The sequence below is a fragment of the Syzygium oleosum genome, unplaced genomic scaffold, assembly GCF_021117445.2.
Source record: "Syzygium oleosum isolate NSW1041296 unplaced genomic scaffold, Sole_v2.1 Sole_v2.50, whole genome shotgun sequence".
Classification (NCBI taxonomy): domain Eukaryota; kingdom Viridiplantae; phylum Streptophyta; class Magnoliopsida; order Myrtales; family Myrtaceae; genus Syzygium; species Syzygium oleosum.
The window spans coordinates 326,449-398,537 of record NW_026607534.1 but is presented as its reverse complement, the minus strand read 5'-3'; the positions used below and the strand labels follow the sequence as shown (position 1 = coordinate 398,537).

At 38.6% G+C, this 72,089-nt stretch overlaps 3 protein-coding genes, 1 long non-coding RNA gene and 3 pseudogenes across 4 annotated transcripts; 3 read left to right on the top strand and 4 right to left on the bottom strand.

Moving 5' to 3' along the window:
* The window catches only part of LOC130136801 ((-)-germacrene D synthase-like), a 14,363-nt pseudogene extending 1,658 nt beyond the window's left edge, over positions 1–12,705 (top strand).
* Positions 12,706–22,046: 9,341 nt separating this feature from the next.
* On the top strand, positions 22,047–27,627 carry LOC115692368 (uncharacterized). The gene is made up of 4 exons (XM_030619193.2): positions 22,047–22,510; positions 22,621–22,854; positions 24,382–25,623; positions 26,960–27,627. Exons 1-4 carry the CDS (start codon positions 22,215–22,217, stop codon positions 27,564–27,566), a joined length of 2,379 nt encoding a protein of 792 aa, XP_030475053.1. The 5' UTR covers positions 22,047–22,214; the 3' UTR covers positions 27,567–27,627.
* Positions 27,628–30,458: 2,831 nt separating this feature from the next.
* LOC115692383 (60S ribosomal protein L27) lies at positions 30,459–31,285 on the bottom strand. Its single transcript, XM_030619217.2, has one exon. It carries the CDS (start codon positions 31,180–31,182, stop codon positions 30,775–30,777), a length of 408 nt encoding a protein of 135 aa, XP_030475077.1. The 5' UTR covers positions 31,183–31,285; the 3' UTR covers positions 30,459–30,774.
* Positions 31,286–36,174: 4,889 nt separating this feature from the next.
* Positions 36,175–40,032, bottom strand: LOC130136766 (uncharacterized). The gene is made up of 2 exons (XR_008815516.1): positions 38,650–40,032; positions 36,175–38,386 (listed from the first exon to the last, which is right to left on the bottom strand). It is a non-coding gene; the product is annotated as an uncharacterized LOC130136766 (long non-coding RNA).
* An 8,968-nt stretch (positions 40,033–49,000) lies between these two features.
* Positions 49,001–50,379, bottom strand: LOC115669190 (vacuolar iron transporter homolog 2-like). Its single transcript, XM_056307144.1, has one exon. It carries the CDS (start codon positions 49,687–49,689, stop codon positions 49,255–49,257), a length of 435 nt encoding a protein of 144 aa, XP_056163119.1. The 5' UTR covers positions 49,690–50,379; the 3' UTR covers positions 49,001–49,254.
* A 3,733-nt stretch (positions 50,380–54,112) lies between these two features.
* On the bottom strand, positions 54,113–55,107 carry LOC130136777 (vacuolar iron transporter homolog 2-like; annotated as a pseudogene).
* A 545-nt stretch (positions 55,108–55,652) lies between these two features.
* Positions 55,653–56,327, top strand: LOC130136776 (vacuolar iron transporter homolog 4-like; annotated as a pseudogene).
* The last annotated feature ends 15,762 nt before the right edge of the window (positions 56,328–72,089 follow it).

The following is a 72,089-nucleotide window of genomic DNA, read 5'->3' as shown; positions in this document are numbered from 1 at the left end:
CTATTGTGCTTTATCTCCTATTGAATATAAAAAAATTGCTGCTTGTGAATCAGCTAAAGAAATCTGGGATACTCTCCTTGTCACTTATGAAGGAACAGATCGAGCCAAGGAAACTCAAATCAATCTTTTGCTTGGACAATATGAATCCTTCAAAATGAAGCCTGGAGAATCAATTGCTGATTTGTATGACAGGTTTACTGATATAGTAAACGGTCTTGCTTATCAAGGACAACCAGTTCCGGATGCAATGAAAGTCAACAAACTTCTGAGAGGACTGACAAATCAGTGGGATAACATCAAAACATCTCTTCGAGAAACACAAAGGATCAAGCCTCTATCAGTGAATGAGTTAATTGGAACTCTTCAATCATATGAGACTGAGAAAAGGAATGAGGAGATTGAATCCAAAGGTAACAAATCAATTGCTTTAAAGACTAACATTGATTCTGATGCAGATTCTGAAGATGAAGACGTTGATGATGAAGAACTAGCTCTCTTTATAAAGAAGTATAAGAAAATGAAGATCAAAGGAAGAAACCTCAGAGATAAGAAGCCTTTTGAGAAGAAGAAATCTTTCGATGAAACCGAGAGATCGAAAGATGTTATATGCTTTCACTGTAAGAAACGTGGACATATCAAGCCAAATTGTCCACTTCTGAAAAAGAAGACCAAGTTTGAGAAAGCAAAGAAGGCCTTAAAAGCAGAAACCCGGAGTGACACGAGTGTGAAGACAGTGATGAAGATATCTCAAATTTCTGTCTAATGGCTAAGTCAGACTCAGATTCAGATTCTGATTCTGATCCCAAAGTGGAGATTGAGGTAAAACATTCTGACATGCCTATTGAAGTATCAAATTACATTGATGAATTATGCTTTGAATTCAAGACTGCTCTTAAATGCATCTCTTCTTTGAAAAAGGAAATTTCATCACTGAGGCAGCAGGATGTTTCACAAAAAGAAAAAATCGATTTCCTTCAAAAAGAATTTCATCAAGTCAAGGAAAGTCGAGATTTTCTTTCCAAAGAAAATGCGGTTTTGAAAAAGCAAGTTTCAGAAATTACTTCAAAGTTTTCAAAGGGTTCAGAAACCTTGAAGCATATCCTTTCTATCCAAATTCCTTACTACAACAAATCTGGTCTCGGATTTGTGAAGGAAAGTGATAGCTTGATTGATTTTCCAAAGGTCAAGGAGAGATTAAAACAAAGACCTCCTCGACAAGCTTATAAAAATCATTTCAAAAGGAATTTTGTAAAACCTGTTGGCCGAAGTGCACTCAGGTGCTCAAAATGTGGAGATCCACAACATTTTGAGAATGAATGTCCTAAGGTCTGGAGACCTGTTAGAAGAGATTTTGTTAAGACAGCGTATACTAATACTCAAGGACCCAAACAAATTTGGGTACCAAAGAAAACTTGAGATGTTGTGATTTTTGCAGGTTACCACAAAGAGAAAAAGGAAGTGGTACCTAGACAGTGGATGCTCTAGACATATGACAGGAGATCCAAGCATATTCGCTGATCTACACAGTCTGAATGGTGGAAAAGTTTCCTTTGGAGGAAATACCAAAGGAAAAATTATTGGCAAAGGAACAGTTGAAATTGGAGGACTTACGATCAATGATGTCTCTTTGGTGAAAGGACTCAACTACAATCTGATAAGCATAAGCCAACTATGTGATACAGGTTTCAGAATCAACTTTCAAGAAGATACATGCTCAGGGACAAGCAAAGATTCTTCTCAAACATTTACAGGAAGAAGATATGGCAATATCTATCTTCTAGATGTCAATCCAAACTCCACTCATTGCTTGATCTCAATCAAAGAGGATGAAGATCTATGGCACAGAAGATTGGGGCATATCAGTATGAAACAAATCTCAAAGATCTCAAACAAGAAGTTGGTTCGAGGTCTACCAGATTTGAAATACAAGAAAATAGAGTTATGCAATGCCTGTACACTAGGAAAGCAAGTAAGGAGCTCTTTCAAGACTATACATCATGTTTCTACTAATCGTGCCTTGCAGCTTCTTCATATGGATCTATTTGGACCAACCAGAACACAGAGTATTGGTGGTAAGAAATATTGTTTAGTCATTGTTGATGACTTCATAAGATTTACTTGGGTGTTCTTTCTTGCTCATAAAAATGAAGCATTTTCATATTTTTCAAAATTTACAAAAAGAGTTCAGAATGAAAAGGGCTATTCCATTTCCTGCATTAAAACTGATCATGGGGGAGAATTTGAAAATCAAAGTTTTTTAGATTTTTGTGAGGAAAATGGCTTTCAACACAATTTTTCTACTCCTTATACACCAGAACAAAATGGTGTTGTGGAGAGGAAAAATCGTTCTTTGCAAGAAATGGCAAGAACTCTGTTGATTGAAAGCAAAATTCCTTTTCATTTCTGGGCAGATGCAGTTTTTACAGCATGTTATTTCATTAACAGAGTTTTTCTCAGACCCATTCTTGAGAAAACCCCCTATGAGCTTTACAAAGGTAGAAAGCCCAACATTTCATATTTTCGTGTGTTTGGTTGTAAATGCTTTATTCTGAAAAATCCAAATGACCGCACTGGTAAGTTTGATGAGAAAGCAGATGAAGGATTTTTTCTTGGATATTCTACTTCAAGTAAAGCATACAGAGTCTTCAACAAGAACTCTCAGACTGTTGAAGAATCAATGAATGTAAGGTTTGAAGAAAATATTCAGACTCACAGAGATGAATCTGAACCATCTCCCAACATTCAAGATCTATCAGAAGATCATCAACAATCAGTATCAGAAGGAAAAGAAGGAAAAGAAGATATAATACAGACTCAACTGGAAAGTTCAGAGTCTGCAGATTTTCAGAAGGAAAGATTTGATAAAAACTGGAAACATAAATCCAGTCATCCGAAGAACCTCATCATTGGAGAAATTGAAGATGGCATCAAGACAAGATCTAAACACAAAGAAAACATCAGCAACTTGGCGTTGATATCAGAAATAGAACCAAAAGAAGTTGGTGAAGCTTTATCAGATGAAAGCTGGATCGATGCTATGCAGGAAGAACTTCAGCAGTTCAGAATCAATAAAGTTTGGAAGCTTGTGCCAAGACCCAAAAATTATCCAGTCATTGGAACAAAATGGGTATTCAAAAATAAACTGGATGACAAAGGGAAAGCTACAAGAAACAAAGCAAGACTGGTTGCAAAAGGCTATTCTCAAGAAGAAGGCATAGATTATGATGAAACATATGCACCGGTTGCAAGGTTAGAAGCCATTCGGCTACTATTAGCTTATGCTTGTTTCCATAACTTTAAATTGTTTCAGATGGACGTGAAAAGTGCTTTTCTGAATGGATATATCAAAGAAGAAGTATATGTGGAATAACCACCAGGTTTCGAAGAACCTAGAAAGATTGATTATGTCTACAGACTCAAAAAGGCTCTTTACGGTCTAAAACAAGCACCCAGAGCTTGGTACGAAAGGTTAAGTAACTTCCTTCTACAAAATGGTTTTACCAAAGGTAAGGTTGATACAACTTTATTTGTTAAGAAAAAGGGTAAGGATTTCCTACTTGTTCAAATTTATGTTGATGATATAATCTTTGGATCCTCTAACGAATTGCTTTGCAAGGAATTCTCAAAGAATATGCAGAACGAGTTCGAGATGAGTATGATGGGAGAATTATCATTCTTTCTTGGCCTTCAAGTGAAACAAACCAAAAATGGTACATTCATTTGCCAAGAGAAGTATGCAAAGGAGATTATCAAGAAGTTTGGATTACAGAATTGCAAGAAGACAGACATTCCCATGTCTCATTCATCCAAACTGGACAAAGATGAAAATGGTAAAAAGGTTGATCAGAAGGTATATAGAAGCATGATAGGTTCACTATTGTATCTAACTGCATCTCGACCTGACATTCTTTTTAGTGTCTGTATGTGTGCGAGATTTCAATCAGACCCAAGGGAATCTCATTTTTCTGCAGTAAAGAGAATAATCAAATACATTGGAACATATCCAATGTTAGGTCTTTGGTATTCCAAAGATTCAGATTTTACTCTTACTGGATATTCTGATGCTGATTTAGCTGGATGTAAAGTGGATAGGAAAAGTACTTCAGGTACATGTCAACTGCTTGGGAATATGTTGGTATCCTGATACTCAAAGAAGCAGAATACAGTTGCACTTTCTACAAAGGCGAGAATATGTAGCATTGGGAAGTTCTGTGTACACAGTTACGTGGATGAAGCAAGAATTACAAGACTTTGATATTGAAGAATCAAGTGTTGCAATCAAATGTGACAACACAAGTGCAATCAATTTGACAAAGAACCCAATTCTTCATTCTCGAGCTAAGCATATTGAAATCAAGCATTACTTTATTCGAGATCATGTTCAAAATGGTGATGTAAATATTCAATTTATTGATTCTAAGAATCAATTAGCTGATATATTTATAAAAATCTCTTGATAAATCTTCATTTGAATTCATAAGAGACAAACTATGCATTATTTATCCTTACCAAAAAAAAACTATGCATTATTTATCCATTTTCTTGAAGTGTTTGATAGACAGGAATTTTTCAGACTCAAGTATTCTCAGTCTGAACATTTTTCAGACTCACAAAAGAAAGGTATGTTCCTTATTCAAATTTTGGCGAGTATATTTTTGGCATGTTTGACAGGATATTTTTATAATCGTTATTTTTGGAAGCAAATCAGGTATGTATTCTAATTTATCTGATAAATTGTGCTTAATATATTGTTATGATATCATCTTGTTTGGTTAAGCTTCAAAAACTATATTTTCTTTCTACTTGCTTGGGATATCTTTTTATTTTCTAAAAGTAACTTTTCTTTCCAAAAATTATCCACCTCCTTTTTAAACCCGTCCTTCTCTTTTCAAAACCCTATCAGTACGATCTTTCTCTCTCAAAACCCTTCCGATATTCAGAGACTCTCCTCTTCTTCATCCAAAGATCGAAACTTTCGTCTCCAAAGGTGATCATAATGCCGATCAAGATGGTGGTCCATAGAAGATCTTCTCGTATTCTTAATCAAGACTCAAAATCCATCGCACCGCCGGAATATTTGGAAGTTTCGGACTCGGGAATCCGATCATCCCGTGCACCACCGGCAGCGTCAACACCTCGGCCGATCGTCTCCTCCAAAATCATCTCGGTAAAACTGATTTTCGGTTCAAAAGCATTAAACGTGTGTGGGAACACTATCAAAGGTTGAAACGGTTCAATGCCTCTGAGTCGGCTCTTTGTGCTTGTCTGAAAGACAACGATCTTCATTCTGAAACTCACCTTGTGAAAACCTATTATGATTACTGCACTAAATCTGGACAAGTTCCAACCCGTTCTACCCCACAAGATACTTCCTCCAGAAAGGGCAAAGAAAAGGTTGGAGAAGCTTCAACTCCTTCTGAAAAGAAATCGGTCCATGTAAGCCCTAAATCCACTAGTGCTTCAAAATTTGTTGTTCCTGATGATGATGCACGATTTTTTGAGACTTTTGAGATAAAGGTGGGAATAGCATCTGGTTTGCCTGGAACAGGAAGCTTGTTCAGAAGCACTGCGCATCATATGTGCTACAAGGTGTTACTTGCTAGAGGAGTAATGAACAATAGAACTGTGGATTTCGAATACCTGGAGAAGGCTGGCATTTCTGTACAGCACCTGTTTGAGAAGTTAGGGATTTATGAATTTTGTCTTCAATCTGCCAATACTTATCTTTGAATTAACTCGCCTACTTCTATTCCAATCTTTCAATTCCGTCACCAAATTGGATACGGTTCTTGTTGGTGACAAGAAGGTTGATTTAAAGGCACATGAGTTGGCAAGGATAATTGGAGCCACACACTCCAATTTTACTCCATTGGCAGTAAATCTTGAAGAGGCTTCTCAGGTAGCTTCTGAAAATCCGAATTTTGCTCAAGGATCAAAGCGACATCTCTCCTATTCTGACTTATCCAGACGATCTGTGATCTTACATAAGATCATAATAAACTATTTGAAGCCTAAGGATGCCTCAAAAACTGATCTATCAAAATCAGAAATCAAGCTCATATGGGCTATCTTGACAGGTCAATCCTTTTCTCTCCCTCACCTCATCATATTCCATATGTACAGAGCATTACAGAAGGATAAGGGTCATTTGCCATATGGAGCTTTAATCTCTCGAATCTTCATGTTTCTAAATCTATCTATTCCTGGTGAGTTGCAAGAAACTATGCTTCCTCGTATGTTTGTTGGAGAACGAATGCTCTCCAAAATGAAGAAATTTGAAGATATGAGGGAAAGAGTAAAAGGAAAAGAGGCTGAAAAGTCAGAGGCAAAATCTGTTGGCAAGAAAGTTCAGAAAGAAAAGGAGCAAAGAAAAAGAACAAGTTCAGCCAACAAACAGCCTGATTCTCCTACCCCAATAAAAGTGTACAGCAAAAAGCGTAAAATTCTTCTGCAAGATGAAAATGATGAAGCAGAAGCTGAACACTTTGAAACAGGAGGCTCAGAACATGTTCCTGAACCAGATCCCAAGGTTTCAGAATCAATTCATGCAGAACATGCTTCTGAAGATCCATCACCTGTTCAAGGGGAGATTCCTCCAGAATCAGCAACAGAGTACAATCAGTCTGAGGAAGATAATGTCCAAGGTCAGCCATCCGAAAATCAGAACATCATCTCTATTCTGTTTGAGATTAAAGATAAGCAAGCTGCTCTAGAACAACATCTGCAGAATCTACAGAACATTGTTGAGGAAAATACCAAGGCTCAACAACTACAGGCAGCAGCAGATAAAGCAGCATTAGAGGAAGCCATTACTATGTGCTCATCCAACATGGATAAGGCCATCAGTCAATGCAGTTCAAAGATTGAGGAGGCTGTCTCAATATTGAAAAATTTTCAACTGATTCGTACTCCTAAAAAATAGCCTGTTTTTCAACATTTCTCTCCACATTTTTCTTTCAATTGGTCTGTAATATATCTCATACTTATTGTTAGACTGGTTGATTAGTTAAATCTCAGTACCTTATTATCTCTATTATTATCTTTTTGCTGATGACAAAAAGGGGGAGAAATTATGTGAAATTATGTGCAGATTTGCAGGTTATATTCAAAGGAAGAAAGACACAGATATCAACAGAGTTTGCTCTTTCAATCTGTGTTTCATGAGCTTAATATGTTTATTCATTTTCAAAATAATTCAAACTGCAAGAAAGTTTTGTCACCATCAAAAAGGGGGAGATTGTTGAGGAAAACTCCTATTGATTTTGAAGATGACAAAACCTTCTATGTTATTGTAACTCGATACTTATTACGAACAATTTTATTCCAGTCTGTATATTCGAAGCTCGGAAGAAAGTTATTCGAGACTTTACAAACTTGTCAAGTATGTTTTTGAAGACCCACATAATCGAAGTTCTGAGATTCAGACGCAGAAGTTATTCAAATGCAGAAGCAGAAGTTATTCAGATGAAGATGCAGACGAAGAAATTATTCAGACGCAGAAATTCTTTAGACGCAGACGCAGAAGTTCTTCTGATACAGACGCAGAATTCAGAACATAACACAACAGCTAGTGATCTGGCATGGATTTCACAGAAGGAATGTTCTGATTGTCTCAATCTTAATCAAATTGATTGACAATCAAACATCACGACAGGAATGCATTACAACGGACATATCTCTACTTATGGAAACCAAGATTCTGATTGTATGGGCGACCAGAATCAGCGGGATTCAGAATCTGTTATCCAACGGCTACTCAATCCTTTCTATACAAATTTGTCCAATGTGAAGATTGGAAGATGATCCTCTCAAAGGCATCCCAACGGCTAGTTTGGAAGTAGAGGAGTATTTAAGGAGATCAACGAGCACGAAGGAAGTACGGAATCAAGAATCATCAAGTCCAAAGTCCGAGTATACTCCAAACATTTCTCTTGTCGTTACGAGCAAAACATTAAGATCTTGAGGGACACTTTGTAAGAGTGATTGTGTGAGATAGAGAGTCCTATCATACACAAGAGTGTTAACACTCAGAAGTTGTAATTCCTCTTGATTACATAGTGAAATCCAGCCGGTAGGTCTGAAGCGTGGGAGAGTGGACGTAGGCTTGCTATAAGCCGAACCACTATAAACTTGTGTGCAGATTCTCTATCCCTTATCTCTTACTTTACATTCTGCACATCAAGAGCACCGTCTATATAATCTGTCTTGAATCTGAATTTTATTCAGACTCTTCTGTGATTTACTTTGTTTCCGCATAAATTATTAAAATTGTTTTAGATCACCTATTCACCCCCTTCTAGGTGATCCTTGCTAGCTACATCAGTGTTCACGACAAGTGATGGCATCAAGAACTAAAGGTCCGTTTGTTTGAAAGACAATTGTTTCCGGAAAATTATTTTCCGACTTTTCGGTATTTGGATGACGGTGAAAATTAATTGATCTATGGAAACACGTTTTCCATTGACCAAAAACAATAAGCTTACATTGGGTGAAAACAATTTTCCCTTTTAGTAAGAAGGAAATCATTTTCCCTAAACCACAAAACAAATGAAAAATAACCATCTTCCTTGAAAACGATTTACATAGAATTTATTTTCCTTTATTATAAATTTTTTAGTGAAACAAATGCACCATAATTCTTAGATTGTTGAGCACCATCGATCCCAATATTGCTTGATAAATTGGTTAATTATCGGGAAACTCTCATCTTCTATCACTATGCAAGTCACCCATTATACATGTTCCATGTACAAAAATGTATAACCAGAAAACTTTTGCAATTGCAGTTAAATGGAAAAAGGTATATTTACATGTTGTGAAGGTGCCAATTACACTATATGTGAACGTAGGGCAATAATGGTGAAAGTAGGGCTGCTTTGGACTGCTTTGAGCCGTTCTTCTCCCTGAAAGCTCTCAACATTTGTGAACTCTGACTCTTCATGTTTGTGAAAAATAATGGGTTGTCTTCAAGTGTAAAGAAAGAACTGCTAGTAAGAAGTGGTAGAACAATGAAGGGATTGAGCGAGAAAAAAGTTTTCTTCCTCGTTTACTTTTGTCACTTAGCCTTTCCATCCGGGAGAAAGAGAATGCGGATACATGGTTCTAGTTGCGTTGGTTTAGGACCAAGTCTTAGCAGCAGAACTATATGGTTGGCTTGATCATTTCCACCATAATTCCACTGTCCATTCAAGAGAAGCATCAACAAACGAACTTGGTTGATTTTACTTTTGATTCTATCTTTGCTTTCTCGGGCATTCGGCTTTTGTTTTGATCTCCATCCTCTTTATCAATTCGACTATCCCACCTAGGTCTATGAATTTCTCTATCAATTCTACTACCTTATCCGAACCTATCAATTTTCTACGTGTGATCCTTAATTGATCTAGGAGTTGTTCTCGGGAATCCTAGGTTAAAAAAAAAAAAGGGTTCTTATACGACTCCACCCCATCACTTAAAAAGAAAAAAAAGAAACCCATCTTTGGAAAGAAAAAGGTAGCAACGAAGAAAGGAATGAGCGAGATGGTGGTTTTTGTTCTTCCAGTGAAGTGAAGTTCATTCTCTTGGCGAATGAAGTGGATCAATATCGTTTTGGCTGCCAAACACTTTCTCTTGCATCGCTGCGTAAAGCACATTTCATTTAGCTACAAATCATTTGAATTAGGTATGCTGCATCAAGAGTTTGATTATGCCAAACAGGGTCATGTTTAACGAGTTTAAACTATATTGTATGCACCCGACGTATGCAACAGTCCCTCCTTCAAAAACATCATTTGTACTACTCCACCTTTATAAAATGATTTGGTCATCGATTATTCAATTTTAGAGAATAATGTTATCGTCTCCTCGAAAGTTTCAAAATGAAATGATTCGGTCTTTTATCATTAATTCACTTTTCTGAGAATATATGCTAGTCGTATTGAGTTTTCAGTATGCCCAATTTGCCTTGTTTTCAAATTTTTTTTTATGTTTTTGTAACCAAGAAAACATGATTATTATTTTTCACAGTAACTTCGCTTGCCTTTGAGTTTTTTTTTTTTTTTTAAGAATAGCGGATTATAAATTTGCAGAAGTTCAAATTCCTTGGAAGAGTGGAGGAACAAGTCGAGGAATTGAAAGGAAAGGAGAGGAAGATGCTGACTGATGTCGTGGATAAGCCTTCACAAATGCTTCACTTGATTGATGAGATTCAACGTTTGGGAATTGACTACCATTTTGAACGAGAAATTGATGAGCAATTAGAACAAATCCACAAAAGTTACTCTCAACCCGATCATGGAGATTTTATGGGAGATGACCTTCACATGGTTGCTCTTATGTTTCGATTGTTGCGACAACAAGGTTTCAATATCTCATCGGGTAAATCTTAAACTTAGTGAACCAATCCAATAATATACCCATAATATAACTAGGAGTATCGCTTTCCTAATTTCTAATCGATTGTCTTTTGTCCCATGTGGGTTGGTCGCACACAGGTCTTTAACAAATTCAAGGACAGTGAAGGCAAATTCAGGGAATCACTCATCATAGATGTGCGTGGATTGTTGAGCCTACATGAAGCTTGCCATTTAAGGTGCCATGGCGATGCTCTTCTAGAAGAAGCACTTCCTTTTGCTATAACTCACCTCGAATCGATCGATGAAACAAAAGTAAGCACTAGTCTCGCGAAACAAGCGAGTCATGCCCTAAATCAGCCACTTCGCAAGGGGCTGCCGAGACTCAAGGCGAGGCATTATATTTCACTCTACCAAGAGGAGCCTTCGCATGACGAGGTCTTGCTCGCGTTGGCTAAGCTAGATTTCAACTTGCTGCAAGAGCAACACCAGAAGGAAATCGGCAAGATTACAAGGTCAACTAACTTCACATGATAGTTATAATCTAAAATTAGCTTCTAGGTTATGTTTTAACAATGCCCAAGCTACAGCTTTCTCTGGCTGTGTTTTCCAAAGGTTTACTTGTCTGGTTTGGATTTACCCTTCTAGACAGTGCTTTTGAAAGTCCTTTACAAGTGAAAAAATGAGTTTAAACTATGCAAATTCATCGGGCTAACGTACTTTCAATAGCGCTCATATTCATTTATTCATTGGTGGTGAAAGGATATAGATGTTGTGAGGAAGTTCCCATTCTCTAGAGACAAGATTGTGGTGTTGTTCTTCTGGATGGTGGGCGCTTATTTCCAACCGGAGTTTGCCGTGGCCAGAGATATACTAACTAGGGTAATTGCCCTGGTTTCCATTCTCGACGATATCTATGACGCCTATGGCACATTGGAAGAACTTGTACTCTACACCAAGGCAATTGAGAAGTATGTAACCCACTTTCTCTTTCTCAAATTTCTGAATTTGACCGAGTACGTGTAGAGTAGTAAGTGAGTCATTTTTTAGGACTCGAATTCAGGTGGGATGTCGATGCCATGGATGGACTACCAGAGTATATACAAGCTCATTATAAGGAGCTTCTCGATCTCTATGATGAAATCGGGAATAAACTGGCCACAAAAGGAAGATCGTACCGCCTCGTCTATGCCAAAGAAGCCGTAAGCATCATCGGTACATTTTGCATGCATTAATAGCAATTTTTTCTTAGGATCCCAAAATTCTTGTTTAGGGATAATGACACAACTAATCTCTCAATTTTGGTCTAATGTGCAAATGGTCCCTAAACTTTTAATTTGTTTAATGCGGTTTATGAATTTTAGCTCAATGTACAATGTGATTCCTAAACTTTCAATTTGTTCAATTTGGTTCCTGAATTTTTTTATACATATTTAACTTAGTCCCTGAACTTGAACATATTCAATATAGTCCTTCCATTAATTCAAGGTTAGAGATAACATTGAATATTTTCATATAGTTCAGGGACTAGAATGAATATGTATCAAAAGTCCAAGGACCATACTAAATAAATTAAAAGTCCAAGGACCACATTCCATATTGGACTACAGTTGAGGGACCACATCGAACAAATTATAAGTTTATGGACCACGTTGCACATCGAGCTAAAATTCATGGACCATTTGAGTCATTTTCCCTCTTGTTTATGTTTAATTTCTCAGATGAAGAAGCAAGCGAGATGGTACTTTCGCGAAGCCAAATGGTTCCATCTCGGCTACACACCAACAATGGAGGAATACATGCCCCTTGCATTATTAACGACAGGCTATGAAGCACTATCGATCACAACATTCGTAGGTATGGGCGATGTGGTCACAAAAGATGCTTTTGAATTGTCGCTTGGTGACTGCAAGATTTTGAAGGCTTCACAAATCATATGTAGGTTCATGGATGACATTGCTTCTCACCAGGTATAATAAAAAACATAATAATCCTCCAATAATCTAAATTAAATTAGATCGACCACCATTCAATCAGAAAACGATATTGACCTAATCACATCGATGTCGTCGACATACAGTTGGAGCAAAAGAGGGGGCACGTGGCATATTTGGTGGAGTTGCTGATGAAAGAAAATGCCATCTTGGAGCAGGAAGCTGAGGAGGAACTCCAAAAACGAGTAGATGATGCGTGGAAGGATATCAATAAAGAGTTCCTTCGTCCGACCGCAGTCCCACCACCGGTGCTCATGCCAATTCTCAATCTCTCGCAGGTGATAGATGTGTTATACACCGACGGAGATCATTACACACGTTCTAAGACCAAGCTCAAAGATCATAGCATATTGCTCTTCGTTAGTCCCTTGTCGATATGAAGTTCGAACGAAATGTAGTGACACCAATGTGTTATTGAAAATAAATGGTCTATCGATCGTGCCTTTGAACTCTCTGCATTTCTTAGCATGAGGGAAAATACTGTTACTAGTATATACCTTGAAGATTTACGTGCGTAACAAAGTTCATGATGTCCCTTTTATCCTCTTAAGTTCTATGGATCTTATGGTTTGTAATACTCCCCAAAAATATATATATATAATTTACCTAACCCAATGGATTCTAACTTTTCTATGGCACACCTAATTATCTTCACCAATAGTAATTTATCTATAAAATATTCTTTCGTATCGTAACTTTTATTTAGAGGACATGAGATCTCATTGATGGCAGTACGAGCTCAAGTCCTTTGGTTAGTAATATTCCAGAAAATATTAATCAACCTAAGTTAATATTAAATTTTTTCATGTTATTGTTAATCGATTATCTAATTGTTCATAAATTTTTTTTAGGTTGCAAAATTACGTGTCAGTAATTTTCTTTACTCATCGTAAATTTTTTAATCATTGTAAATTTGATCACCTTTGTCAGCAAGTTACGACAAAAAAATTGGTTTTGTAGAGCAGATCTGACCACGTTTTTTCCTTTTTTACTCAACATTGATCTACCTTGGATGCGGGACTTGTCCCCTAAAAATGCTTATAAAAATTCTTGGAAGTTTTTATAGTAAAATCATAGCGATAATTTCTCTTATTTTGTTGAGCAAGTTTATGCCTTCATTAAGTAACAGATAAACGGAATTTAATTGTCAATGCTTTGATTTTTCTTATGATATATGTAATCAACACTTGGACAATCGAAAATTTCTTATTAAGCTGTCCCAGAAAATACTATCGAGACATTTATTAACATAATTTACCAATTTCTTTTGTTGAGACCATTAAGAAAGAATAAAAAAGCTGCTCTAGAGGTCGTGCCACTGTATTTTAAAAAAAGGATTAACCAAGAAAACCCAAAATTTGTACACTTATGACAAATTTATCTTAAACTAATTTTTTGACAACCAAAAACCCCAAACTGGTACACCTAAAACAAATTTACCCTCAATTAACTTCCGTTAATTTTTACGGTTAAATTTTTAAGTTAGATGACACGTGGCAGTTGACAAGAGTACCAATTTGGGGTTTTACCCTTCTGTTTGTCATAGATTTACCAATTTGTGATTTTTTGTGGTATTAATCTAATTTAATGAAGGGTAAATTTGTAACAAATATACCAGTTTAGGGTTTTTAGTGATCAAAAAATTAGTTTGGGGTAAATTTATCACAAGTGTACCAGTTTGAGGTTTTTGGTAGTCAAAAAATTAGTTTGAGGTAAATTTGTCACATGTGTACTAGTTTGGGGTTTTTCGTGGTATTAACCCTCTAAAAATTACAAGGACCCAGTGAAAGCATGATAAAGCTTGTCGGCAAAAATTAAATTTATTGAAATCTCACGGTTCGTGCGAGTTATAGTTCAATTATAAGATTAGTGTGATTACCTGGAAATTCGTCCCAATAAATTATGTTTATGCTCTGCCATTAAGGTAATAACACTATAAAGTACCCGAGTTTTTGTCCATTGAGGTAATATTATTTAACCATATTATGTACATGCTGAGGATTGTGGACAAATATACCAAAAAGGAGAAATTTTTCTAGGATATTTGTCCAAGATTATACAATAGAAAATATATATGCATCAATACTAGTTTACTACTGTTGACGAAAACGGTATTCAAACCAAAAATGATTGGAGAGTGATCGAGATTGCTTTGTGGTTTCACGCTCAGCCACAGAATACACGAATGGGGTCGGGATGGAATGATGAATTTATGTGAATCCAAGTGCGACAAATTTAATGATTATACCAGCAAAAGGCCAAATGAATATAAGAAAACCTAATTACTGCTCAATTAAACCTATCTAACACGGTCTGAAAGTTGCGACAGCCTTAACAAAGAGAGAGATCACACGACCAAACTTAAGAGGCGCACGGAACAACGAAGCACAACTACTACTGTAGGGCACTAGAATAATAGACGAATCCATCCTCTGTTTTTTCCTTCTTATTTTTTATTTATGCATCATATCCAAGGAGGGAAGCATATTATCCAACCCTAATGCCTAAATAGATTATTTGAGTTTTTATCCAAATCTATCCGGACTTATCCCATATTTTACGGATAGTTTTCCAACACCGAATATGATAATTTTTATATTATTCAGTTTATAATTATATCATATCAAATACACGAGAAATATGATAATTGCCATCCTTCCTTCTTTGTTCGAATACTTCTTTGTTCTTCGTATTTGATGCTGTTAAAATCATTGCTTATACCGGATTGTAGGCTAGGGGACCGGATTGGATTGACTTTGCTCCATGTAAATTTGTCGATCTAATTCTCCATGTACTAAAGTGTAGCTTAGTTTCCATGACTTGTTGAAATCCACTCCAAAATTGTGAAGTAAACCTAGCATATCGGTCAGATACTATGCTTATATGGGGAGGGATTGAGAAGGAGCTCTCTTGCATGTGTGTGGCGCTCAAAGAAACGAGGGAAAAATCAATACCCAGAAAAAAGGAGGGGAGGAAGAAGATGATGGAGAGCTTGAGAGAAAAAAAAAACATTGGGGATTTTTTTTTGGCCACTAAAAAAATATTAACAATTAACGCTATATTTGTTTCACGATAATTGAATAATTAAAAAAAATATATTTTTTAAAAATGATCGCTTATTTAAACTTTTGAAATGAATGAATAAATATATTTTTATCGCTCTACGAAAATGTTAATATATAAACTATGGAATATTTTTCATTCATATCTTAACATGTTCGTAAGCAATGAAAATATTTTTTATTAATTATTTTAAAATATGTAAATAATTATTTTAAAAAATAATTTAAAATTATTCATTTTTTGTAAAATATACGAATTTTAAGAAAAAGCCTTTGCTATACTCAGTTGTAGACCGGTCAAAATGGGTCTTAAACCCATATATGCCCCATTTAAAAACTAAATGGATCATATATGGATCACTACAATTTTGAATGGCCTATCTTAAATGGGTTTGAAAATGTAAAGCCTATAGAAAATGGGTCTAAATGGGTTGAGTTTAAAACCCATATCCAACCCATTTCCAACATACTCCCTCTTTAGTCTTATTAAAATATATTTTTAAAAAATATATAAATTTTCTTTTCTTTTCCCTTCTTATTCGACCCGGGCGACGGATGAGCTCGCCAGCTTAGCAAGGCTCGAGTTCGCTGACCTAGCAAGGCCGAGGCTCGAGCCTCATTGATCTAGCGTTGGCCTAGGCGAGGCTAAGCTGAGGGCCTCGCCAAATCGGCCGAGCTCGAGCTTTGCTAGGTTCTTTGGCGTCGCAATGTCCGGAGGCCGGTTGAAGAAGAAGGAAAAAGAAAAGAAAAAAGAAAAACTAATTAAAAATTCGATTTTTTTAAAAAAGAAAAAATTAAAAGAAAATTAAATATTATATTTTTTAAAATAAAAAAAATAAAATTTATCAAAATGAGTGCATGGAGGAAAATCAAACCATATTTTTCATACAAAGTGACGAAAAATATTTCCTAATTCATTTTCAGGTTTCAGCTAAACACCGGAAAATATTTTTATTTTCTTGGAAAATGACTTTCTAGAAATGTCACATTTTCTGCGAAACAAACAGAACGTTGTTGTAAAATATTGCGCTGCAAGAATATAATAGAGAGAATAGAGAGAGATTAAGTAGAGAAAGTAGATAAACACCAAAGATGGTAGAGAAAGTCAGAGGAGAAATTTTATTTTCACTGTATATTTTCCTCTTTTATTCTCTTCTTTTGATCTGATTTCTTACCCAAAGACCAAAAATAAGCTCCTATTTATAAGGAAACAAGGATGCACATATCATTAATGTCAATGTATTGAATATATATATATTGAATAGGGAGATGGGCATTCATACGTAGAATGTAGGTTACGAATGTGCCATAATAGGTACATTGAATATTCATTTATGTATGTAGGTTACGAATGTACCAAAATAGGTACATTGAATATAATGAATATTCATTCATGTATTTCATAAAACTCCCCCTTGAATATTCATTGTATTCATGAATGTGCATTGAATGATACTGCCTCATTAAAAACCTTAAGCCGGAAAAACCCAGTGGGACAAAAACCGGACAAAAGGGAAAAAGAGTACAGGGCACAAATTTTATGATCTCTCCCTTTTATGGATGCATTAATTGCCTCATTAAAAACCTTAAGCCGGAAAAACCCAATGGGACAAAAACCGGACAAAAGGGAAAAAGAGTGCAATGCATAGTTCACAATATCTCCCCCTCAATTTGAGCTATATAGCCACTGCTGGGGCTAGTTAATCTTGCATCTTATGAACTCGCCACATACCAATGCCATATACTAATTTCTCAAAAGTTGACGTTGGCAATGATTTGGTAAAAAGATCTGCAAGATTGTTTATGGATTGAATCAGCTTAACATCAATTTGTCGACTTTCTTGGAGTTCGTGAGTATAGAAAAATTTCGGCGAGATATGCTTGGTCCTATCACCTTTGATATATCCTCCCCTAACTTGTGCAACACAAGCAGCATTATCTTTATAAATTATAGTGGGAGAATTTGTAACCGGTGTTAAGCAACAAGAATTGTGAATATGTGTTATAACGGATCTTAACCAAACACACTCTCTTCCAGCTTCATATAAAGCAATAATCTCAGAGTGGTTGGAAGATGTAGCTACTAGCGATTGCTTCGTAGAACGCCAAGAAATGGCGGTGCCATTATAATAAAATAAATAACCAATTTGAGAGCGAGCTTTATGTGGATTAGATCTATATCCAGCATCAGCATATCCAACTAAACCAAAGGTAGGGGAATCCTTGGAATAATATAATCCCAAATCTATGGTTCCTCGGAGATAACGAAAAATATGTTTAACTCCATTCCAGTGTCTCCGAGTTGGCTCAGAACTAAAACGTGCCAATAAATTTACCGCAAAAGCGATATCTGGTCTCGTACATTGTGCCAAGTACATCAAAGTCCCAATTGTATTGAGATATGGTACTTCAGGACCAAGTATCTCTTCATTAGATTCTTTAGGACGAAACGGATCCTTTTGAGGATCTAGAGACCTTACAACCATAGGAGTGCTCAATGGGTGAGCATTGTCCATGTTGAAGCGTTTAAGTAATCTTTCAATGTATGCTGATTGATGGACGATTCTTCCATTTGCTTTATGCTCAAGCTCTAGACCAAGACAAAGTTTGGTTTTACCCAAATCTTTAACTTCAAATTCCTTTTTCAAATACTCAGCAGTTTTAGCTAACTCTTCTGGAGTTCCAATTAAATTTATATCGTCGACATAAACTACTACAATAGCAAATCCGGTTTCTGATTTCTTAATAAACACGCATGGGCAGATAGGATCATTCTTGTACCTTTCCTTAATTAGGTACTCACTTAGGCGTTGATACCACATGCGACCGGATTGCTTTAACCCGCACAAAGATCTTTGCAATTTTATTGAGAATAAGTTGCGGGGAGTGCATGCATCAGGCATTTTGAATCCCTCGGGAATTTTCATATAAATATCCGAGTCTAATGAGCCATATAGATATGCCGTCACAACGTCCATAAGACGCATTTCCAATCTTTCGGAGAGTACCGGACTAATGAGAAAAAAAATGTAATCATATCCATCACGGTGAATATAGGTCTCGGGGAGAATCCTTGGGCAACGAGTCGGGCTTTATACCTGACAACCTCGTTTTTCTCATTTCGTTTCCGGATAAATACCCATTTATATCCAACGGGCTTCACATTATCGGGGATGCGAGTTATGGGTCCAAAAACCTCTCGTTTAGCTAGGGAAGCTAATTCAGCCTTAATTGCTTCCTCCCACTTAGACCAATCTTGCCTTTGACGACATTCAATAATAGATTGCGGCTCACAATCATCATCCATAATTTTATGAGCAACTGAGAATGCAAAAACATCATCAATGATGATTTCATTCCAATCCCAAATCTCATTACAATATGTAATGGAATTCTCAGTATTCCTAAGGTTGGTGATCTTTTCATGGGTTTGTGCCTCTTCAGGGGCATTAAGCTCTTTAGGAGTAAGCACAACACCGGGCTCTTCTGGAGCGGATTCCTGATTCTTTCCCCTTCGTTTTCGAGGAACAGTGTCTTTTGATCTATCGGTCTACCACGCTTCAAATGTGGGGGATTTTGATCCATTTTAGCTTGTCCTTCGAGAACAGCTATCCTAGTTGGAGCATTTGCAAATGGAATATGAGACTTCGTTACCTTAGTAGCATCATTAAATGCGTCAGGAAGTCTATTGGCTATAGCTTGTAAATGGATTATGCGCTGCATCTCGTTTTCACACTCAGGAGTTCTTGGGTCTAATTGAGATAATTTTTTCTCATTCCAGGAGAAAACCTTAAGCGTTTTGCTTCACGCCATGTCGGTTTTAGGTGTCCCAATCGATGGAAACATAGTCTCATTGAAATGACAATCTACGAATACGGCGAAAAAGATCACCGATGAGTTGGTTCCAAGAACCTAATGATGAACGGTGAATTAAACCCAACATAAATGCCCAAACGGAGTTGGGGACCCATTTTCATTCTTTTTGGCGGTGCTACAGGCACCTGCACTGCACAACCAAAGGTGCATAAATGTGAAATATCAGGTTCATAACCAAGAACCATTTGAAGGGGAGATTGTAAGAGACTAGTAGTGGGGCGCAATCTTATTAGGGTTGCCGCATGCAAAACTGCATGACCCCATGCTGTATCGTTGAGATTCGTTCTCAATAATAGAGTGCGAGCAATGATTTGGATATGTTTAATCAATGATTCTGCCAATCCATTTTGAGTATGAACATATGCGACCGGGTGCTCGACCTCGATTCCGAGTGAAGTACAATACGTATGAAAACTCTTTGATGTAAATTCACCAGCATTATCCATCCTTATGCTTTTAATTGGATAATCAGGGAATTGTGCCCGGAGCTTTATAATCTGCGCAAGTAAACGTGCAAAGGTGACATTGCGCGTAGATAATAAACAAACATGGAACCATCTACAGGATGCGTCCACTAGTACCATAAAATATCGAAACGGTCCACTTGGTGGTTGTATTGGTCCACAAATATCACCCTGAATTCTTTGCAGGAATAAAGGGGATTCAAGATCAACCTTTGTTATAGAAGGTTTGATAATGAGTTTTCCTTGTGAACAAGCTTCACAATTATAATCTTTGGACAATAATACATTTGTATCCTTTAAAGGGTGCCCTTTTGTATTTTGAATTATTCTACGCATTATTGAAGCGCCAGGGTGACCAAGGCGATCATGCCATAATCCAAACTGATCAGGGTTTACCAATCTCCAGGATATGGTGGAGTAGGTTTCAACGGCCTTAATCATGACACAATATAAACCCATAGAAGAAGCTTCTAGCTTCTCATGGATGGTCTTCAGGCCCATCTTATAAGAGGTAATGCCAATATATTCTTTATTTTGCTCATAAATAGTCTCAACATGGTACCCATTACGGCATACATCTTTGAAGCTAAGCAGATTCGTTTTTGATCTACTGCTTAGAAATGCATTATCAATATGCAGGATGGTGCCTTTTGGCAAAACAATTGTGGCATTCCCGAAACCATCAATAATCGGAATAGGACCAGATATTGTATGGACATGTGTCTTACGCAATGTCATACTCGAGAAAAAGTGTCTACTACGAAATATGGTATGCGTTGATGCACTATCAAGCAAACAAACATCTTCCTTTTTCTCGGTGTTTTCCATTTGCATTTATGTTGACAACTTGCAAAAATTATTTACTCAATTGGTAGATCTTCGTGTTGATAACGTGCTGTAAAATATTGCGCTGCAAGAATATAATAGAGAGAGATTAAGTAGAGAAAGTAGATAAACACCAAAAATGGTAGAGAAAGTCGGAGGAGAAATTTTATTTTCACCGTATATTTTCCTCTTTCATTCTCTTCTTCTGATCTGATTTCTTACCCAATGATAAAAAATAAGCTCCTATTTATAAGGAAACAAGAATGCACATATCATTAATGTCAATGTATTGAATATATACATTGAATAGGGAGATGGGCATTCATACGTAGAATGTAGGTTACGAATGTGCCATAATAGGTACATTGAATATTCATTCATGTATGTAGGTTACGAATGTGCCATAATAGGTACATTGAATATAATGAATATTCATTCATGTATTTCATAACAAACGTCTATTTTTTAAAAACCAGAATTGTATTGCATATAAATGTTTTAACAATATATTTTTTTAAAAAAATCATAAGAAACAAGTTTTCCTAAATTCAGTTAAAATATAGAAGTATTTTAGCAATATGGGTTGGGTTGGGTCGGTATGGATCGGATTAGGTATGAGTCAAGAAATTTACATTACGAATAAATGAGTTATAAATGAGTTAATGGGTCAATTTAGATCGGACCATTTATGACCCGACCAAAATCTGACCCAATCCATCCATTTAACGGTTCTACTCGGTCGAGAAAGAAGAGAAGGAAAACAAAGAAATGTTTCTAAGGGTGTGTTGGTAACCATTTTGTTCCCGGAAACAATTTCCGCTCAGAAATAATTCTTTTTTATTCCATTCCCGAAAATAATTTCTAAGCATTTGAAGACGTTTGGTAATTGCCAAAAAATTTTATTCTTGGAATAGAAAAAGAACAGAAATGCGTTTGGTAATTGCACAAAATTTCTTTTTATTAATAATATTTTAATAATATTTTGAATTTTTTAATATTTCTTTTCTTTTTCTTCCCTTTCCTTAGCCATGGCCCGTGACCAGAAGCCACAAGCCCGGGGCCAATCGAGAGAGTCAGTAGCCCTTGTCGCTTGGGCGAGGCGGCTAGTGGCACAGGCGAGAGCCGCCTCGCCGGATCTGAGTGAGGCGACCTCGTTCAGGGCCGCGAGTGCTCTCGTCGGATCTGGGTCGGCCTCGCCCTTACTTGCCACCACGGCTTGTGGCCGATCGCCTGTGTGTGGCGGCCAGACCACGAGCCGGAAGAAAACCAAGAAGAAGAAGAAAAATTCCTTTTCATTTCTGATTCTTGTTCCCAGAATCAAGAAACAACTTTTTGTTGCTTCTTGATTATGTTCCAAAACTGATTTTGAGAACAAATTTGTACCCGGAAATAAAAAATTTATCAAATGAATTTTTATTTCAAAATTAATTATGAAAATAAAAGAATATGATCGGTTACTATTCGGCCAGTTATCAAAGGAAGCCTAAACGAAAATGCCACTAACGATGCTGTCGGAGGCAAAATGATCTCATTTCGTGCCTTCTTAAGAATTTTGGTGGGGTTACGGGGGACGGGAAGTTCCACGGGGGACGAGATCGTGCAGGCGAAAGGAGGAAGTCCCTGAGCTCGAAGGAGCTTCCCTATCAGTGCAGAGACGACACTATGGAGGAGACCCAGCAAAGGAAGAGGAAGAGAAGGAGAAGGGACTCCGAATTATCTCGCTCCTCCTCTCCTCTCGAACCGGCGGATGCAGACACTGCTCTATGTCTGCTTCTAGCTTCGGTCTCCGAGATCAACACGGGAGGCCGCTCCGACCCACTTCCTTCCTCGTCGTTAGTCAAGCGATGCTTGCGGAAAGTCCTCTCCTTTCTCTCGAAATTGGACGACCCAGTTGCGAGCTTTCGGAAGATACCCCTCACTGCCCTTTTCTCCGTGCTGCCTGTTCTGCTCAAATCCAAGTGAGCTCTCTCGCTCAAACGCACGATATCACTCTGCGGAGTTTACATCTTTTTTGTCAGTTATATGGATATATATGCTTAATGTTTGCTCCGGTTGATATGCTTGACAGCAAGCCAGATATCGCCTGTCTTTGTGCTAAGGTTGTAGGAATGGCCTCACTCTGTTTGTTCGAAATAAACCAACAAATCGCTTCGGATGCAGAAATTTTGAAAAGCCTGATATTGGGTCTGAGGAGTTCAAATAGGAGAGTCCAGTTGAGTGCATGCTGTGCCGTTTCGGATTTGTCCACTAGTTTGGTTGGGCGGCAGAGGCTTCTTGAGCATTCTGCTTTGGAGACTCTCATGTGAGTGTACCTCTTCTACTACTCTCCTTTGTTCTACCTTTTTATTTGTATGTTTGTTAAGGAGCATGATTATTCCGTTAGGCTTTCCAACTAATCATTTGTTTGTGGAGGAAATGTGGATTTTGAGTGGTTTTTATGGGTTTTTCCATTCAAGATTTTTTTTTTTGGTTTTGCTTCATTTAGAACATGAATGTCTCACAAGACGCTTGTATTGATTTAGGGCTTTCGGAATTTTTTCGACCAGACATTAGATAAACTTTATTATGGTGATCAATGCTCCTAGGTCATACAGCATCATTTCATTGTTTTTGGCTATCATTGCATGTCTTGGATATGGTAGTTGTTCATTCATGACTTGACAGCTGCAAAACAAAGAAATGTAATCCATAGAGCTTAATCATAATGGAGGCCTTGGTGCATCAAATTTAGGATGATGTACTAACTCAACAATCGTTTCTATGCTATGTCTCTTTGTATTTTAAGATGCATTGACTGAATATGGTTGTAATAACCGATGTGATAGAATTAATAGAAGAGGACAATTTTCTTGTTGCTTTATTCTACATATAGGGTAGTCTGCTTATGCATGAGATAAATGAGTAAGATCTCTTTATCCTTGTTTAAAATGGTTCATTGGGGCAAGCTTTCACTGGTTGAGCTGCATAGGTACACTATTATCTATCCTCTGATCAAGCTTCAGATGTTGACTACTGCTAACTTTCCCTTCTTTATAGTATTGAGCAAATAAAACATTTGTCAATACTATCATGACCTAGGCTTTTTGTCAGACTCATTGGATGCTTTTTTGAAATGGATTTTTAAGTACATTTAATGGGAAGTTATGATGTATGAAATCTATTGATGGTTTATATGCATGTTGATATATTGGTGTCTTTTCTTTGATTCAGAGGGATGTAGGATGAGAAAGGCATGCCAGTTTTTTACATATAGTCTATTGTTGACAAGTCGTTGGATGTAGACTTACATTTACTTCTCAATGTACGTGTTTTCTTCCTTCCTTGGTGGCTTGAGGTTTGAGACTTAGGACGCTCTTTCATCAAGCTGTAGCTGTTTATGCACATTTGCCTGCAAGTGGCTTATTCTTTGCATATGTGAGCATGTTATGCTAAGCTCCTTGTTTTGTGAGTCAATTGTTTATGAACTGGTTTAAATGATCTGTGCATGGGCTTATTGGGGGACACACTTATGTTATATATCCATCCAGCAAACTCCAATCTCCCATCTTGTTTGTTGTTCTTACAACCTATCACTTGAATATATGAAGGGACTCTGGTGGTTGACTCAAGTACTTGTAGATATAATATGGGCAAAGCTGGGAAGAAGTTTCGATGCTGTGGTTATTACTTTAGCTGTTTAGTTGAATATGGCTGAGAATTGTACTTCTTACATGGTGTGGTTTAGTTTCTTGTTTGAATTAAATAGCTAATGTAGGCTTATTCTAACTTAATATACATTTAATTGCCGATGTCCTTATCTATCATCAGTTTGACTCATCATATCCACTAGGGTTTGCTATCTTCAGGTGGCCAAATATTTTGTGGATTCTGTCGCGTTATTCCCAGGGGACAATGGATTCAATAGGAGTCACATCACAGCTGCAAAGGAACATGAACTTCCTGTTTCACTTCTCGACGCTGTTACTGTACTTGTTAACTCCTGCAATATCACGCAATTGGAAAGAGTTCCATCAGAGCTCTCTGAAAGTTTCTTGTTCCTTTTGAAAGAGCTGTGGACTAAACTGCATTCTCGAATGTACAACTCTTTGGTGTGTAGCCAGCAAAAAGACTTGTTAAGCAATATGAGGGTTAACGATCTGGCAGAGAGCATTTTCAGACTTTCTATCGGAGTCCAATGTGCCACTTTTCTGCCAATTGATCAAATCAAAAGGACGATTTTTGGGTTACCTCAGTCTAGTTTCAAAGATTTTATCGCGGGCTATTGGGAAGTATCGCCTTTTCTCATAAGCAGGACCTCAAGGGCTGTGGATGAGGGAGATATATTTAACTCTTTTTTGAATTCCATTAATCCTAAAGATGTTGTTCCCCATATTCTCTCTTCTGTTCCCCATTGTGCGGTCTCCTGCCCACCGATTGCTTCTGATGAGTTAGACATCTTCAATTTCCTAAAAAATGAGAGAGATAGCTTGGGTATGCCCATAATCTACCAGCAGGATATAAGGATACTAAAAGCAGAGAGACTCTCCAACACTGAGAAACATCTTTTCCCCGAGAGCTTGAGTTCTTGCACCCAGTCTCCTCATGTTTTTAGCTTTGATGATGTATTCAGATGTGATGAAGCGTACAAAGATGGTTATACAGTGGCCATGCGTGGTATGGAGTTCCGCTTTAAGTCCATCGCTGCTATCACTGAAGGCTTAGCATCTTTGTTTGGTCAACCGTCTGTAGGTGCCAATCTTTACTTGACACCACGCAATTCTCAGGGTTTGGCGCGGCACTACGATGACCATTGTGTGCTTGTGTGTCAACTTATGGGAACAAAACAGTGGACAATTTCCTCTCCAAGGAATAAGCTTTTACCTCGTTTATATGACCCTCTTGATGGTTCCCAAGGTTTGAATGTTGATACTGTACCAAATGCATGCACACAAATTCTGCTAAAAGAAGGAGATATATTGTACATTCCTAGAGGTTACATCCACGAGGCTCATACTACTAATGATGTACAAAAAGATTCTGCTGGTCTTTCCTTGCATCTAACACTTGCCATTGAGGTTGAGGCTCCATTTGAGTAAGTTCTTGTTCGCACGGTTTTTTGTTTGATTAAAGAAGTCCTTATATCCTTTTTTTCTTATGTTTTTTGTTATTATGTAAAGTGTGCATTTTTTAGATACTCTTTTCCATACGCCATTCTGAAATTTAACCAAAACTGCCATGATTTTGAAGTTCACATTGGAGTAAGTGCCATATGTTGGCAATTTGTTTGTCTTAGCCTGCTGATGCTGTTATCTAGTTTGATGGGTAGCTTACACATGAATTACTGATAATATGGCTCTTTTCTGATTTATGGTGAAACCGGCTTTTGCAAAGATATTTGCATCTTTGAAATAGTGACAATATAATATTGTGTAGATGCATTATTGATGGTAAGTAATTTTACTTTTAAGATTTTCCATGAAACATTGGGTTGGCAACTTAAATAACCAATTTTTTTGCTGGAGGATATACTATGCTGTGTTAAGCATTACGACTATTGATAAAAGGTATCTGGTACAATTGAGTCAAAATCGTATGCGGTGTTTTTATTCACAGAGGTGACGATATTCTGTAAATGCAATCTTGTAAATTGGTTATTATGCAATAACCTGTGTTGTCCGAGCTTATTGTTCCTTCTGTTACATGATTATCTTGGGTATGAAATCTGCATTTGCCATCAATGAAGTGTTGAATTTCAGTGAAATTGTCGTTCTGGACATGCAATGTGTGGCTATGTTTGCACTTAATTTACCAAATTGGATAGCTTGTGTGTCGAGAAAAGAATCAATGTTTTGCCTTAGGATATTATTACTCATGATCTTCTGTCAATTAACTAACGAACCCAATCAATTTCTAATAGGTTGTTAATTTTCAAAGTGGCTATTGCGATAAGCATCTGCAGCAAAGATCTTATTTTCCTTCTCCATGCAATAATTTGAGATTTATGGAGAGAGGGACACTTGACCTGTCCAAATACACTTCACAAATGATTACTATGCTCTTAACATGTCCTATCTGTCTGCATTAGGAGATCAAAAAAGAAAATCAATTTATAATTAAACGGCTTCAGGGTGACTGCCGGCAGTCTGCACTGATAAACTCTTCTCCTAACCTAAGAAAAGTTTCTGCATATCTCCTTGTCGGCCTAGCATGTTGTCACTCATTCAATTATGTTACAAGGCAGGTCTTGAAGTTTTTTTTCAGTCCATATCACTTGATGAATAATCCAATGGACGAATTAACATGCATTCAGTTGTTTAAGTTGACATAAAGTCCTTGGTTTTTTGTTGGCGAATGGTAATTGGGGTCTTCAAAACGTACTTGTAGGTGAAGATTTTTGACATCTGATTAACAGCTTCACTTTGACACAGGTGGGAGGGATTTATTCACATTGCTTTGCAATGTTGGTTTCAGGACTTGAAGCAACATGTATCTTCTGATTCAATAACTGGGACTCCATACCCAGCTTGCATCAGGCTTTTGCACTTTATGATCATGTTACTTGGTGATGCTGATACGATGTTTCGCAAAGCTTGCTTGGTTAATTCAATATGTTTTTCAAGGGACACCAACCAATGGCTTTATCAAAGCCAGGTTGCCATTTTGAGAGATCTAATTGATAAGATTAACGAGTCATCTAATTTCATGGAGACACTGCAGAGATTGGAGAGGTCGATTCAGAAGGAGGAAGATCCGTTCAGGAGAATAAGATGGCTTGAAAGTTTCAACCGCAAAGAAGAAGAAGCCAATGATAGGTACAAGTATTACGTACTTGATGTAGATGAACACATATATGGTTCACATCCTGAGGAAAAGGAAACACTAGAAGCAGCGTTTTTTACAGTGAAATCTGAGTTCTGTAAGCAAGTTTTGTTGGAGGATGTAGTTCCTAGGTACAGGTTGCTGCTGGAGAAGTACAGGAAAGTGAGGAAGCAATATTTGAATGGAATGCTTTCGCTGCACCGTGACTTGGATTAAATTGAAAGTTTTGTTTCGATCTCTCGGTGCGATCATGAATGACCTTTTAATCATTTGTTAACTCTTGTCTCGATCTAACTCTTTCCTTTCAAAAGTTTCAGTTTCCATCCTGAACTTCCTAAATGTTACATGTCACTTCACCTTGGTCGTTCACCTGCGTTTGCCGCACAAAATAACATGAACCATCTTACCATCTAGTGACTCACCTTACTTGAACGGGATAAATGTTCTATAGGCTCATATATCTGCGTCCTTGAGTCCTAAGACTAGAATCCAGATCCTTAAAGTAAGCCTGTCTTTTAATCTCCTTCTTGCCCTTCATACTGTATAATCCTTATATAACAGCATACAGAGTTATAATGTATATCAACATAGATTGGTGCTTAAAGGATTTGGAGGTGAGATTATTTCGGATGAGGTTTGGTTTTTTTTTTATACAAAATTTTGATAATTATGTAATCTGATGTAACTGCAGAGGTTCATATTAGAAATACATGTATTTTTGTTTTTTGTTTTTTGCTTTCCCTCCCTAGATTCCATAAATTTAGCCGTAAGTGGTGTAAGGGCCTTCTGGCTGCGACTCGTGAGGCAATGAAGGCCATTCCTATTGTTGACAGCATCGGAAGATCGATCCATCCATGTCTGTGGCAAAGCGTGATGAGGAAGATGAGAAGCTAAAGAAATTGCTAAAAGAGCTTCGATGACAGTGACTATGAGAGGAAAGTCAAATAATGCTCGAATTGAATCTCAAAAGAGGGGTTTGGATCTAACAAAATCTGAGAGGCCCTTGGTTAGTTGTGTTATCTGGCAGCAATTGGGATCGAGTGAACAAGTCCAAACTGTTAAACGGAAAGGAATCCAACCAAATCCTATGTTTCAACCGTGGAAGACCTTTAAAAAATTTCGTTAATTAACTGAACCGGGCCGATTTTGACGCTACATCGGTTTGGTGGCAATTATATATGAAGAGCAAATAGAGTTGAAGCAAGTAGAATATAATTCTCCTTTCTGCAGTATCAGTTTTTGCTGAAAAATGTGTCTAGAGACATTTCTTTTTCGTTTTGTGGCTGTGCCTCATACATCATGCATTCCAGATACAAATTACAATATGTCGGATTGTGGATATCCAGATGTGATTTGTTTCCGTTCTATGGTTTCATTTGGTTTGCTTCCAGAGAATTTTCCAACCTAATCGCGGTAAGATAATAAGTTCGCAACTGTGCAAAAAATAAGTTGGAACGAGAAGAGCTAATGAATATCTTTCTGGATGAGAACCATGAGCCTAGAGTCACAGGTTGACCTATCTAGAGAGTTACTTGGAATTTGAAACGATGAAGATGATTCGAACATTGCTTAAGGAGGAAAGCATTTAGTCCAGAGATTCATCCTTTATGCTCAACCTGCTATAAATTTTGATTCGTAGATGTCCCATAATAAAAGCCGGCATAGCGCAAGTGTTGAAATAGAAGGGCTGGTACGAAGAGAGGTTGAGAATGATTATATGACTACTAAGTCCAAGTAAGACAAGTTTGTTGCTCTACTAAACAGAAACTCTACAGATCGTCTCCTATCGATTTAAGATAGTGCATGGATCGGTGCGATTTCATACCCATCATCTCCGTGACCTCTCGAATGATAGACATTTTTGAAGTTCTGAACTTGCAAAATGAAATCCTGAGGGCGAACTTCAATACTGGCAAAAGACACTAACAGTTCTTCTCCATCTCGCAATGCCCGAGCAAGAGAAATGGAAATTTAAGATAGACGTGGTGAAAAGATCAATCAAAACTTGCCCGAGCAATTTGATTCGTTGAGAAATGCCACTTGCACTTTTAGGATATGAGGGACTAAACCTATCTTCCTGGTGAACTTGACCATAATGCTACAGGGTTTTGCTACTCGTGAGATAAAGTAAACTGATAATGAACCTGCAATGGAGTTTCATCCCAACATACTTTACATAATCAGGTACCAAATCGACTCTGCTTAAAGGGATGATAAAGCCTGGATTGTCATCGTTGTCATTATTGTAAGATTGTAAGAGCACACACCGGGGATGGAGGGAGAGACCCTCAGATGGACAGACAGAAAGAGGAAATGTCTCGAGATCGTGTTATATATAATAGAAACCCATTTGTAAATTTGTATATACGCCTTGAGATAGCGTGACAGCACACATAAAGGGATGCGTAAACAACCACAAAATTGGATTAGTCACTTGAAGAGACACCAACAATTCTGTTTTCAAGTTCCAAACCAGCAGATAAGGATCCAAAACTGCGCCTACCAAACACTGATGCCCAATACAAAATCGTTATGATATGAACTAATCCTGATGATTAATAACGTGAACATGCAAAAAACTGCGAGGCTACAGCCATGATGGATTTTAGCAATCAATTGCAATACTTGATGCAGCAGCAATATCCTGATTAGAACGACAATCATAGCAATGAAGAATTCGACCTGATAATAACTAAGGACTGACACACAAACATACTTTTGCTGCAACCAACCAAAGAACTACCAATTACATAATTAGTTTCAGCTAAAGTGGTTTTGAACTTCCTATCACGGTCGCAAACCAAGATTCAGAATTGTCAGGTTCAAAGCACGCTCTCTCTAGAATCGAACTTCAAACTCTGCAATTCCTATGGTCAACTAGTTACAAGAATAATTCAGAGTTAAGGGCAAGAAACAAACAACTCTCCCCAATTCGCTATTCACCACCTGCATTCAGAAACTATCCTTAGAAGTACTGAATTCGATCACAGCCAACAAAAATTAGGCACATCTCATCAACTTGCTCGCGCCCGATCATCGGAACATGAACAGCTAAAATCGCAAAAGTAATCCCAGTACCAGCACAGCAAATGCCGGAAGCTTCGAAAGTAGTCCACCTAACAAACCGTGACAAGCTCAATTCAATGGCACACGATCTAACTGTAGAATGCACCAGCAAATGCACGCATCAGGTGCACTCTTTTCACCCAATCCCAAGCACTCAACGCAGGAAATATTCTGTCCAAATCAGAAGCAGATCCAAAACCCAGAACGGTAATAGTAACAGATATCAAAATTTGAAAGAGATGATCAAGCTCCAAAATAAACCACTACAATCAAATCCAGATGGTCCACCATTTTCACTCAATCCATACGTCAAAAAGAACCTAACACAGACACCCAATTCCTCAAACGGGACCGAAGATCAGAACCTGAGCTTGGTGAAGAACCACCTGTTCTTCCCCGTCTTGAACCTATCCTCGAGCCTCTTCTTGGTCTCCTTGGCGGCGGTGACCTTCTTGTCCTTGCTCTGGAGGACGTCCGGGGTGACGACGTCCTTGAGGTCGACGTCGAGGGTGTAGCGGGTGGGCATGAGGTGCCGGTAGTTGACGAGCTTGACGAAGGTCTTGACCCGGGACTTCTTGGCGGTCTTCTTGGCCGAGTCCTTCTTGATGACCTTGCTGGGGTACTTCTTGATCCCGGCGACGAGGCAGTGGCCGTACGGGCGGTCCCGGGTGCCGTCGTCGAAGTTGCGGATGATGACAGCCTTCCGGCCGGCGTAGCGGCCCTGGAGCACGATCACGGCCTTCCCGGGCTTGAGGAACTTCACCATCTTCGGCCTTCTTGGAGATCTCTGCTTGAGGGTTTTTTCTGCTCTTCTTGGGGGGGGAGGCTAGGGTTTCCTCTTCGCGGCCGGCGAGGGGAGAGGGATGAGGTGGGTTTTTATATGGTGGTGGGAGAGGCTTTTGGAGAGCGAGAGAAAACCCTAGCTAATTTGACTCTTCGGGGCCCCCATTAATAAAAACGAAAATAAAAAAAGAGACAAATATTGCGCAAAATATTTAGAAATTTTCTATTTTACTTTTTCTTTTATGTACAATTGATTGAAATAGGAAAATGACAAAAAAATTCTTGAATCTTTCGGTCATGTATAATTCGTGGCCTCTAGATTTTGGTGCGTCTTCAATTCAATCTCCGAACTATACGAAAATTGCTTAATATAGTCATTCCATCAAATCAAGTTCAGGGATTACATTAAATAATTTTATATAGTTCATGGATTGCATTGAACATGTGTCAAAAGTATATGGATCACATTGAACAAATTAAAAGTTAAGGGATCACATTGAACATTGGGTTAAAGTTCATGGATTACATTGAACAAATTTGACAAATTTTAAGACTCAATTACATTTTTTTCAAGTAATGCAATTTATAAGACTTATAGTGCACTTATTTCTTCTTTTTTTATGTATATAATTGATTGAAAAGTAGAGGTTATCGCCAGTCACTTGTAAAGTAGCGATTCTTGATGACGAAATTCACTACATATAATTGACCTGAAATTAGCAAATTAGGATTTATGCTAGTCATGTTCATATCGTAGTTATGTGAACTTACTCAACATCATTGACAAGTGGATTAGGTTTAAATTCAATACAAGTGATTATTTATTAAAAAATATTTTTTTAAAATTATTTATTTTCAGCGAAATAAACTGGACCTTAAAAAAAATTATTAGGAATGGTGCAAAAATTTCGTTCTTTTTAACAGCAGGCTAGCTTCGATAAAAGAGTTGGGCCCGACAAAGTTAAGCAAAATTTTATGGCCCAAGAAGAAAATGGCAATGCAAGGAAAAGCCCTGAGAAGTAGAGAGATCCACTTACGACACAGCAAGAGAATTCCACTTAGGTTTTATTTGGTTGGATGTCGAATTAGATTACCTAAAAAAATTTGGGAATTCATTTTTTTAGATATTTCATGTTGGTAAGACATCTAAACTTGGAATTGGGTTACTCATGAAATATGATTTATATACCTAAAAAAATCCAATTTTAAGTATAAAGCAACACTTGATATCGAAATTTTACTACCACGGTGATTATACTACGTTACCATCAAATTCATGGAACAACCGAGCCTGCTGCTTCTTGCTATTGCAGCGTCGCTAGCTACCACCGAGGACCTCGAGGGCCAGCTCGGTGGATATTCGCTTCTCTCTGCCTTGATTGAGAATCTTTACAAGGTTTTGTGAGAGAGACATCGCGAATCCTATGCATGGCCATGTCACATAGAACCGACCCCCAGATCGGGCTCGTAACCTCAACAACCTGGACTGGGGACCCAAGCCAGCCTCGTGACCCCGCCACTTAAATCGAAGACCCCAGCGGTCGACTCAAGACATCGACACAAGCAGCTTAGGCTAGTTGGTCAATCGAAGATTCTGTATAGGTATGAATGGTTTCTTCTGCCACTAGTGGCAACATTGTCGTGCTCCCTTCTTCAGTCTATATTACTATGTAACTTCAGGCTAATGTAAATGGAGTCATTTTTGCCAAGGTTTGACCAAATTTTGACAAAAAAATAAGCTTTGCTGAATTAGCATCGATTGGCCTAATTGGTTGGCCAGGTCACTATCAAGAAAACTTTTGATCTTCCAAGATCGACGGATGCATTCATGTTTATCTAGTCATAAGTTTTTTAGCGGCTCAAGAATCATGACGATTAGAGATTCAATGAGGAAGATGACATGACTTTTCACCATGACTATCCATCTGGCCGAATTCGCGAAAATCCACAATCTCAATACTTCTCCGTTCAATCGGAAACCCATTGCTTGGATGCTTATATGTGATCGGCAGTTATCCGCTCTTTACTTAGCTAGTGCACCGCTCGCCCGACGGGAAGTAACGAGGCCGTGCATCGAGTGATGAAGCTGCTCTCGGTCATCGGAGAATCGTAATGAGGCGAGGAAAATGCTCTGACTTTGGATATTCCGAGCTCCAACTTGCATGGTCAACACACATCTAAAGCGCAACCAACGTTTGCTTTTCCGAGGAAAATTGACCCAAGTTGCTATGCTGTTGAATCTGGTTGAGAAGGGTGATTGGAAGCCGTTTCAAACTCGTCGACAAAGTCATCTAATCTCTCACTTAATGTTTGTACACGACCTCTTATTTGCTGAAGCTTCTTCTAATCAGATGCGGCTTATTAGATATTGTCTCCAATCCTTCTGCGATACCTCTGATCAGAAGGTAAATGCTGCTAAATCTAAATTTTTTTGCTCTAAGAACGTCCCTCGACAACCAGCACTGTAGGGGAGGGGGGGGGTGTTCTCTTACTAGTAATCTTGGCAAATATTTAGGAGTGCCTCTACTTCGTGAACGAGTTACTCGCAGAACCTGTCAACCTATTGCTTATAGAGTTACATAGTAAATTAAGTTGTTGGAAGGCTGAAAATCGGTCACTCGTTGGAAGAATCACTCTAGTTCAACTTGTTACTATGACTATGCTAGTATATGTGATGCAAGTTGCGAAAATGCCTACTACAAATTGCTAAGAAGTTGAGCGAGCTTGTCAAAATTTTATTTGTGGAGATGTTTTGGATAAAAAATATGCAATTAGTAGGATGGGAGAAGATTTATAAACCAAAGAATTATGGAGGGCTAGGAATCCGCAGTGTAAAGACATCTAATAAAGCTTTCCTTCTGAAACTTGCTTGGTTCTTAGTTTTGAAATCAAAATCCTTGTGGGTAGCCTTCATTCGAGAAAGTATGAATGTTTTGAGCTATTACCTAATTTCATTCTAACTCATTCTACTCACTTTTATTTTGGAAAGCTACCATTGACGTGTGGTGTGATATCTTAAGGGGCATGCAATGGGTAGTGGCTAATGGGAGATCAATTAATTCTGAACGGATAATTGGGTTGATGAAGTTGGTCCACTAATTCACTGAATTTTACCATTTGTTACGGTACCACACCTTGACTGTCTTGTTGTTGAGTTTGTCTATAACGACCAATGGAATCTCAGAAGCCTAAAAAATTGTTCTCCCTCGGTTAATTTTTAATGCGGATTTAGTCAATGCTACCACCTTCAGACTGTGATGGTGATGACTTATTATAGCAGTGGCTCTTTTAGCGTTAAAGAAGCTTGCCAGTTAATCTCACCGGAGCCTCGATTGTCCACTGATAAAGTCTGGAGTTTAGTGAGGAAATGGGACGGGCCACGAAGGACCGGAAGCTTCTTGGGGCTGGTAAAAAAAACTTATAGTGAATTCCTGTTGTGCTTATTGTTCGCAATCCACTGATACAATTCTACACTTACTCAAGGATTGCAAGTATGTAAAGAATATTTGGTAAAAGATAAAACTACCAGTTCAAGAAATGAATTCTTTACCCATGATCTACACAGGTGGCTGTTGATGAACTTATTTGCTTTATCAACCCACGTAAAAGAGAATAAGTGGCTGCTAGTGTTTGGTGTAGCTTGTTGGCACTTTTGGAACTAGATAGATAAAAGACTATTTCAAATGGACTTCACTCTTCGAGGCACTTCTGTGAGCTTGATATTGCGATATGTTAAGAATATCCTTTCGGCTCAAATGGTAGAAAAGAGACCATCTCCCTAGAGGAATAAAAGAGAGACGTATGAGGGTTGGATAGCCCCTTCCCCTGGTTGGATCAAGCTAAAAAAGATGGGGCCTCTAAAGGCAACTCTGGTCTAGTTTCAATAGGTGGACTTCTCCGAATGAGTTAGACAACTTGCTGGTTTTCAATAATTGGATCATTCAATCCTGCAATGTAAATGCCACTCCGGCACTAAATAGGCCACTAATAAGTTTAATTTCCCTATTGATGGGAGATCTGTCTCGTTTAAGCTTTGTTAGGCATGTATTAACGTAATACTCGGGCTTTGCTTATTTTCTTACCCACAAAAAAAAAAATTATGATTGAGAAAGTACATAGGGAACTGTAAGATATGCTATTCGTGAGAAAGAAGGTAAAGGAATCTCGTAAAAAATAGAAGCATCTTTTTACATCGTGCAGTGGAGAGTAGTAAAGTACAATACTTTATCCAATTAATACGAATATAATACGAACATTCAAATAAATAGCATTAAACTTAAGATCAAACAGTAATGTAATTGTTGATTAATATGAAACTGGTATAAATTTATACAAAAATCTTATGCATTTTTTACTGTGTGATTATATTATATTACCCAAATCAAATTTGAATATGTAAATTCCCGAATGCAATGCACCTGTCTTTAACTAGTAAGACAATAGCTACTAGGATTGCGAAATTTAACAGAATTGGGAATTAAACGAACATGTCAGAAAATGCTAGAGTACATAAAGGCATCTAGCATTTTCTTAAATGACATATAGATTCTCTGAATAAACATAGTAACTTTTCAGGTTTGATTCATTAGGAAAGAATATCCTAGAAAGAGTAAACTGAATAGGTAACACAATAATCTCTTGATTACGAAAACCAGCATAATAGGCAATTAAACGAAGAGGCTAGAAAGTGCTCGAGCATTCAGAAGGCATCCCCACATTATCAGTAATCCATTGATAAAATTGCTCATTTAATTTTTCGCAACCAGATATCACTTGCAAAAGATACCATTTGGACGTTACAAAACCGCTTTGCGTTGTAACCTTTAATCACCACAAGGTAACTTGGGCACAAATAACCTAGGAACCCAGATTTGTTACCAAAAACAAATCGAAAAGACAATGACCAGATCCGCTATTCCTCCAAAGCACATGATGAGCATTAATCCTGCCAGGATTATGAAAATAAACTTCCCAATGAATCGCTAAGAATCCTGAATAAATTGACTAGAATTCTTGATGACATTCTGTCTTCACTTTAAGGTCTTAGGCTCGTGTCTAGAGGTCCTGAGGACATTCTATCTTCTCCATGTAAAAGAATGTATAGGAGACTTTCTGGTGTTGCCACTGCTTCTCCTCCAGAAAAGAAGTTCATTAAGGGTTGGCCTTCTTTCAACGGGCGAAAGGCCGATGGAGCAATCGAGCAATGTCAGCCTGACTGAGCCATTATCGATTGCTCAGTCATGCTAACATTGCTCCACTAGGCTTTCACCGTCTTTGAACTTCTTTTCTGGCGGGGAGGCAATGGCAACACCCAGAAAGTCTCCTACGCGTTTTCTTTAGATGGAGAAGATGGAATTTCCTCGGGACTGCTTCTAGACACCGGAGCCTGTGGCCTTAGAATGAAGAACATCATGTTCTCTACATCAGCGTGCAGCTTGCAGAATCGCTCTTCATTTGAACCAATCGATGAGAACAACAAGGATGCCATTGAGGAGAATGAAGACACCATTGAACTGGGAGAATGCTACATCACCGCTTCGTGATACAACAGCTAAACTTGTGTTCATCCCAGAGGACATGGTAATGGGTCGGCTTGCTCGTCCTGAGGCTGCCATAGTGGCTGCACGGATAGAAGTCAAATTCAAAGGGATGCGCAACTGTTGTGTCCACTCTCCCTGGTGGCACATTCTCTATAGGACCGTAGTCGAGGTCTATCTCAAGGAAAAGATGAGTTTGGTGGCGCTTCCACGCCACGACGATCGTTTATGCCATTTTATTTTTCAGGTGGCCGATGTCCCTTCTAGACATGACACAAAGAAGGAATGGAGGATGCCATCTCCCGACTCTGCAATCGCGGTTATTGACATCCTCTAGCAGCTCAGTCATTTTAGTCACATTTGAGAACATGCTCATCATGGCATCTTGATAAAAGAGAATTTAATCTAGTTTCCCTAGGAAATGGGGATAAGATTTGCCCTGTCATGCCTTGATAAAAGTGGCTCGTTGGCTGCTCAGCACATCAGGCTTCTTGTCGACAACTTTCCCATCACTTTCAATGTTTAAACCATCATAAGGCACTACAATGTCAACATCAAGCCCGAGACGCCCACGAGGCACGGCCATCCCGTGAGGCTATCAAAAGCCACTCTATCTCAAAAGTGCCTCGCGGGCTCCTTGGGCTTGATGTCAACATTGTATTGCCTTCGACATTGTATTGTCATATGATGGTTTCAGGATTGAAAGTGATGGGAAAGTTGTTGACAAGAAGCCTGATGTGCCGAGCAGCCAACGAGCCACCTTTATCAAGGCGTGATGGGGAAAATCTTATCCTCATTTCCTAGGAAAACTAGATTAATCCTCTTTTATCAAGATGCCATGATGAGCATGTTCTCAAATGTGGCTAGATTGACTAAGCTACTGGAGGATGTCAATAACTGCCCTTGCAGAGTCGGGAGTTGGCGTCCTCTATTCTTCTTGTGTCATGTCTAGAAGGGACGTCGGCCACCTAAAAAATAAATGGCATAAACGATCGTCGTGGTGCGGAAGCGCCACCAAACTCATCTTTTCCTAGAGATAGACGTCGACGGGGTCCTATATAGAATGTGCCACCAGGGACAGTGGAAACAACAGTTGTGCATCCCTTTGAATTTGACTTCTATTCGTGCAGCCACTTTGGCGGTCTCCGGACGAGCAAGCCGACCCATTACCATGTCCTCTGGGATGAACGCAAGTTTAGCTGTTGTTTTACAGTGCGGTGATAAAGCATTCTCCTAGTTCAATGGCGTCTTCATTCTCCCCATTTCCTGGGGAAACCAGATTAAGCCAACGAGCCACGTTTATCAGGTCGTCTGATGGGGCAAATCTTATCCCCATTTCCTGGGAAAACCCGATTAAACTCTGGCACTAGGTTAAACTCCGACTGGACAGTGACAGTCCAGAAATTTGTTAAGAGAAGTACCCTATGTCGTTTACTTATAATCTTCGTATACTTTTCTTTATGAATTTTTTAGTTTGAGGGCTGTAAAACTGATAAATTGAAAATATAAAATATCAGCAGCTATGCACCATTGTGTAGATTAGTATCCAGAAAAAAACAATGAAACCTCTGACCTTCTTTTTATTGCTGCGACTTCTGAACGTTTAACTATCAAAACACCGGCCAAAATTCAAATGCAGCCGTTATGCACCTGATCAGGAGAAACAACTAAATTCAATATCATTTGTGTTGAAACATTATAAGTAATATGTGAATTGAATGGAATATGACATGATTCATATTCAAAGATCCTGCTGGTATAAACAAATTGAAAGAAAAATGCAGAAAGAAAGCGTTTCTGATGATCCTCTGAAAATGCAATAAAAGTTTCGGGCCATTTGGACTACTTCTCTTTCCAAAGCAAATCAATCAAATATTCAATGGGCAACGTCGATGAGATGAACTTATACATACCAGTTATAGGCTCGGGCTCTGGATACTGTGAGACATCATATCCAGAATGACGAGCGTCCATATCAGGAGGTGACCGGCTCCTATCTCTACAATGAGATTCTCAGGAAGTGCTTCTCTCCTCTCCATGACCACCCGTTGCACGTCAGTGGTCTTGTTCATAGTCGTGGTGGCAATAACGCCGATCTCTATTCTGGTTTCTCGCTCCCCTCTTCCGATACCGATTGCATTCTCTACATCGGTTTCCACGTCTGTCCATGATGGGGTCAAGAACGGTTATGCGATTTGAGGTCGGAATGCTTTTATGACCTGAGAGACACGACTGTATGTCAGGAACGAAAAGAGAGGGAGATGAAGAAAGGCGAGCGATGTGCGACAAGATAGGTTAACCCAGTGCAAAAGAGAGAGGTTTCGGATTCTAGGAATTTTAGCGGTGGTGCGAGCGAGAGAGGTCGAGCGGCTTTAAGGAAAAGGGCCGGGACAATTACGGAAGAATGGATGAGTATTTTGGCGTGCTTTCATTACTGGAAAAATAAAACTAAAGACAAACAAATTGGTGTCTGTCGCTAAGAAAAATCAGTTAATTAAATCTCGACGATCTTGACGTGTTTGCATCTGTTATTTTTTTCCTTTTTGTTGCCGACGGCGCGGTTTGTGTCGTAGCCAAAATAAGATATCCTGAAAAATAGAAATGAAAGCAAACTCCAAACTCGGAAATGTTGTTATTACATTGTCTATTAGTAAATTGTCCAACTCTGGTGGATTGACATGCATGAACCAGTAGTATATACAGCAAATCTAACATGGCAAGTACATTTAATTGGAGATATCTACCCTGAGGTCCCAAAGATTGGAAAGAAAGATCCAGGAACAAAACCAATAGAGAGAGAGAGAGAGAGAGAGAGAGAGAGAGAGAGAGATGGGATGAATCTACCAAACAGAGAGAAACTGGGGATGTCCGATAAAAGACATACTAAGGATGGACGTTTCCTTTGGAGTTTCTTCCCTTCTTTTGGGGAAGATATCTTGCCTTCTAAAGTCATGCCTTGTTTGGTTGACAGGAACAGGGAAATTGGAAATGAAACAGAAATGAATCTGAACAAATGATGAGAAATGGAATGTAAGATCTGGGATATGATTGCGAGTTCCTATAAATCTAAGTCAATGGATGAACTTACCGAATATAGAATTACCATATCGAATTGTCTATTGTATAGAAAGATACATGGAGGAAGTGTTGGTTATTGGTTTATTCATGGAGTTGACATGATTGTTAGATTTGATTCATTCGTTCTTATCCATTGCGCTGATTTTCATGACTTTTTTTAGAGAAGTAATTCCCAAAAAAAATCTCTCCTAAATCTATTTCCCAAACTAGAATTCTTATTATCAAATGATCCTTAAAATAACCTAGTCTCTTCACCATTTTTCATCCTCATCATTTTTACCTCTCTCGCAAAGTTATTAAACTTTCTAACATTTTGCAAAGTCTTGCATTTTATAACTATTCTCTAACATATAATCAAAATCGAGGAGTACATTGCACCCAATCAATATCAATTGTTAATTTATCGATTGGTTACTCCACAATTGTGATCTCTCGTTGAGATTAAACAAAATATACTACTAAAAGATATTATGAAATGCATTTTAAAGTTATATTGCCTATTCAGAATTTTTTTTGAGAAGTATGATAACACAAATCAATTTAATTTACAATTGAATCAAGTTAACATATTTTTATTAACCAATTAAATTTTATAACACGCGTAAATTTATAATTGGATGACAACAAAAATATATGACGTTTAAATTTACAAATGGAAGGAAACCAAATATAATGGAAGTTAATATATATAAATCCATGACATCGCAAGTTAGAGTAGAATTTAAAAATTAAATAACTAATAATCTATCTTATCAATTAAAGAAAACTTTTATAATTTTAAGTATGACGTTATTTTCATTCAACACAAAAGTTGATGATGAAAATTTATCAGGAAAGAAAATGTTCATCAACAAAGACAATAGTAATGAAGGTTTATCAACAAAACAACGGTAAGCCTCTATTTCTTAATAAATCTACATTACTAACTTTAAGAAAAAAATATTATCATAATTGTTGTACATCAGTTTTCTGCTGAAACGTGAATTGACCACAACAAAATATAAATTTGTATGATTTCCGTATTTAACTTCTTTGATAAATTATCATTATTAGCTTAGTATCAAATTTTTTACTGAATGAAAATGTCATATTTAAATTAAAAAGCTTGTTTTATTGATAAGATATAATATTATATATTTAGTTTCTGAATTCTACTTTAAGTAGCAATAAAATGGATTTATACAAATTTAATTTTAATATATTGCAATTCTTTCCATTTATACATTTAAATGTAAATAACAAAATAATCCAACCCTTATAATTATAAAACTTCATTTATTAATAATTTCATTTATTTTTTGCAACTTTATATTTTATTAATTAAATAGACTTAATTCACATTAGTTTTACAGCGGCATAAGAACACTAGAAGGGAAAGTTTCGTATGGCACTTACTTTAGTGCCAAAGTTTTTGTCGGCACACTGAAGTGCCAAATCGAAAAAAAATATGATCACTTAAGTACCTTCGGCAAGAAATTAAGCCAAAAATTTATGTGGCTTTTTATAATTAAAATTTTTATCTTTGAGGTGGTATTTTTTCTAAAAACCAGTCCACGTTGTCGCGCCACACTTTTGGCATGCTAAGGAGGTACTTTCATTTGTCACGAATGGGGGAACTATCCCCGAATGAGCTACTAGAGTCCAATACAGATATTTCGCTCAAACGTCCCACAAACATCCCATCACTAGACAAACGGGAGCCTCTCTCAGACCATACCTCACGTGACAGCAGGTTGTATTTTTTTTTATCTTTTTATTCAATTTAAGTCTTCGATTTGGAGTCGCCACTAGTCATTATTGGTAGGTTGGCTAGAAACCTAATCAAGGTACAGGAGAAATACCACGATTCTGCGAACTAGAGATTCTGATTAAGGGGACTTGATTACGCTAATGATCTCGAATTGAGATCTCTAATGCCCTTTCGGTACCTAAAACGATACGATTTGTCTAATGTGTCACACGAGTTTTCGAGGTCTATCCACTAATCCTAACCATTCTAATCGTGGGAAATCAATCAATCAATAATTGGACAATCAATGTCAATCAACCAAAGCCATCCTAATTTGGGTCTCTAAAGGAAGCCATTCCAAAACACTCAAACCCTAATAAAGTCCTAAATGCTTATTCATTCAATGGTTTATGTAGTTTTAGGGTTTTTTAGGGGTTGAAACCCCTTTTGATCCATAAACTAAGGATTTCCTAAAAATGCCATTTAGGCACTTCAAAAAAATTCTAATTTCACTTGCAAAGGTTGGCCACAGTGTTTCTGTATCATTTTGTGAATTTTTGAATATTTTGAAATTTTTGAATTTTTATGGGATTTTGAAAATTTTCAATATTTTTTTGTATTTTTATGAATTTTTCACATTTTTATTTGATTTTCTTCATTTTTAGATTTTTATAAAATTTTCAGAAATTTTCCAATTTTTATTGAATTTTCTGAATTTCTGAATTTTTTTGGATTTTTCTGAAATTTTTATTGAATTTTCGAATTTTTTTTATATTTTTCAAATTTTTTTTGTCTTTTCTGATTTTTTTAAAAAAAATTTAGAATTTTTTCTATTTTTCTGATTTTTTAAGAATTTTTTTGATAATTATTATTTTTAAAAAAAAATTTCCCGCTAGAAAAGAAAACCGAACTAGCCGGTTCGGTTCGGTCCGATCCGGCCAAGCCGAACCGGCCGTCACCGGCGCCGATCGCCTGCCCCGGCGGGCACAGCACCAAAACGACACCGTTTGGGGGTTCTTTCTTTGTGGCATTTCATCGAGCGCATGGTAGGCATGAAATTTAGTTTAGAGTTCTTAAGGCCGTCGGTTTGAGCCCACCGTCGATGACCTTCCGGTGAGTATTCTGTCATTCTTTCGAGTTCTAAGTAGAGTGTTCATCACCCCCTATCAGTCCTAGCCTATTGATTCGCCGCTAGGCCGCCTTCGGCCGGCGAAAAACCGATCAAAAAAACCTAACTTGCAAACTATCCTAAACAAGCCATTTTAGCTCACAGATTCTCATACAGATCGCCTTAGCCGTCTACGTCGGTCCATATCAATACAAAATCATCAAATAAGGTGAGAAAAAGCTAACTTGGATGGCCTATGGACAGGGGGAACGCTCCGGCGAGGATGTGCAGGCTCCGGCGAGGTGGTTCATGGACAACCAACTCGGTTTATGCAGGTTTAACCATCAGAATGCAATCAAACAACAAAAAAAATATATTAATAAACATGCTTTAATCATCAATGAACTCAAAGTTACAAAAGAAATCACGTGATCAGCAAGATTGAACTAGTTCATCTTCTGGAATTTTGTAGAATTGTGATTATGAACGAACTTTACCTGCTTCGTTAGATGATCAAATGAAGTTTCTGAGTGAATCCGCGGCGGCAGAACTCTTCCTTAGCATCTGAACTCCGAGCTGGTGGCCTCGGCTTCGTCGGAGAACGTCTGGACACGTTGGCTGAGCTTGACTTTCAGGCCAATGTGACCAGCTTCAACACAAGTTCACCGGTGAGGAAACTCACTAGCAAGACCGATTTGCCGGCGCTTTTCCGATCGCTCGACCCTATGTCACGCCCCGTACCCTACGAACACGTAACATCCCGCCGCGGTCGTTAAGAATGCGACTCCCAGGATTCGTCGCCGACCCGTTACCATCGAAATAAGAGAAAATACGCGGAAGCCAAACGAACACTCCATTCAACGAACATTCAAACGGGATAACAGAGAGAGAATTTAAACAAACCAACGAACTATTTTATAAACTTAACATCACATACATCGATAGAATATACAAGCCTTCCTAAAGGCCACAAACCCAGACCACGCATACTCAAAAAGGGATAGGGTGGTCGATCTGCTCCACTACTCTATTCAAAAGAGGAGCTCCCAAAAGATAGGGATCTCTAACCCTATCAAAAACCTCCACAACATCCCTGGCGGTGCTCCCCGGCGAAGCCGGTCGATGCCTCACTATAAGAGCCGGACGGCAAGGACTCCCATTCGGGTTCGGCCACTCGACCCACGCCGGAGGCTCACACCATCGGTTCGCTCCGGATTAACTACGGTTCCGTCAGGGGATCAATCTCCATAAGATCCCATAATCCTAAACCATCGTCATGGGGAACATCAAACCCTTCGAGAGGACCAATATTCGAGCTCCGTCTCTCGAAAACCAAGCCATGTACTTATGAGCCGTCAGCACGCTCCCCATCGTCGACCCAAACCGTGCTCTCATACTTCCGATACTCCCTACCCTCTCCTCTTTGGGTACTCCGGTCACCCAATGCTCCATCTCCGTTGGTACCCAAACGAGCGGAGGCTCGGTCATAATCAAGGTCGAGGGTCTGAAAATGTTTAACAACGGGGAATGAGATAAATCTCAATAAGTAAACTGCCTAAGCCTCGACTAGGGCAATACGTACCTCCGGCACCCTAATCATGCCATTCTAACCAAAAGGTTAAGTTCCTATCCAACGGACAATGGTACCACATACTATGCAAGTCTCAATTTGTATCACAACCATGGCAACTATCAATATGCATAACATCAATAATAATAATCCAGACATAATCAATCATTCACACGAGTCTCGATTATAAGATGAAATCACTTCGGCCCGTCCCATACCGTGCCTCACGATTTTATCCTATAATAAAGCTCAAGCATACCATATGCACATAACACTCGAAGTTGTCCAGATTATTAACGACCCACCATAGGTCACACCGAACTCCCGCCGGTCTTCCTAAGCATAGCCGAGCATCACCCCACTACTTTGGGCGTGGCAACGTCCCAGATCGAACCCCCGACAAGTCGGGTGCACGGGACGGCATCCCATTTAGGAGCATCGATCCGGCCTCCACTGCGATCGGCAATGTCAGGATCGAACCCCCCCCGACAAGTCGGGTACCGGACAAAGCATCCGAACTTCCGCCGGGCATCGTCTAGAACTCGTCTTAGACGGAACTTATCATGGTCACACACGTAAATAACCACGCATTGCCAATTTTAATCTTTCTTAATTAGCCAATGCAAGTGTTTATGACGTGCAATGTACTACGAATAAATATGCCATGAATCGCACTCGTTTTCGCATCAAACATCGATATATGATCACGATACGCCATGCCAAGCCAACAATAGCCATAATTAACCACACGATCTTCGTTCTAGGCCACGAAATCATCATCAAACTATACGATCAAGACATAGTCAACTAATCAGCCATGATTAAATAAATTAACCATACGATCAAACCAATTAACCATGCGATCAATTTTAAACAACTAATTCACCACACGATCGTCATTAAACCTTTAATCGACACATAATCGACTAATTAGCCATGCGATTGCCAATCAAAGTCACCCGATCAATCTCAAATCTCTAATAAGCCATATGATTAACTTTTATCACATCTTAATTTAATCTAAACCGTAGGATCAAAATTAGCACCTAATCATGATAATTAAGCCCTAAAATTAACCTTAACCATTCTAGAACCAATGGGGGCCATATGATCAAAGTCCAAGTCATCCAATTCAGCCACTACCACATGATTATTGCAGCCACAAGACTAACCCACGAATTTAATTAAAACAATCACTAAACAACCATAATTAGCCAAATTAAGCACAATTAGCAACATTAAACATATGATCAAGCTCAAATAACATAATCTACCTATCTTAACATTCAAATCAGCCACATAATTATCAAATCCAGCCACCAACCATTTCTCAATTCAGCTTATGCCATAACCCCCTAAATTAACCCCTAAAATAACCCCTAAATTACCCTAACAACCCCTAAACACTATCCATTGGTAACCTACTAACCTAATCAAGGTTTAGGGAGTTACTTACCACTAATATAAGCTAAGAATCAAGCCAAACCCAGCAGCACCGGTCCGGCCAAGCCAAGAGCTCCGGCGAACGGCGGCGGCCCAAACGGCGATCCGTGAGCACGGCCGCTCCGGGTGTGAACGGCGGCTTGCGGGCGGCTCACGGTGGTCCACGGTGGTCCAAGGTGGTGGCGTGAGGGGCTGATGGGTGGTGGACGGTGGTGGGGAGTGTCTCGGCCAAGAGAGAGGAAGAGAGAGAGAAAAATGAAGAGAGAGAGAGAGCAAGGGAAAAGTGAGGAGAGAGAGTGTGTGAGCTGAACATATCTCACCAAAATGGAGGGCTAGGATGAGTCCTTGATGCCCAAGTATTGATCTAAGGGCTAGAAATGCATCTTGACAAAAGTCTTCTAGAAGGGCATTTTTGTAATTAACCAAAAAGGCAAGGGTAAAGTTGTCCATGAAGATTTTCGGTCACTAGGGTAAAAATACCAATAAGTCCTTCCACTCAACAAATAAATTCTAGAACACACAGGGGCAAAATCGTCTTTTCTAATTTCCGAGCCTAATTTCCCGTTTTCGCGAATTTCTGAGCAAACCGATAATAAAGCGAGCTTAATGCGGCGTCGTCCAATATAATAATTTTGATATCCTTGAAAGTTCGATACCCAAGTTCGGATTCCAATTCGTGGTCAAAATCGCTCAAACGCGACTTTCGTGTATCTCAAACTAACGGGCGGCTTTTAGGGTTTACGCGTGTCGACCCGTGGTTGATTTGATATCAATCCACGTTTAAGTTTACTCGAGCCATGGTGACTTCGGTTGTCATGTAATTACGAGGGTCAATCACTAGTTCCGAACGACACGATCGTTAGAAATTGATTTTGGAACGTTTGGAATGCATACAGTGATTAAACGGCATCACCCGTGACTCAATTGTATAACATTGTTAAATTGTTCCTTAATCATTCTTGGATCTGCCTAAAATGGTCCTAAATATCCCCTCGTCAATTCTTATGGTCGAAGTATCGATCCAGGTTCGAGTTCTTGGCTCGTGCGTATCAAAATCCTAACTAGCCATTCCCTAACGGTTAGTATTCCCAAGAATGGCCAATTCCGAGTGAGATATAACAGAAAGTGCATTGATGATAATATCATTTCATAAATCCCGAAAGTGGGTCGAAATTCAGAATGTCACACCCTAGGAGTCTCTACTCACGCTTATGCTCATTCTCTCTTTCGCGCTCGTTCTCTCTCTCTCTCTCTGGACTTCTCTTGAACGTCTGGCCTGCATTGGATAATGATCCCCTCTATTTTTCTTGCTCGATTTCCCGCTCAAAATCTGTTACCGCCGACCTCCGAGTTGGTTGAAACTAATCTCCAATGCCAGCCGGAGATTCTCCAACTGTTAGTATGATTTTACATGCACTAAATTGGCTGGAGAAGGTCCGCAAAGTCACTGGCCGGAGAAGATTTTTTGTTCTTTCCTTTGTGGTCGGGGCGCCGATGCCGCCCTTGGCGACTGTGTTCAAAAAGGAGTACAAGGTGAGGCTAGAGATGGTGATAGTGGCTGTGAGCGTGGTGTTGGTCGGGTTCGGCGAGCTAAGCGCGGTGCTGGGGAAAGCATCGGTAGTGAAGTTGGCATCTAGGGTGCTTCTTGAAGGGTGGTTGGCCATGGGCATCAACCTTACCAAAGGTTGATGCCCATGTTGATTGGCTCTACTGGTCTATAATAATTTTGAACATCACATATAACATTTCCTTCATGATATTAATGACCAGTAATAACATTTACATATTGTATCTCAGGTCGTAATTAACTAAGTCCTCTTGCTTACTTTGCAAAGAACTCATTCTAGCTTGGGCATATGAGGAGGCATGAATGAGCACAACTTCAACCCCTTACATGGATCATTTCGAGATTTTCAGCCTTGCTAGGAGTTTGTTTTGCAAGCTATCAATATGAGTAAGTACATTATTACTAAACCCTAAGGGCCCCCATAAGCATAGACATGAGTTAACTACAATAGATACTTTAGTGTGTGTGGGATTGGGAGACTGCCACGCTGTTCGTAAAATTCTAAACGTGTTAATGAACAAGTAATATAATGATGAGAAAAGTATCATTCCACAGAGATTGATGATTAATAAACCAATTAAATATTAAAAATGGACTAATTTTAAAATTTATCTAACAGATCAAAATAGAATTGAGAATAAATGAAAATTGACAATCTTAGAAACAAAATTTCGGAACTAAAGGCAAATCATCAATCAAATAAAATATGTTATAGCGTCCAATTTCACCACAACCACTAGATATGAATTTCATATCAAGCATACAAAAACAATATCAAACATATGATAGCGAAATTTTCTAATCTATTTACTATCCTATCTGTAGGTATAGCAAGCCTACTCATTTTACCAATCCACTATATCTCTACGTGAATTTAAATGAAGATAAGTGCATCAAAATCTATGAATATTCCCGATTTACAATGAATCTTTTAGACCACCTTATCACCAAAAGCTATACAAATAACATGGTATACTTCTATCCACATTTATTTAATGGTTATTTATTATAAAGAGTAATTGTATATTATCACTTCTCAGTCTCAAATATTCACATCAAATCATTCAAATGGTGGCCAGTCACTTAAATGCATTAAGCATAATAATATATAACTCACATGAATGAAATCACTTACAAAACATAAAAAGAATAAATTCATATCATCATGGTCAAGCTACATCACAGCCCTAACAAAAGAAAATTAGAACATAATTAGAGCAAAAACAAAAATATAAATTAAACCAAACATCTTGAATCAAAGAACAAGAATTTTGTCACCACTTTTTGTCTTCTTTTCAAAATATTTGAAAAATTCCCAAAACAGTGAAAACAAAGACGATAAAAAAAAAAAAAAACTAGTTGTCCCCCCAAGCTCTCAATTTTATCCTATAAATAGAATAACATCTAAAACTCCTATCACAAGGCAATTGCTTCTTTTTTGCATAAAACTAGGGAATAAATCACAGAATTCCCGATTTGGTATCCACTTTCTAACTTTTCTCTAGGTAGCATATTCATTTCCTTCTTTTTGCCATTTTTTCCTTATTTTCTTCATATCTTATTATTATGCATAAACAAGAAAAATTTGAGTAAATAGATGGAAATCCAAATATTTTCTCACAAATATTGCATTATTTGTTGCCTAAAGTAGGTAAAATAACTCTATTTTTATAGAGTTATCACACGCCTAATGCACGGCCAATGCACGCCCCATGCACGGCCAATGCACGCCCCATGCACGGCCGATACACGCCCCGTGCATGCCTATGAAACCTGATAAACATGTATTTTTCATTAAATAATAGCATACGTACCCCATGGACTCTGGCCTCTTGTTTTCAACCCAAATTGTGTAGTCCGATAAGATTACATCCATGTAAAATACACCATGAGAAAAAGATCTCGAGAATAAAAGGAAACACTATTTATGCTCGATTTACTATAGACCATTAATCATCTTGGTCACACCGTAGGTGATGCCCATAGCCAACCAACCTCCGAGCAGTGCCCCAGAAGCGGGACTTCACCACCGGCACTTTCCTCGCTTTGCGCTCAAAGCGCCAAACCCAAGCAACGCTATGCTTACCGCCACTATCAGCGTCCACAGCCTCAACTTGTAATCATCAATGAACGCAGCTGCTAGGAGCGGTACCAACACCTCCACTGCAGAGGTCAGTGCGGATGCCCTCGCCATTTGCCATGGGCTTGGTAGCTTCTCCTTGCTTGCATCCCTCTCCTCAGCTTCTACGATTCTGTTCATGTCCTCTCTTTGAATCCAGGCCACCTCAATATCGTACTGGGAGTAAACCGATACGAGCTCCCCGAAGACCATGGTGCAAGCCCAACAATCAGTCCCTAGCGCTCTATATATTGCCATAATCATGCTGTCCTTGTTGATGGTGTCGACGCCCATCCTGAGCGACACCGTTGCGATCACGCCGTCATTCGCACCCATCATGGCAGTGCGGAGCCACTAAGCTCGCTTTGAGAAGTAGACGAGCTCCGCCTCGGAGGGAGGAGGATGAGGAGGAGGCAATGGTTGTGTTGATGTTTCAATTTCGAGGTGGACTTGGAGGGGAGGAGGAGGAGGCAGTGGTTGAGTTGATGGTTTGACCTCTTGCTCGAGAGGGACTGAGGCAATGGTTGAGTTGATGGTTCGACCTCTTGCTCGAGGGACTAAGGCAATAATTGAGTTGATGGTTCAACTACAATAGATACTGAGTGTGTGCAAATGGAACCCGCACCTAATGCACGGCCAATGCACAGCCGATGCATGGCCAATGCACGCCCCGTGCATGCCTCGTGCACGCCCCGTGCTCTCCATTGCGAAAAAAAAAAAATAGTACACGTTGTCCTGCCATTTCGGGAGGAAGCCTAATGAGATTTCATCAACATTACAACAACATTCAGCACACTTATGAAGACACCTATTAGAAGATCTTACAAATTGTGAAATGTGAACACATGAGATTTCATTATCCCAAATTTCCTATAAGAAGCAAGATAATTCTCATTTACGTGGAAAGCTTGTCCCTCGACTAACTTGTTCACTTATTTGAGCTACTGAAATTGGGTTGCATTCCATAAAAAAGAAATGAAAAGAGTGCTGAGATTCAACTGTAGACTTTGTGTTTCACAAGTTAAGGTGTTCACCTTCTACTCATGTCAATCAATCAATCAATCAATCAATCAATAATTGGACAATCAATGTCAATCAACCAAAGCCATCCTAATTTGGGTCTCTAAAGGAAGCCATTCCAAAACACTCAAACCCTAATAGAGTCCTAAATGCTTATTCATTCAATGGTTTATGTAGTTTTAGGGTTTTTTAGGGGTTGAAACCCCTTTTGATCCATAAACTAAGGATTTCCTAAAAATGCCATTTAGGCACTTCAAAAAAATTCTAATTTCACTTGCAAAGGTTGACCACAGTGTTTCTGTATCATTCTGTGAATTTTTGAATTTTTTGAAATTTTTTTTAAAATTTTTGAAATTTTTGAATTTTTATGGGATTTTGAAAATTTTCAATATTTTTTTGTATTTTTATGAATTTTTCACATTTTTATTTGATTTTCTTCATTTTTAGATTTTTATAAAATTTTCAGAAATTTTCCAATTTTTATTGAATTTTCTGAATTTCTGAATTTTTTTGGATTTTTCTGAAATTTTTATTGAATTTTCGAATTTTTTTTATATTTTTCAAATTTTTTTTGTCTTTTCTGATTTTTTAAAAAAATTTCAGAATTTTTTCTATTTTTCTAATTTTTTAAGAATTTTTTTGATAATTATTATTTTTTAAAAAAAATTTCCCGCTAGAAAAGAAAACCGGACAAGCCGGTTCGGTTCGGTCCGGTCCGACCAAGCCGAACCGGCCGTCACCGGCGCCGATCGCCTGCCCCGGCGGGCACAGCACCAAAACGACACCGTTTGGGGTTCTTTCTTTGTGGCATTTCATCGAGCGTATGGTAGGCATGAAATTTAGTTTAGAGTTCTTAAGGCCGTCGGTTTGAGCCCACCGTCGATGACCTTCCGGTGAGTATTATGTAATTCTTTCGAGTTCTAAGTAGAGTGTCCATCACCCCCTATCAGTCCTAGCCTATTGATTCGCCGCCAGGCCGCCTTCGGCCGGCGAAAAACCGATCAAAAAAACCTAACTTGCAAACTATCCTAAACAAGCCATTTTAGCTCACAGATTCTCATACAGATTGCCTTAGCCGTCTACGTCGGTCCATATCAATACAAAATCATCAAATAAGGTGAGAAAAAGCTAACTTGGATGGCCTATGGACACGGGGAATGCTCCGGCGAGGATGTGCAGGCTCCGGCGAGGTGGTTCATGGACAACCAACTCGGTTTATGCAGGTTTAACCATCAGAATGCAATCAAACAACAAAAAAAATATATTAATAAACATGCTTTAATCATCAATGAACTCAAAGTTACAAAAGAAATCACGTGATCAGCAAGATTGAACTAGTTCATCTTCTGGAATTTTGTAGAATTGTGATTATGAACGAACTTTACCTGCTTCGTTAGATGATCAAATGAAGTTTCTGAGTGAATCCGCGGCGGCAGAACTCTTCCTTAGCATCTGAACTCCGAGCTGGTGGCCTCGGCTTCGTCGGAGAACGTCTGGACACGTTGGCTGAGCTTGACTTTCAGGCCAATGTGACCAGCTTCAACACAAGTTCACCGGTGAGGAAACTCACTAGCAAGACCGATTTGCCGGCGCTTTTCCGATCGCTCGACCCTAGGAGTCTCTACTCATGCTTATGCTCATTCTCTCTTTCGCGCTCGTTCTCTCTCTCTCTCTCTGGACTTCTCTTGAACGTCTGGCCTGCATTGGATAATGATCCCCTCTATTTTTCTTGCTCGATTTCCCGCTCAAAATCTGTTACCGCCGACCTCCGAGTTGGTTGAAACTAATCTCCAATGCCAGCCGGAGATTCTCCAACTGTTAGTATGATTTTACATGCACTAAATTGGCTGGAGAAGGTCCGCAAAGTCACTGGCCGGAGAAGATTTTTTGTTCTTTCCTTTGTGGTCGGGGCGCCGATGCCGCCCTTGGCGACTGTGTTCATAAAGGAGTACAAGGTGAGGCTAGAGATGGTGATAGTGGCTGTGAGCGTGGTGTTGGTCGGGTTCGGCGAGCTAAGCGCGGTGCTGGGGAAAGCATCGGTAGTGAAGTTGGCATCTAGGGTGCTTCTTGAAGGGTGGTTGGCCATGGGCATCAACCTTACCAAAGGTTGATGCCCATGTTGATTGGCTCTACTGGTCTATAATAATTTTGAACATCACATATAACATTTCCTTCATGATATTAATGACCAGTAATAACATTTACATATTGTATCTCAGGTCGTAATTAACTAAGTCCTCTTGCTTACTTTGCAAAGAACTCATTCTAGCTTGGGCATATGAGGAGGCATGAATGAGCACAACTTCAACTCCTTACATGGATCATTTCGAGATTTTCAGCCTTGCTAGGAGTTTGTTTTGCAAGCTATCAATATGAGTAAGTACATTATTACTAAACCCTAAGGGCCCCCATAAGCATAGACATGAGTTAACTACAATAGATACTTTAGTGTGTGTGGGATTGGGAGACTGCGCCATTTGCTCGTAAATTCTAAACGTGTTAATGAACAAGTAATATAATGATGAGAAAAGTATCATTCCACAGAGATTGATGATTAATAAACCAATTAAATATTAAAAATTGACTAATTTTAAAATTTATCTAACAGATCAAAATAGAATTGAGAATAAATAAAAATTGACAATCTTAGAAACAAAATTTCGGAACTAAAGGCAAATCATCAATCAAATAAAATATGTTATAGCGTCCAATTTCACCACAACCACTAGATATGAATTTCATATAGTTATGCATACAAAACAATATCAAACATATGATAGCGAAATTTTCTAATCTATTTACTATCCTATCTGTAGGTATAGCAAGCCTACTCATTTTACCAATCCACTATATCTCTATGTGAATTTAAATGAAGATAAGTGCATTAAAATCTGTGAATATTCCCGATTTACAATGAATCTTTTAGACCACCTTATCACCAAAAGCTATACAAATAACATGGTATACTTCTATCCACATTTATTTAATGGTTATATATTATAAAGAGTAATTGTATATTATCACTTCTCAGTCTCAAATATTCACATCAAATCATTCAAATGGTGGCCAGTCACTTAAATGCATTAAGCATAATAATATATAACTCACATGAATGAAATCACTTACAATACATAAAAAGAATAAATTCATATCATCATGGTCAAGCTACATCGCAGCCCTAACAAAAGAAAATTAGAACATAATTAGAGCAAAAACAAAAATATAAATTAAACCAAACCAAACATCTTGAATCAAAGAACAAGAATTTTGTCACCACTTTTTGTCTTCTTTTCAAAATATTTGAAAAATTCCCAAAACAGTGAAAACAAAGACGATAAAATAAAAAAAAACTAGTTGTCCCCCCAAGCTCTCAATTTTATCCTATAAATAGAATAACATCTAAAGCTCCTATCACAAGGCAATTGCTTCTTTTTTGCATAAAACTAGGGAATAAATCACAGAATTCCCGATTTGGTATCCACTTTCTAACTTTTCTCTAGGTAGCATATTCGTTTCCTTCTTTTTGCCATTTTTTCCTTATTTTCTTCATATCTTATTATTACGCATAAACAAGAAAAATTTGAGTAAATAGATGGAAATCCAAATATTTTCTCACAAATATTGCATTATTTGTTGCCTAAAGTAGGTAAAATAAATCTATTTTTATAGAGGTATCACACGCCTAATGCACGGCCAATGCACGCCCCATGCACGGCCGATACACGTCTCGTGCACGCCTATGAAACCTGATAAACATGTATTTTTCATTAAATAATAGCATACGTACCCCATGGACTCTGGCCTCTTGTTTTCAACCCAAATTGTGTAGTCCGATAAGATTACATCCATGTAAAATACACCATGAGAAAAAGATCTCGAGAATAAAAGGAAGCACTATTTATGCTCGATTTACTATAGACCATTAATCATCTTGGTCACACCGTAGGTGATGCCCATAGCCAACCAACCTCCGAGCAGTGCCCTAGAAGCGGGACTTCACCACCGGCACTTTCCTCGCTTTGCGCTCAAAGCGCCAAACCCAAGCAACGCTATGCTTACCGCCACTATCAGCGTCCGCAGCCTCAACTTGTAATCATCAATGAACGTACCGCTAACATCTCCACTGCAGAGGTCAGTGCGGATGCCCTCACCATTTGCCATGGGCTTGGTAGCTTCTCCTTGCTTGCATCCCTCTCCTCAGCTCCTACGATTCTGTTCATGTCCTCTCTTTGAATCCAGGCCACCTCAATATCGTACTGGGAGTAAACCGATACGAGCTCCCCGAAGACCATGGTGCAAGCCCAACAATCAGTCCCTAGCGCTCTAGATATTGCCATAATCCTGCTGTCCTTGTTGATGGTGTTGACGCCCATCCTGAGCGACACCGTTGCGATCACGCCGTCATTCGCACCCATCATGGCAGTGCGGAGCCACTAAGCTCGCTTTGAGAAGTAGACGAGCTCCGCCTCGGAGGGAGGAGGATGAGGAGGAGGCAATGGTTGTGTTGATGTTTCAATTTCGAGGTGGACTTGGAGGGGAGGAGGAGGAGGCAGTGGTTGAGTTGATGGTTCGACCTCTTGCTCGAGGGACTAAGGCAATAATTGAGTTGATGGTTCAACTACAATAGATACTGAGTGTGTGCAAATGGAACCCGCGCCTAATGCATGGCCAATGCACAGCCGATGCACGGCCAATGCACGCCCCGTGCATGCCCCGTGCACGCCCAGTGCTCTCCATTGCGAAAAAAAAAAAATAGTACACGTTGTCCTGCCATTTTGGGAGGAAGCCTAATGAGATTTCATCAACATTACAACAACATTCAGCACACTTATGAAGACACCTATTAGAAGATCTTACAAATTGTGAAATGTGAACACATGAGATTTCATTATCCCAAATTTCCTATAAGAAGCAAGAGAATTCTCATTTACGTGGAAAGCTTGTCCCTCGACTAACTTGTTCACTTATTTGAGCTACTGAAATTGGGTTGCATTCCATAAAAAAGAAATGAAAAGAGTGCTGAGATTCAACTGTAGACTTTGTGTTTCACAAGTTAAGGTGTTCACCTTCTACTCAAAGAAATAAACCAACTCAAGTGTGAACACATGAGATTCCACCAACAATACAAAACCATGTTATACAAAATTACGTTCTTGGTTGTTATTTTATATCGCACATGTTTCTCTCTATATAACTTCTCTCAGGGAGTGTGCCCTCCACACGCCCTTGTATCTTCCTCTCTAATATCCCATTCATTTCTTGAGCTTTCTCTCCATCTATCCATGGCAACACCACCATCAACTCAACCACAAGACCTCCTACAATTGCCGCCTCCTCCTCTCAAAGTTGACCTCGAGGTCAAACCAAACAATCCCTCGAACAAGAGGTTAAGGTCATCTACTTCTCGAAGTGAGCTCAATGGCTCCGTGCCGCCATGCTAGGTGCAAAGGATGGCTTGCTCTTGACAGTCTCGCTCATGATGGGCGTCGATCCTGTCCGCAAGGACGTCAAGACCATGGCGATATTCGAGATGGCAGGGCTGATCCCGGGGCCTACAACCATTGGGGAGCTCGTATCCGTGTACTCGCAGTACAACATTGAGGAGGTGGCCGAGATGAAGAGAGAGGGTAGGAATGAAACCCTAGAAGTCAACGAGATGGATGTGATGAAGGAGAAACTGCCAAGCCCACGGTAGGCGCTGGGTGAATCGAGATTGGCCTTTACGATGGGGGCACTGTTGCCACTCCTAGCGGCTATGTTCATATAAAGGAGTACAAGGTGAAACTAGCGGTGGTGATAGAGGCGGTAAGCGTGGCATTGGTCGAGTTAGCGAGCTGGGTGCGGTGCTGGGGAACACACTGGTGGTGAAGTCGACTTCTAGGGTGCTACTTGGAGGGTGGTTGGCCATGGTCATCACCTTTGGTTTGACCAAGCTAATTGGCTCTACTGGTCCATAATAACTTGAGCATCATATATAGTGTTTCCTTGATGATATTAATGACAAGTAACATTTACATATTTGTAACTTAAGTCATAATTAATTAAGAACTCTTGCTTGCTCTGCTAGCTAGGGCACATGATGAGCATAACTTTACTTTTCTTTTCTTTTCTATGAGTTGTAAGAGCTTAAGCTTGTTAGGATCTGCCTATCCTTTATCATGCATTGTTGTAGATCTGTTTGCGTAAAATGGCGATCGATGATGAATTGATAATTCCATACCCTTAAATTTTGCTCCTATTCTCTTCCTTGCTGCCCCTCCCCTAATTTCTCTGTCATCTTTTAGTATTTCCTTTGATTCTCAAGATCTCTTTTATGGTGTATTTGCCATTGATTGTAAGAAAATACAATTGAGTTGAAAACAAGAGGCCAAAGTCGATCGTGTATGCTGTTATTTAATGGTAAAAAGGCATTAAAAACCCCAAACTATATCTACTATGACACATTTACTCTGAACTATTTTTTGGAACATCAAAAATTCCAAACTATGCCCACTATGACGCATTCACCCTAAAATTTTTCTTGTGATATAAAAAATATCGAACTTGTACCTATATGATAAATTTACCTTCCGTTAAGGTTCCGTTAAATAATTTTTCAGACAAAACCTCGTTTAACATTCCAATTTTATCGGATGTCTCTGAACTGATCATATCACTAGTAAAGGTTTAGCCAACACTTTATGGAGTACTTTTTAAAGGACTTTATTTCCCCCAACGAAATTTCTGGAATGCTGAGAAGGAAGCTAGACCGTCTTGGGGGTGGCAAAGCATACTTATAGGAAGAGATAATATTTCCCCTCATATAATGTGGTGGAATGGTGACAATATTAAAATCAGGGAGGACAAATGGCTAAAAAGAGGAATTTTGGGGGGTCCTGCCACTAGAAATGAACCAAAAACAGTTGCTGAACTGATCATCAGGGAAGAGAACTGCTGGAATGAACCATCGCTACGAAGCCTCTTTGAGGATCAAACGGTTTCAGAAATCCTCACAATCCCAATAAGGTCTCAGTTAGTACAAGATAAGCTAGTCTGGACGGGAGCAAAATCTGGTACCCACTCAGTTAAAAGTGGGTATCACGGAATTAGAGAGAGAGAAGATAAACTAATTCTAAATCAAGCATCCTCCTCATTTCAGCCCTCTCGCGCTCTATGGAGTAAACTATGGGGAATGCAAACTACTCCTAAAGTGCGAATTTTTCTCTGGAATGTAAGCCAAAATGCATTAGCCACAAAGGAGAACCTCTACAAAAGGAGAATCATACCTGACCCTACCTGTTCGATCTGCAAAAGAGAAGTGGAAACCACGGAACACTTGTTCCTTCTCTGCCCATGGACACAAGAGGTTTGGTCTAACCCTGCAGTACAAATCCATATCACTAGTAAAGGTTTAGCCAGAATTGATGCGTGGCTCTTCCAACATAGAAATGGAATAACAAACTCCCCTGGAATTGAAGTAATTGCATCTATTTTCTGGGCCATTTGGAAGACACGAAATTGCTATGTCTTTCGACATAAGGATCCTGACCCAGGCGAAACACTAGCCTCTGCTTTTCTCATGTTGAATACTGTGAAGAATTGGAGCCAGAAAAAGAAAATCTCAAGGAATGATACCAGCCCAGTGAGCGAACCCCCAAATTCCTCTCAGTTTTGGATCCCACCGAAACATGGAACCCTGAAGATTAATTTTGATGGATCGTTCTTGCCCGGAGAGATGGAAGGATCCATAGCGGCTGTCTGTCGTGACTCGTCGGGACTTCTCATCGATGGTTTTGGAAGGACGGTTCGAGCTTCTTTGGCCGCGCAGACGAAAACCCTGGCTCTGCTCCTCTCTCTTCAATATTTCCAGTCCCGAAAGAACGAAGCAATTGAGTTCGAAGGAGATAACTTTGATCTGATAAGAGCAGTGCAGTTAAAGAGGTCATATCAGTTCACTTGGGAAGTTACAGCTCTTATCACTGAGTGTAGCGAGCTGTCGTCCCAATTTTCAAAAATCCGGATAGCCCATTGTTTCAGAGAAGCTAATTGAATTGCAGATTGGGCTGCTATAGAGAAAAAGCCTTGCCAAGTTAGTGTTTATCTTCCCCCCTCAGGTCCTTTTGGATCTTTTATGTAATTATGCCCACTCTATGGGATCTCCTCTTTCCAAATATTATAAATAAAGAATTATTTCGACCAAAAAAAAAAAACATAGCGAATATACATGTGCCACCAACTTCAAGAACTGAAGAATTCTCAAGTATTTTGTGGCCTCGGCCAACTCAAATCAATTAATTATAACAGATTAACTTCTCTAGATGCATATTAATCACATTTTCATGGTTCTTTTCTTCACCATTATCAAGCAAACTGTGTCGGTCCCGCTCACCACCCCATTTCATTGGGGGTATGAATGCTAAATGGATCTAACGGCATCCTGTCAACCAAAGAAATTAGCCTGCAATTCAAAAGTTTTATCACCTGGTGCAGAAAAAATTTAAACCAACATAGAAAGTAAGTAGCGCAGCCAATCCTAACTCTTAGGAATGTTCTTCCCCACAATCTTGGCGGGTGCTATCCGCAAAAGATTTCCGGGCTTTCCAGGAACGGCACCTTTGGCCATGACCACATTCAGATCTTTATCGATTTTAACAATCTTAAGCTTCCCAATCTATCTCTTTGATCCTCCCATCCTACCAGGCATCATCTTCTTCGCCTTATATACACGACCAGGCGTTGTTCCCGCACCAATCGAACCCAACTGCCTGTGGCTCTTGGACCCGTGTGTCACTAGACCTCTTTTGAAGTTATGCCGCTTGATCCCACCTGTCAGGAAAAACATAAATACTCAAGATCAGCCCGTCTGAGATATTTAATAAAAAAAATGCAATGATGAAGCATTTCCGTGTTTCCTTGAGCTGAATAAGAAGGAGCCCATAACTTTACCACAAGAATAAAGAAAGAGAACCATCCCCTCGATTAATCAACTCCATATTAGCAAGAATTGAGAAATTAAGAACCAAAGAAAGGCAACATACTAATTCAACAGCTAAAGACATCACGCACAAAAGTTTTCATGATCTGAAGCCTAGAAAAAAGTCAAGACAGATGATGCCATTTCAGAAGTCTATCCCATTATTTAGGTGCTCTGCCCACATGCAAAGGGTAAAAGTTCATTGATGTCAAAAGCTCGCACCCTAGCTCAAGGTATTCTATTCATCATGAGTCTGATGTGTCGTTACAGAAAGGAGGATGTATTTTCCTTTTGATAGCCGGACAAGAACACCTATGCCTAAGAGAGCCGCTTAAAATTGCTGAATCTGATTGTAAGGCATAAAATCATCAACAGACCTGTGGAGTACAGATATCAACCACTGTAAACTACTTCCATTGCACCTCAACAAACTTGAATGGTACAAAAAAAACCCCAAGCTTCCACACTTCAGCAAACAGTCCGCGTGCTTTTGCACAAAAGACTAGATCCACATCGGTGAAATACAAGGAGCATCCAATTCATTTCCACATGTACAATCACAGTAGCTGACAACAAAACAGGAAAAGTAACAAAAGAACATAAAAGAGTTTAAAAATTAAAAAATTAGAAGACACAAAACAAAAGTGCAAAAATTGTCAATGTCAGCATCGGTTGTGCCACGTAAGATAGCTAACGTCCATGTTGGCAATTTCCGGCCAAAATGACTACATTGAGAATTCATCAAAAGGTTTAGGACTACTTTAGCCAAATTGAAAAGTTTAAGAGTAAATTGACATTCGTGTAATAGGTTTTGGACTTTTCGGGTAACTATCCCAATGACTGGATATAAGAAATACTAGGGAATTTTTTTATCCAATCCTAATCTATTGCATCCGACTTCTTCATTTCTTGACGACCAAACACAGCAGTAGTTGTGCTGCCATGTTCGGTGCACCTCTTAAATTTGGCCGTGTATGTGACATTCTGAATTTCGCATGCGACGTCAAATCATCATCTTAGTCATCAGACGCAATCATCTGACGACAACTTACATACAAGTTTATAATTCGCATGTGACATTTTGAATTTTGACCCACTTTTGAGATAAATGAAATGTGTATATTCTTCAATGCATTTGTAGTTAAATCTCGTCCGAAACTTATCATTCTCGGGATACTAACCTTTAGGGAATGGCTACCTAAGGAAATGTACGTGGACCTAAGAACTCGACCATGAGTCGACCTTTGGTGACCATCGAGGTCGCCATGACTTGAGTAACCGTAGGTCAATACGCGTAAACCCTAAAAAGCTGCCCGTTAGTCAAAGATACACTAAAGTCGCATTTGAGTGAAATTGGCCGTTATTTGAATCTGAACTTGGATGTCGAATTTCTCGAAGTGTCACAACTAATTTATTTGGACGACGTCACATAAGCGTTGCCAACCTTAAGGTTTATTAGATTTGTCGGAAATTGGGAATTTGGACCGGGAGTGGAAAATGACCGTTTTACCCCTGGAATTATTTGAATTCATTTGAAAGGTTGAAGGGCAATTTGGACTTTTGAACTTTCCCTCCTTTGGCTAAAATTCATGGACAAGTATGCCCCTCTCCATCTTGCTTATTTATTTTGTGTGCCATTTAGGAATTTTGGGAAAGTAATGTGAGGAATTACGTGGACCCTTGGATCTTGACTTGGAGAAGGGGATGGAATGTGAGCCCTTGGATGTGTGAGTGGGGGTGGGTGATGGGGTTTTTAGTGGGATTAGTAGAGAAAAACTCGATGAAGTCTCTCTCTCTCTTTTGCTTCTTTTCCTCTGCTGGTTTACTGCTACCGCTACTTCCACTTCGCTTTTAGCTTCAGCGATGCTTCTTCAACCGGCTTCGCTCCGTTGCTGCTGTTCTAGGCCTTGTGCTGCCCTCCTTGCTTGGATTTGCTTAGGTTTTTCCCTAGTAAGTGGCATTCTAAACCTTGTCTAAGTTAAGGGGTTACCAATGGGCTTATTAGAGGTTGATTAGTGGCTGTGGTTAGTTGGTTTAAGGGCTAGACAAGTTGATTTGCTTGTTGGTTGTGTTCCCGGATTTCGTTAGTCATGTGTCGCCGAGTTTTACTATTTTTCCGAGACCTGTGTGGGCCGAATCTGGAGTTTAGTCCTTCATAAAAGTTGTTCAAAACATCTTGGAGTATAACATAATTTAATTTGGGAATTTTTGGAAGTCATTTGAGGCCATTCGGAAGTCCATCTTTGGACCGATATTAGTCTACCAGAAACACTGTTCCTCCGACCTTCGGGTTTGTTCGAATTTTTATAAATTTTTCTAGACCTATTTTCAAAATACTTCCTTCACAAAACTTGTTGGGGACATTTGTGGCTATAACATATAAAAATTTTGAAAGCTTTCTAAGGAGATTTGGTTACTGCTTGAAATGCATTTTGAAAGCCGGATGGCCAGTTCGAATGAAATATTTTTTGTCTAACTTTGGGTTACAAAAAACGGTCGTTCTAGGAAGAAATGGATTTTGTGTTCTTCATGAAAAATGTTCATCAGGATGTTTTATAGGACATATCCAAAATTCATAATTTTTGGAGTTGAATTACTATTTATTTTAAAAGGAATTCCAGAACTGTATGCTGGCCCAGATTTGCTCCGAATCTGTGTATTCGGTTTTCCCTTGTTTCTTGTGGCTGAGTTGTGATGCTTGGTGGCTGAGTTGAATGTTGTGATATGTGGATTTATGCCATTGGGTGTATAACTTGAATTGTGGATTGAAAGGTGTTGGAATGATTGAGTGATATGGTTGAGCTACATTGCTGCCATTATGAATGGATTGGTTGGGCTGAGTTGTTGGTTTGGAATTGAGCATGTTTGTATGTGATTAGGGCATATGGATGTTGTGTGAAGGGAATGAGATATGTATCTCGTATGATCGATAATCCCTGAGGCGTGTTGACGCGGGAAAAAGGCATGAAATTGAATGAGGATGTACGTTTGGTTCTATAATCCCTGAGGTGTGTTGACGCGGGGAAAGGCATGAAATTGAATAACGATGTACATTTAGTTCTATAATCCCTGAGGCGTGTTGATGCAGGGAAAGGCATGAAATTGAATGAGGACGTACGTTTGGTTCTAAAATCCCTGAGGCGTGTTGACGCGGGAAAAGACATGAAATTGAATGAGGTTTGATCCTATAATCCTTGAGGCATGTTTACGCGAGGAATTGGATTTGTCTTGAGGCGTGTTACGCGAGACAATGCTCGGATAAACCGGAGGACCGCAGACTTGATGCGTCTTCACGCGAGTTGTGCCGTGGACTTGATGCGTCTTTATGCGAGTCGTGCCGTGGACTTGATGGGCCTTTACGCGAGTCGTGCCGTAGACTTGATGCATATTACGCGAGTCGTACGATGAGGTGGACCTGAGGCGTGTTACGCGGGTCGGTATTGATCGAAGTGGACACATATGTGTGTCGAAAGTTGAAAGATGTGAGCATCTGTTGAGTGTGAGATTGGAATTGGTTGGAATGTTATTATGAATGCATGTGTAGGAAATTGGTTGTATCTTGGAGTGCATGTGTGTCGCGCCGCGCTTTTTTCGGGGCTTTTGGGATTTGCGCGCTAAGGAGGTATTTTCGTGTAAGGGTCTCTCCAAAACCATGCCTCACGTGACAGTGGAAGGTAATTTTCTATTTAGTCTAGGTTTGTGATTTTGGAGTCGCCACTAGTCATTATTGGTAGGTAGACTAGAAACCTAATCAAGGTACGGGAGAAATACCACGATTCTACGAACCAGAGATTCTGAGTACGAGGACTTGGTTACGTTATTGATCCCGAATTGAGATCCCTAACGCCCTTTCGGTACCTAAGAACGATACGACGTCTAACGTGTCATGCAAATTTTCGAGGCTTACCCACTAATTCTATCCATTCTAATCGCAGGAAAGACCAAACAAGTATTAAACGCACAATCGAAGTCAATCAAATCAATCAATCCGAAGTGGTCTCTAAAAACGAAAATAAATCAAAACATCCAAACCCTAATGAAGCTCTAAAAGCTCATTCATTTCACGATTTATATTTTTTAGGGTTTTAGGGTTTTTTAGGGGTTATAACCCCTGGATTTGGGATTTTTCTAAAAATGCCACTTGGGCGCTTCTAAAAATTCAAATCTCACTTTTTATGATTGGCCACGATGCTTTTGGACCATTTTGTGAATTTTTAAGATTTTCGAATTTTTTTTTATTTTTTTTTCGAAAATTTTATTAACTGAGAATTAATTTTTTATGATTTTCTGAAAATTTTTATGAATTTTCCAATTTTTCAATTTTTTATTGATTTTTCCAAATTTTTACATTTTTTATTTGTATTTTCTGAATTTTCTGAATTTTTATGAATTTTCCAAAAATTTTTGAATTTTTATGAATTTTCTGAAAATTTTTGAATTTTTATGAACTTTCTGAAAATTTTTGAATTTTCTGTATTTTTCTGAATTTTTTTTCGATTTTCCAAATTTTTTTATATTTTCTGATTTTTTATCATTTTGATTTTTATTTAATTTTCTGAATTTTTATGAGTTTTTTAGATTTTTTAAATATGTTTTTTAATATTTTAAAATTTCCCGCCGGGAAAATGAACCGGACCGGCTTGGTTCGGCCTGACCGAACCGGGCTTCGACGGCGCCGGTCGCCGATCACCTCCTCTGGCAAGCCCAACGCCGAAACGGCACCGTTTTGGGTGTTTTTCATTGAGGCATTTTTACAAACACCTGATGGGCATGGTTCGGTGTTAAACGTTCTCGAGACCGCCGGTTTGTTATCATCTCCGGTGACCTTCCGGTGAATATTTTACCATTCCGATTGCACCATTGTTATGTCTATGTATTCTATTCTCAATCTAGCCTACTCGGAACACCGGCAGATGTTCGCCGGCCAGCGAAAAACCAATAAAAAAAATGAACCTAACACTGATCTATACTAGCGTTCCTGGCTTTCAGACCATCACACAGAACATCCTAGCCATTTCTAGCGTTCATTCATCATTCAAAACATTCACAAGGAATCAGATACACTGACTTGCTCAACCATAGACCATCGGTAATGCTCCGGCGGGTGGAAAATGCTCCGGCAAGATTCAACCAATGATGACCGATTTGGTTTTGTTGATTCAATGACACAAAATGCAAGCAAACAACAAAAATATGCTCAGAAACGTATTATAAACCTCCAGAAAATCAAAATCTCCAAGAAAATCGCATGAATATGCATTTTAAGGTGAAAATGGTTTTCTGGAATTCTAAAAAAAAAAAATGATCACGAGCGATGTTTACCTTCTTCGTACGATGATAAGGAGAAATTGTCGAACTGATCCGCGCCTATTGGGTTGTTCCTTGCCACTTGAACTTTCACTCGCTGGTCTTGGTCTCGTTGAAAGAGCTCCGAGCGCGCCGGATGAGCTTGATTTTCGTGAGGTTCACGGTCGCCTTCCATTCCTGTTCGCCCGAGAGAGAGATCCTCCCTAGACGGTTGATTTACCGGCGCCGTTCAATCGACCGGTGCCGATCACTCGACCTGGGGATCTCCACTCCTCTCTCTCTCTCTCTAGATTTCAGGCTTTTTCCTCTCTGGTTCTCTCTCTCTCTCTCTCTCTTCGGCAATCCGTCGAGCATGTTCTTTGCAATGTTCCAGTTTTTTTAGTTTTTCCTTGATCAAAAATCCCGCCCAAAGATCGTTAGAACCGATTTCTAATCGGTTATAACTGATCTCCGACGACAGCTGGAGATTCTTCGGCTGTCGTTCAGGTCAAACACGTGTTTATTTGACCGGAAATGATCGACTAAGCCACGGGCTTGAAATGATTTTTCTGGGTTTTTGCACGTTCTGGGGCGAATCGGGTAGGGAAGATGAACAACCCGGGTCGGGTCGGGTTGACCCGATCAACCCGACAGACTCTGGTTGATCTAAATTGGCAAATTAAACTCAATTTTGACCCAATTTTCAAAATTAAACCCCGAAATTGAATTCCTCATCATATTTATTATAATTGTGTCCAAGATTTTCACATTTTTGTATTCGGGTTAATAGGATTTTATTCAATTTGATGTCCTAATGACCTGATTAGGCAAAATTGATGCCAAAATTGAATTACCCACATCTGATTAACCCTAGAAATGATGGTCTCATATTTCGACAATTTCATATTGGGCACGATTCCCAATTTGAGTTCAAAATTCTTAATTTTCAATTGAATTTTGGGGATTTTTTATTTTTATGTCAAATTGTGCAATTGGACCGACCATTATGTAATTCAAGGTCCTAGAATTATTTGTTGTGAAGACACTATGACTTAAAAATGACTAGAAAAAATTTAATTGCATTTTTGGTTCAATTCGGGTTTAATTTTGCCCAATTTTGAGAAAAACACATACCTGATTGAGATTTTTCAAAATTGATGATGTATTTATGGAATTTTCTGATTCCGTTTACTATTTTTCTTGATTTTCTCACCTATTTTGACTAAAAGAAATTAAGAAAAAATGCAGGAAAATGCTAAAAAATTATTTTTTGGTTTAGAAATAGGTTTCTAGGCTTGGCCAAGATTCCTAGTCCTAATTTTGAGATTTTTGAAAATATGAAAAAAATGAGCTAAAAATTAGGTGTCAATAGCTACCCCTCTTTGAGATTGAGCTCATTAGAGGTTGATCTCAAAGACAAGGTGACACCTGAATTTTTAGTCGACTCACTGAACAAGATAAGATGGAAATTTTACAACAACTTATTAGGGATCTTGCTTTTGAAATTTGTGATCTAATCCATCGGTTCTCTTTTCAGAACATATTTTGAAAGGTTCTTAATGATTGAGGGAGAGAAGCTTACATGTTTGTGAGCCATCTCTTTATTGCTTATCCAAGGGAATGAATTGATGGTGATGATGATTATGATGGTTATTCGGATTTCGTGGTTTAAGGATAAATCCACGAACCATGAACACCTAAGGCTCTTCGTTTGAGGATTTGGAAATTTGCCTAGTGATTCATCACCAGTAGGACTTTGAATTTGCCTAGGGCTCCTCGCTTGTAAGACTTTGGATTTGCCTAGTGGTTCCTCACCAGTAGGACTTTAAAATTTTTGAAATTGAAAATTGGACCATTTTGTGAATTTTCAAAATTTTTGATTTTTTTGATTTTTTTTTTCGGAAAATTTTTTTAACCAAGAATTGATTTTTTATGATTTCCCGAAAATTTTTATGAAATTTTTCAATTTTTCAATTTTTTATTGATTTTCTAATTTTTTTTACATTTTTTATTTGTATTTTCTGAATTTTTATGAATTTTCTAATTTTTTGAATTTTTATGAATTTTCTAATTTTTTTGTGAATTTTCTTTTTTTTGTGAATTTTTTTATTTTTCTGAATTTTTTGTATTATTATTTTTTAAATTTTTTAGTATTTTTAAATTTTTTTGAAATTTCCCGCCAAAGTGGTGAACCGGACCGGACCGGTTCTACCCGGTTCGGCTTGACCGAACCGGGCGTCGTCGACGCCGGTCGCTGGTTACCTTCTCCGATGAGCCCAACGCCGAAACGGCGCCGTTTAGGATTTTTTTCATTGAGGCATTTAATCAAACACCTGGTATGTGTAATTCTGTATTGAACGTTTTCAAGGCCGCCGGTTTGGGCTCGTCGCCGACGACCTAACGGACGTTCACCGGCCGGCGAAAACCGAACCTAAAAATGCCAACTTAAAACTGACATTTCCAACTTTTCTAACATTCACCCCTATTCTGATCGCCCTAGCCGTTTTCTATCGATCAATTCAACATCAAAACATCAAGTAAGGATAGAAATGGCTAACTTGAGTGATTGTTGGCTACAATTAGCACTCCAGTGGGGTCAGGGAAGCTTCGGTGATGATCAACAATGGCGGCCGACTCGGTTTATGCCATTTAATGAACCAAAATATAATCAAACAACGAGAAATATATTCAGAAACATGTTTCAATCATCAATGAATTCAGAATCATGATGAAAATGGCACAATCAAACCTAACGAAACTGAAACATGAAATCTGGATTTTATAAAACTATGAACATGAGCAAAATTTACCTTCTTCGTTGAAGTCAGATTGGAATTTCCGAGCCAAACCACAACCGTAGGGCAATTCCTGGACGATTACTCTATCAGCCAACGGTTGCCACTTCGCCGGGAAAGTCCAGTATGCGCCGGCCGAGACCTATCATCAGGCCTTGACAAGCAACTTCAACTATGAATTTTTAGGTATGGAAGATCACTCTCCGAACTGATTTGCCGGCGTTTCCTCGCCGGAGGAAGCGTCGAACGCTCAGTTCCGGGATCCTCTACATGCCTCTCACACTCAAACTCTTGCTTTCTCCCTCCTTGGTTCTCTCTCTCTCTCTCTAGCCATATGTTGAACACCTTCCTTGCAATGTTTAGTTTTTTCTTCGTTTTTGTTCTGCGATTTTTCCTGCTCAAAATTTGTTGGAACCGACCTTGAATCGGTTAGGGTGATTATCTGGTGCCAGCTGGATATTTTCCAGCTGGCCAAATCGATTAAAACGTGCTAATTTGATCGGGAATGATCGGTGAAGTCGCGGGGATGAATTGGGTTTTATTGTGTTCTGGCGAGTCGGGTAGGGAAGATGAACAACCCGGGTCAAGTCGGGTCGACCCGCTCGACCCGGCAGACCCGGGTTGATCTAAATTTGCCAATTAAGCTCAATTTTGACCCAATTTCCAAAATTAAACCCCAAAATTGAATTCCCCATTATATTCCGAACCCAAATATATGATTTTTCTCAATTTTTATTATGATTGTGTCCAAGATTTTCTCATTTTTATATTTGGGTTAATAGGATTTTTTTCAATTTGATGTCCAAATGACCTGATTAGGCAAAATTGATGCCAAAATTGGATTACCCACATCTGATTAAAGTTAGAAATGATAGCCTCATGGTTCAACAATTTCATATTGAGCACGATTCCCAATTTGGGTTCAAAATTTTTAATTTTCAATCGAATTTTGGGGATTTTTGATTTTTATGCCAAATTGTGCAATTGGACCGACCATTATGCAATTCAAGGTCCCAGAATCATTTGTTGTGAAGACACTATGACTTAAAAATGACTAGAAAAAATTTAATTGCATTTTTGGTTCAATTCGGGTTTAATTTTGCCTAATTTTGGGAAAAACATATACCCGATTGAGTTTTTTCAAAATTGACAATGTATTCATTAAATTGGATTTAAAATAAGACTAATGACTATTTTTATGGAATTTTTTGATTCCATTTACTATTTTTCTTGATTTTCATACTTATTTTGACTAATAGAAATTAAAGAAAAATGCAGAAAAATGCTAAAAAATTATTTTTTTGGTTTAGAAATAGGTTTCTAGGCTTGGCCAAGATTCCTAGTCCTAATTTTGAAATTTTTGAAAATATGGAAAAAAAAGAGCTAAAAATTAGGTGCCAACAGTTGCCCCTATTTGATATTGAGCTCGTTAGAGGTTGATCTCAAAGACAATGTGACACCTAGATTTTTAGTCAACTCACTGAACAAGATAAGATGAAAATTTCACAATAATTGATTAGGGATCTTGCTTTTTGAAATTCGTGATTTAATCCAAAGGTTTTTTTTTTCATAACATAATTCGAAAGATTCTTAATGATTGAGGGAGAGAAATTTACCTGTTTGTGAGAGTTTCTTTGTTGCTTATCCAAGGGCATGAATTGATGGTGGTGATGATTATGACGGTTATTCTGATTTCGTGGTTTAAGGACGAACTCACGAACCATGAACACCTGAGGCTCTTCGCTCGAGGATTTTGGAGACTTGCCAAGTGGTTCCTCACCCGTAGGATTTTGGAAATTGCCTAGGGGCTCCTTGCCTGTAAGACTTTGGATTTACCTAGGGGTTCCTCATCAGTAGGACTTGAATTTTGCCGAGGGGCTCCTCGCCTGTAGGACTTTGAATTTGCCTAGGGGCTCCTCATCTGTAGGATTTTGAATTTGCCTAGGGACTTCTCACCTGTAGGACTTTGGATTTGCCTAGGGGCTCCTCGCCAGTAGGACTTTGAATTTGCCTAGGGGCTCCTCGCCTGTAGGACTTTGAATTTGCCTAGGGGCTCATCGCCTGTAGGACTTGAATTTGCCTAGGGGCCCCTCGCCTATAGAACTTTGATTTGCCTAGTGGTTCCTCACCAGTAGAACTTTGGGAAGACTTCAAACAATGAACGCCTTAACCGTGAGTTTTGTGATTTTGAGGTTTCACTAACCTTTGTATGGTTTTTTAGTTGACCAAAAACTATTTTGAAAAGTAGTTTTGAAATTGATCAAAACTGTTTGAAACGTGGTTTTTTTTTTAGTTTACCAAAAACTGTTTGAAAATTTGGTTTTAAGTTGACCAAAAACTTTTGAAAAGTAGTTTTAAAATTGATCAAAACTATTTGAAACGTGGTTTTTTTTTAGTTTACCACAAACTGTTTGAAAATTTGGTTTTAAGTTAACCAAAAACTTTTGAAAAGTGGTTTTGAAACATGCATTCTTTGCATTAACGCATTTCAGACAATCAAATTTCCTTTTTAAAGAATTATTTGAAGAAAATGCTTGCAATCTTTCAAGAAATGTTTGGAATGGAAGACCTTCATTAGAAAGGATTTATTTCAATCTATGAACTTGGTCTTTTCTTCATTTGATTGAAAGGGGACTTGTCTGATATCCCTTAATTTTTCTCTCTTAACCAATCCTTAGGTGTTCGGAGATGTTCGCAATGTATATAATCCAATTGATCCGATAAGGTCTTTCGGAGGATTGTAATGTTAGCTTGGTCAATGACTATTCAAAGGATAGGCATTCTGAGGCTAAGAAAAGGATTTCGTCACAACTGACTTCGGGTTTACAAGTTAAGAACCTCGAGGACGAAACAAAATATTATTGCATACACTTCTTTGAGTGATGACTTCTTGTCATAAAGTCATGTTTCTACTTTCAACATCCCAATATGAAGAGTCTTTGGGGAGAGGTTGTATTGTTGATATTGGGTAGGCTTAAAAGGCTCATTTGTTTGAATTCAGGGTTTTCATGAAATTGGTGATCTTTTTGGCATCACCACCTTTTCTTTTCTTCTTTTTCACTAGAGATCTTTTCTTCTATGAACATCAGAGTCCTCTAAATATTCATCACAATCTCTTTTTTTTTTGTTCATTCTCACTTGTTGTGATCTATCATCTGTCATGATCTTGACTTTGCTTTGTCATGACTTCTTGTCATTTTGAGCTTTCTTTTGCATTCTCTTTTCTTTCTCATTTTTCCCGGGCATTTGGCCTTACTTTTACCAGGCACACTGCTTTTTCATGCCGCAGACTCTTTTGTCTTTGATCTTTTTGAATTCTAAGGACTCTGTGTTCTGCCCTTTTGTTTCCTATCTATTAAAGTGGATCATATGCTCATGCTCCAGTGTGAAGAGATGATCACCGATTTAGGGTTCTGAAATGAATATTCATGCTCAATTGGGCTTTGCCAAAAGTAATGTGTTTGGGTATAAGAAATGAAGTGCTCTTCTTCCTCTTGGGATGTCTTGAGCTTCCATATGACTTCATATGAAGTTATCACAGAAAGATTGATGCAAGAGTATATAATAAAATCTTTCTTGATCTTATTCTCCATAGCTATCAATCCACAAACCTCCTGATTTGCCCCAGTGTGGGGTGGTTCTTAACAGGGTTATTTTGGGAAAACTTTTCTACTGTTTTGGTTCAAATTTTCGTTTGCAAGGGATAAGCATGTGTTTAGGGATAGTGAAATTATTGCTTTTCATCATTTCAATCCATGTAATCATTGTGAATATCCCCTATTTCCTTCGTATGAGTTTTTCTCACTCACTTCTCTATTTTGACTTTGAGTGTATAAGGGACGTGTTTGGATATGACTTACCTTTCATCATTTGAAGGTCTTTCCATTGGATTTGATCCAAACTTTCTCTTTGAAATTTTTCAATGCCTTTTGTCTAATTATCCCTTTTAGGAAATTTTGATGCTTAGTGCATTTTCAAAGAAAGTGTGTTTCAAAATCTTTGATTGAAACATTTCTGAGGTATTTTCCTTTTCAAAATAATTTGTTTTGTTTTTTTGCTCAGCCTTGTGTCATTCCGCTTGGGGAAGAAAAAGTTTGATTTTTTCTCTTAGAAAGGCAACCTCTTTAGCACATGCCCTCACGATTTAGGGATACCTGTCTGATCAATTTATCAAGATCCCTCTTGTTTGCATGTTTTTGCTTTGGTTACACTAGGGATTCTTCTGTTGTTGCTCCCTTTTCTTTGTCTCTTTGGGGATGATAAAAGGAAAGTACATTAGAAGATATCAATGGAAAATAGAATTAGAAGTGATACTTTCCTCTACTATTTGATAACTCCATTGGGAATTTTGAAATCACCAACTGGTTCAGATTCTTTTTTGCTTTCTTCTGCAAAACAGATAAACATGCTCATGAAATGCATGGCGTGCATGATATGCATGATATGCACATGTTCTAAAGTGATCCGAATCTTTTCTTGAACGTTTGTCTTCATTTCATGGGTAGAAAATCTTGACAGCATCTGCATTTACAGGATAAGCCAGTTCTATTCCTGCCATATCTACAAGAATCAATGCTCCTCCAGAAAGAACCTTCTTGACACTGTATGGACCCTCATAGTTCGGAGTGAATTTGCCACGAGGATCTGAATTGTTGAAGATGACTTTCCTCACTACTAAATCCTCT

What these genes read in the sequence shown, in the direction of transcription:
- LOC115692368 (XM_030619193.2), top strand. Translation starts at nt 22,215, where the DNA reads ATGGAGGAGACCCAGCAAAGGAAGAGGAAGAGAAGGAGAAGGGACTCC. An exon ending in CCTGTTCTGCTCAAATCCAA is followed by an intron (nt 22,511 to 22,620) that starts GTGAGCTCTCTC and finishes TATGCTTGACAG; the next exon opens with CAAGCCAGATATCGCCTGTC. An exon ending in TCTGCTTTGGAGACTCTCAT is followed by an intron (nt 22,855 to 24,381) that starts GTGAGTGTACCT and finishes CATATCCACTAG; the next exon opens with GGTTTGCTATCTTCAGGTGG.
- LOC115692383 (XM_030619217.2), bottom strand. Translation starts at nt 31,182, where the DNA reads ATGGTGAAGTTCCTCAAGCCCGGGAAGGCCGTGATCGTGCTCCAGGGC.
- LOC115669190 (XM_056307144.1), bottom strand. Translation starts at nt 49,689, where the DNA reads ATGATGGGTGCGAATGACGGCGTGATCGCAACGGTGTCGCTCAGGATG.